The 72,089-nt window shown below is 39.4% G+C and overlaps 2 protein-coding genes across 2 annotated transcripts in view; both read left to right on the plus strand.

Moving 5' to 3' along the window:
- Positions 1-6,934: 6,934 nt before the first annotated feature.
- On the plus strand, positions 6,935-53,795 carry LOC110916902 (G-type lectin S-receptor-like serine/threonine-protein kinase At4g27290). The gene is made up of 7 exons (XM_022161550.2): positions 6,935-10,292; positions 10,792-10,947; positions 11,142-11,299; positions 51,776-51,986; positions 52,060-52,297; positions 52,372-52,522; positions 53,348-53,795. Exons 1-7 carry the CDS (start codon positions 8,984-8,986, stop codon positions 53,651-53,653), a joined length of 2,529 nt encoding a protein of 842 aa, XP_022017242.1. The 5' UTR covers positions 6,935-8,983; the 3' UTR covers positions 53,654-53,795.
- A 17,078-nt stretch (positions 53,796-70,873) lies between these two features.
- Positions 70,874-72,089, plus strand: part of LOC110888082 (G-type lectin S-receptor-like serine/threonine-protein kinase SD1-1) — a 2,944-nt gene continuing 1,728 nt past the window's right edge. Inside the window, exons 1-3 of the mRNA XM_035979857.1 lie at positions 70,874-70,948; positions 71,636-71,766; positions 71,969-72,057. Of these exons, the coding sequence (XP_035835750.1) occupies positions 70,874-70,948; positions 71,636-71,766; positions 71,969-72,057 (295 nt within the window). The remainder of the gene's footprint in view (positions 70,949-71,635; positions 71,767-71,968; positions 72,058-72,089) is intronic.

A 72,089-nucleotide genomic window follows, 5' to 3' on the forward strand; every position in this document is an offset into this window, starting at 1 on the left:
CCATGTACAACATAACACGTGTTACGTGAGACATGAAAACACATTTTTATAACTTCCATGGCATACGCACACCCACATGTTTACAAACCGTTTCAAGACCGACCCAAACAATAAAGCAAGGGTAGTCGCTGAAAAGCTAAGGCAGCAAAGGTAGCCGCTGAAAAGCTAAGGCGGACTGTCAAAGGAAGCTCCACCATTTTTCTTAGTGCTATGTATTTTCGTTTACTAGTAATATGTATTTTGAGACTCTTATTGTTTTGTCTAGTACATGATGTTAAAACGGTATGGACTTAACACATTATGGAAGCCTTAACACACGTTATAAAAGAGACTTAACATACGTTATATCAGGTATACTATGTTGTTATTAAGTTACTATTGGAGTTTATGCATCCATTCTAGAAGTTTTAACACATATTACTATTGGAGTTTACTATTGGACTTAACACATTATGGAAGTCTTAACACACTATTGGAGTTTATGCATCCATTCTGGAAGTCTTAAAACATGTTATAATAGAGGCTTAACACACGTTATATCAGGTTTACTCTGTTGTTATTAAGTTACTATTGGAGTTTATGCATCTATTATGGAAGTCTTAACACATGTTATAATAGATGCTTAACACATGTTATATATTTCAGTCGCTTAATACATGTTACAGTATGTATATACACATCATGGTGTTTTGGAAACCACTAGCTTATACATGACACCATGTTAGGTTAAACCAAGATTATAACAGAGGCTTAACACATTTTATCCCAGGTATACATGACACCATGTTAGGTTAAACCAAGATTATAACAGAGGCTTAACACATTGTAAACCACTAGCTTATACATGAATACATGTCAGGTTAAAAAAAAGATTATAATAGTGGCTTAACACATGTTATACATTCCAAAATGTGCAAAACAAATGACCTGTTTCATATTATACCGGTACATGTGTTACCATAAATGGCTCGTTTCATATTACACGTTACATACTAACTTGTACATTTATTACTTGTACAAGTTTTACGCTCAGTATCCACATTATCGGATATTTTAAACATCAACAAAAATAAAATAGATATTACTTGTTTTTTTAATTAACAAAAGGTTAATACATGTTATATATCATTCTAACAGGGGCTTAACACATGTTATACATGAACACATGTCAGGTTTACATCATGGTGTTCTGTTACAGCATGAACCACTAACACATGTTATAACTGAACGAAGACTTCTTTCCCAAAGGATGTGACTTATTCAATGTCCCCGCATTAACGTCGCCTACATCCATCCAGCTTGTCAATTGAATATCTTTTATGGATCTGTTTCTGTAAATCAACACACGTTATATATCATTCTAACAGGTGCTTAACACATGTTACAGGTCTGTCTCTGTAAATCAAGCAACCCAACAAAAAAAAATATTGTTAAGATCAAAAGCCCCAAACAAGCAACCAAACCAACAAAAAAAACCCGTTCAAAATCTCATCCTAAAGTTTTGGATTTATTTAAAATACATTAACATTAACCATTACTAGAAAACACATTAACTTCTCCTACATCCATCCAGCTTCTCAATTGAATATCTTTATGGGTTTGTTTCTGTAAATCAACACACGTTATATAACATTATAACAGGGGGGCTTAACACGTGTTATGGGCCTGAGTCTGTGAATCAAGTAACCAAACCAAAAAAACACTTACCGTTCAGATCAAAAACCCAAACAAGCAACTCAAACCAACAAAAAAACAGCTACTGTTAAGATCAAAAGCCCCTAACAAGCAACTAAACCAACAAAAAAACCCGTTCAAAATCTCATCCTAAAGTTTTTGATTTATTTAATATACATTAACCATGGATACCCCATTAACCAATACTAAAACACTTTCAGCACACAAAAACATATTAACAACCATTTCAACAAAAAAGTCAAGTGTGAAATGATATTTCAAGAACACTTACCGGATCTATACCCGTCCGATGAACACGAAGAAGATCTTCAAACCTTCTTCTCACACACACACTCGTGCGTGTGTCTTTGTGATAAAGATTGTTGTTTCTCTATCTAAAACATCAACTTTCTCTCTCTAAAAACATTCATCTTGTCATCGCTCTTCTCACACACACACTCGTGCGTGTGTCTTTGTGATTTTTTCAGACCACATGACGCTGAAATTATCTTCAAATGAAGATCACCATTGAAGACCATGAAGCTTTCTTCTTTTCAATGATGAAGAAAGAGGAGAGAGATAATAGTTAATTGAAGACCAACGTAACACGTGTTATAGTCCGAACTCCTGTTTCACAGCTAAGCCAAGTTTGTCTTACAGCACAACCAACGTAACATGTGTTATAGTCTAAACTCCTGTTTCACAGCTAAACCATAGTAACATGTTATAGAGACATGTATTAATGTATGACGAATTATTTGCAGGTTTTTAGTTCTGTGTACTTTGTTAGTTGTTGTTTTAGTTGTGTAAGATTAATTTGCAGGTTTTTATTTTTGTGTTAAAAAGCTGTGCTTGGTTTGGTTGCTTGTTTGGGCTTTTGATCTGAATAGTAACTGTTTTTTGTTGGTTTGGTTGCTTTGTTTGGGGCTTTTTGATTTGAATAGTAACTGTTTTTGTGATGTTATCTGACATGCATGTGTTACATGTGACATGAAACTCATGCATGTGTTATAGGTTGAACTTCTCGGACATGCATGTGTTACATGTGACATGAAACTCATGTACAACGTAACACGTGTAACGTGTGACATGAAAACACTTTTTTATAACTTCCCTGGCATACGCACACCCACATGTTTACAAACCGTTTCAAGACCGACCCAAACAATAAAGCAAGGGTAGCCGCTGAAAAGCTAAGGCAGCAAAGGTAGCCGCTGAAAAGCTAAGGCAAACTTTCAAAGGAAGCTCCACCATTTTCTTAGTGCTATGTATTTCCGTTTACTAGTAATATGTAATGTGAGACTCTTATTTTATTTTGTCTAGTACATGATGTTAAAACGGTATGGACTTAACACATTCTGGAAGTCTTAACACACGTTATAAAAGAGGCTTAACACACGTTATATCAGGTATACTATGTTATTAAGTTACTAGTGGAGTTTATGCATCCATTCTGGAAGTCTTAACACACGTTATAATAGAGGCTTAACACACGTTATACAATATTAACTTGTATGTTCCATATTAACTTGTATGTTCCATATACGGTGTTACAATATTAACTTGTACACATATTAACTTGCAAACCACTTTCATATACATGAATACAAGTCGGGTTATAATGGATGCTTACATGTTATCATATGTATACAAGTGGGGTTACAACAAGATGACGATATTAACTAAGCTCACCATTAAACTCATCGCCCCCGTCGACTGTTTTCACCCTTGTCACATGTTAAGCAATTACATGTTCCGAATAGACAAATTGACACATGTTAGATCAGTATATACACATCATGGTGTTTTGTAAACCCCTAGCTTATACATGAATATATGTCAGGTTACAAAAAGATTATAACAGAGGCTTAACACATGTTATACATTCCAAAATGTGCAAAACAAACACATGTTTTAAACGAACGAAGAGTTCTTTCCCACGTTATATATCATTATACCAGGGGCTTAACACATGTTATACATGAAAATATGCCAGGTTACATCATGGTGTTCTGTTACAGCATGAACCACCAACACATGTTATAAATGAAGGAAGACTTCTTTCCCAAAGGATGTGACTTTCATATACATGAATACAAGTCGGGTTACGGTGTTACAATATTAACTTGCATGTTCCAAGATTATACAAGTTAATAGTCTTTTGGAAACCACTAGCTTATACATGACACCATGTTGGGTTAAACCAATATTATAACAGAGGCTTAACACATGTTATCCCAGGTATACGGTGTTACAATATTAACTTGTATGTTCCATATTAACTTGTACACGTGTTACGATCAGTATATGCACATCATGGTGTTTTGCAAAACGACTTTTCATATACATGAATACAAGTCGGGTTATAATGGATGCTTACATGTTATCATATGTATACAAGTGGGGTTACAACAAGATTACGATATTAACTAAGCTCACCATTAAACTCATCGCCCCCGTCGACTGTTTTCACCCTTGTCACATGTTAATCAATTACATGTTCCGAACAGACACATTGTAACACATCTTAGATCAGTATATACACATCATGGTGTTTTGTAAACCACTAGCTTATACATGAATACATGTCAGGTTACAAAAAGATTATAACAGAGGCTTAACACATGTTATACATTCCAAAATGTGCAAAACATGTAAGAAACGAACGAAAACTTGTTACAGCATGAAAACTTCTTTATGGATCTGTTACACATGTTATAAACGAACGAAAAATTCTTTGTCAAAAGAGTTGACTTATTCAATGTCCCCGCATTAACGTCGCCTACATCCATCCAACTTGTCAATTGAATATCTTTATGGATCTGTTTCTGTAAATCAACACACGTTATATCATTCTAACAGGTGCTTCTTAACACATGTTATGGGTCTGTTTCTGTAAATCAAATAACCAATAAAAAAAACACTTACTGTTCAGATCAAAAGCCCAAACCAGCAACTAAACCAACAAAAAAAAAACAATTATTGTTAAGATCAAAATCCCCAAACAAGCAACCAAACCAACAAAAAATCCCGTTCAAAATCTCATCCTAAAGTTTTCGATTTATTTAAAATACATGAACATTAACCATTACTAGATCTTGATTGAAGACAGAGGAGAGGAGAGAGAGAGAGAGAACATTAACCATTACTAGATCTTGACTCCGACGATGTTCCGAACTCCGGCGCCACCAACCACCCACCATCCACCACCTTCTACAACCACCCAATGTCGCCGCTATCAACTACCAACAACCCAGAATGAATCCCGACGATGTTCCGAACTCCGGCGCCACTAACCACCCACTCCGACGATGTTCCGAACTCCGTCGCCACCAACCACCCACCCTCCACCACCTTCTACAATCATGTACAGACCGAAATAAATCTGGAGTGAATCCCGAACTAAATTAGAACCGAACCTGAACATGAATCTGACCCGAGTCGTCTGTATGTGTGTTCAAACTTCCTCTCTCTCTCTCTCTCACTTGTATGTGTGTTCTTGGTGTTATAGATGAACATGATGAAGATTGTTGTCATCGTTCTCTCTCTAAAACAAAATTCAGACCCTTCATTTGCTTCTAAAGATTGAGGAGAGAGAGAGCCGGAGAAGAAGCCCGGTGAGTTTCGCCGGAGGAGGTGGTTGCTGGTGGTGGTTGTTTATTTCGCCGGAGGAGGTGGTTGCTGGTGGTGGTTGTTGTCTTCAAGATTGGGTTGAAGAAATGGGAAAGAGGAAGAGGTAAGAGAAAGAGAAAGTGAATTGAGAGAGCTGAGATTATGATTTTGAATTGGATATGAAGAGAGAGAAAGAGAGGTGCATTAAAGATGATAGGACTAGACAGTGGAAAGAGAAGAAATATACTACCCAAAATGCCCTTCTAGTTGACTAATGTGTATTATTACATTTTCTTTTAAATCTAATTGTTACCAAAATTATGAGAGCCATTGATCAAGTATGATGAAACATAATCATTGGATGGTATTGGGTTTGCATAGTTTTTTTTAAAAAGATGGGGTTTCTTGTATAGCCAAGCCCTTTGTTGGTATTATGTTAATATGCTAATGTGGGTTTTGATATATATTATTGTAGGAATTTGTTTCCGAGTTGTTCCAAACCTCGTCGTTTTTTAACCGACTTGATGACTATCTCGCTCCGAGGGGAAAGCAACCATCAAACGCTGCTGATAATGACATTTTTATAACGACGAAGAAGATGACAATGACATGATGTATTTCTTCACGTTTTATGCAATTTTAGCATTTTATTGTGCGAATTAAATGAATAACTTTTAAGTAATGGTAGTATGTTCATATAATTATTGTGATTATGTAGTTTGTTTGTGTGTTGCTAAAAACTCGGATATTCAAGCCCTTCTAATTTAAGCTAGGATATTCATCCAGCCCATTTGAAATGGCTGTTATAAACATTGATCAACAATAACATTTCACCATAGGCTAGATTAACTATAAAAGATTTGAGTTTAAGTCTTTGAAGTTTTTATGTGACTTTAATTTGATACTTTTACAAAAGATTTGAGTTTTCAGACCTGAGTTGTATGTAGTCAATAGAGAATAAGAGCTTTATGGTAATCCATTTGTACATGCTACAACAGGGCGGGCCCGAAGGGTGTTTGGGATGGGCGACGGCTTAGGGCCCAAACCCATCAAGGGCCCAATTTTTTTTGTTTTTGTATTAGTTTTACACTCTAAAGTTAGAATATATACGCAATGAATCGGAAAAATGTCATTATGAAGCACTTGGTTTGGTGGTTTGAAAGTCATTTTAATAATAAGAAGACACGGGTTCTAATCCCGGTGTCCTCAGTTTTGTTTTTCTTTTTGTTTTCTATCTATTTATTAAATGCAAATGACATTAATTGCTTAATTTTGTCAACTTACATTAAATGATTGTTGTTGATTCAAATGACATTAATTCATTTTTATATATTGAATTTTATATATATATTCTTTTGGGGAAATTACACTTTTCGTCCTTTATGTTTATACTGGATTGCAACAGATAGCCTTTAACTTTAATAATTACAGTCACAATTCTTTATTTGGGAAACTCAACACACCTTAGGTCCTTTAACACTAATTTAGTTAAATTTTCTACTTAATTATGACATGTGCATTGCACTTGAGGGTAAATTAGTAATTTTACTCACTTATTTAAAATATTTAACAAATAAAACAAATAGATGATTTTCTAAATAATAATTACGTTATATAAATATAAAAAGAACTACCCTGCACTCCACTCACCTCAAATTTCTTCAAAACATGTTCTTCTTCCTTCAAACCCTAATTTCCCCAAATGACAACCATCAAACCCCTATTTCAAACCCTAAATTCTCAATTCAAACTTCAAATTCCCCTCAAACTCTCCCCCAAACCCTCCAAAATCCTCTCTTCTCAAAGCCCTAACCACCAACCCCCACCAAAATCCATAACAATCCTCTCAGTTCTCCGATCAATCCTCGATTGGGCCGACGGGGTTAAAGAACGATGTATGAAACAACCATGGTCACTGTACAAACACTCCCACTGGATCCGTCACCGGAGCTCCGGTTGTAAACACCCCTCAAGATTCTACAACAACCACTTCATCTCCGATAAGGTTCTGCAACAACCACTTCATCTCCGATAAATCTCACAAGAATCTGCAACAATCGGCTCCGGTTGTAACCACCCATCAAGATTCTGCAACAATCATTCAACAATCATGTTCAAACCACAAACTGCAAAAATCAAGCTCAAAATGAGTCATCTGACTCTGTTTATTGCAACCAAACACAGTCGCTCGGTCACCGAGTCACTGCAACAAACAATTTTCAAACCCACTTGTTCGTCGTCTCCGCCGGTAAGTCCTACGTCACTCTCTGTCGGCAGTTCGGACCCTAGGGGTTACAAAGAGTATCGAGATTCTACTATTTGTAAGTATAGAGAAGATTGTTCTAGAAGGTTAACGTTATATAAAGATGGGGCAGTGGCGGGGGTTTGGTTGTGAGTGAGAAAAAAGAGAGAGAGATGAGGGGTAGAGTAAGAGCATTCTCATCAAAATCTGTGTGGAGAGTTTTTAAAATATAAGAAGTATAAAAAGTGGTTGTGAGTGGAGGAGAGAGAAAATGTTACTGTTCATCTGTATATTTGGAGGGACACTGTTCACCCCCTATACTTTTTTAATATATATTGAAAGTGGTTGTGAGTGGAGGTGAGAGAAAATGTAATATATATTGAAAAGGAGAGAGAAAAAATATTTGTTTTTAGTGGAAATATATTGTTATAGGAGTTGTTTTTTAGTGGAATGTATGTATATTTTTAGTGGATTGGATGTGAATGCTCTAAGAGAGTAGTGGTGGGTGGGTGGTTGATGAAAGTGTTCGATCATAAGTGGAGAGATTTTAGAAAAAAAAAAGTTGATAAATATAGAAATTAACAGGAGAAAGTAGAGATGAGAAGAGTGATGAGAGAGAGTAGAGAGAGGAGAGTGGCCATGGCATATACCTCCATAACCAGAGCTGCAACATTCTCTCTCTAAAACTTTCTCTCTCTAAAACAGACAGTTTCTCTCAATGTCAAATCTCGGAGATTGTGGCCGGATTGGTGGTCGGTGTGATGAGGTTTCTTTGCTGGCCGGTGGGTTTTTTTTTGGTAGCCGGCGACAACCATTGATGGAGGTGATGGTGTTTTGTTTAAGTTGCAGAAAGGGGGAGAATTATGGATAAGGGTTTTTAATTTAAACTTTATTATAAATATATTTTAAATAAAAGGGCAAAATGACTAATCTACCCTCATGTGCAAGGCACATGTCATATTTAACTGAAAATTTTAACCTGGTTAGTGCTAAAGGACGAAAGGTGTAATGAGTTTTCCAAATAAAGGATTGCGACTTTAATTATTGAAGTTAAAGGCTATCCATTGCAATCCGATACGAACATAAAGGACGAAAAGCGTGATTTACCCTATTCTTTTTAAACTTTATATTTAATAGCCCGTATTTTTTGTTCGCACATGGTCTAAAAATTTTTGAACATTTTCAGAGACGGGCTGTAAAAGTATTCGGGATTATATCAGTATTCAATAAAATGGTTGATTTGATTAACGAAAAACAAACACACATTTGTTTTATTTTGGATCGTATAAATTTCTACGGATAATATCAATGAAAGACTTACAATAAATGCTATTCCCTTTCAAAGAAAGAAAATGTATATGCGTAATTGATACTGCATGGGTCCATCTAAAACGGAGTTTTGTTTTTATTTTCAAAACTGAATAAAAAAGGTTCTTATTTCAAAATTGTGAAAGTATGGTTAGTGATACGTTAATGGAGGATACAAGAGTGACCAAGACCAGGTTGATCTGTGGCTTCCTTGTAGTTTATGCACCTATAATTTGTATCTATGCTGCAGATAGTACGCTATCTGCAAACCAACCCATTAGATACAATGAAACCATCGTTTCGCCACAAGAAACCTTCGAACTTGGTTTTTTTAGCCCAGGCAACTCCATGAACCATTATGTCGGGATTTGGTACAAGAAAATATCGAAACAAACCGTTGTATGGGTAGCCAATCGGAACGCACCGCTCACGCATACCTCTGGCGAGCTAACTCTCACCCTTCTGGGAGTTTTAACTATCCGGGATGCCACCACAGGCAATATCCTATGGTCGTCAGTGAAATCTTCAAGAACATCGGTGATGAATCCGATTGGGCAGCTTCTAGATACAGGCAACTTTATAATTTATGAGCAAGGTGATCAAGAAAATCCCATATGGCAAAGTTTCGACTTTTTGACAGACACCTTTCTTCCCGGAATGAAGTATGGCAAGAATTTGGTTACTGGGTTTGAATCGCACCTGACGTCATGGAAATCCGATGATGATCCTGCTTCCGGTAATTTTTCTTATGGGATTGATACCAGAGGTTATCCTCAGGTGATCCTAATGGACGGCCCAGACATAAAGTCCCGGATTGGTCCATGGAATGGACTCAGGTATACCGGATTCCCCAATATGAGACCGAACACTATTTACAACTACACCTTTGTTCTTAATCAAAGAGAAATTTACTACGAGAATTATCTTATAAATACTTCCGTTTTGATGCGTCTAGTGTTACATCCAAATGGTCTTTTAAATCGCTTGTTTTGGAATGATGGCAAACAAAATTGGACAGTTTATTGGGCCCCCATAAACGATCAATGTGATTGGTATGCTGTGTGCGGGCCATTTGGGACATGCAACATTGACAATACCCCAATTTGTGAATGTTTAAAGGGGTTTAAACCCAGATCTCCTGATCAGTGGAGAGGTGCAGATCCATCACAAGGGTGCCAACGTGCTATCCCTTTGGATTGTGGACCAGGGGAAGGGTTCAATAAATATTCTAACTTGAAGTTACCCGACACTAAGGCGTCATGGTATAACCAGACCATGACCCTTGTGGACTGTGAGAAGATGTGCAAGAGCAATTGTTCATGTACTGCTTACACAAATTCCAATATCTCAGGGGCTGGAAGTGGTTGCTTGCTCTGGTTCGGTGACTTAATTGATATCCGAATGTTTTCTGAAAATGGGGACACTCTTTATATACGCATGCCACCTTCAGAATTAGGTAAACCAAAACAATATATTTATTTTTAGAGTAAATTACATGTATGTCACTTATTATTGCAAACTGTGTCCTTTATCTTCAATAATTACAGAAAACGTACTCGGTGTTTGCAAACCCTTGCAAGTTATGTCCTTTAGCCCCAACTCAGTTAACTTTTTATGTTTAAATCTGACCAAATGGACCCGACATGAAGGTATTTTGGTCATTTTACTCTCATGTGAGGTCCATTTAGTCAGATTTAACCACAAAAATACCCTTATGGGGGGGTCCATTTAGTCAGATTTAACCACAAAAATTAACTGAGTTAGGGTAAAGGACATAACTTGCTAGAGTTTGCAAACATCGAGTACGTTTTCTGTAATTATTGAAGACAAAGGACACAGTTTGCAATAAGTGGCATACATAATGGATGATTTTTGTAATTTACTCTTATTTTTTATTTTCATAAGAAAATATCATCACATGAACATTAAATTAAATTTTGGCACAAACTTGATAGATAACAGGAACAGCTCAAGTGCAACAGAAAACAGGAAAAGCTCAAATGAAGGGATAAGAGTACAAGTAATGGTCCTCATAGCATTTTTGGTTTTCTTCATCCTAGTTTCAATATGCTTAGTTTATCGCTTTAATAGGAAGAAGCAATATCAACAAGGTATAGAGTTAAAACTAGTATTTCTCTACTTATGAATTTGTCCGTTCATATTATGTTTTATAATCCAAACAAAACAAGAACACTTAAATATCCCCCAAAATGTATTTTAAATTGTATAAAACCTACTGAATCATTTTGTCACATATATGTATTGAGCATTACTAGCTCTTTCAAAAGAATTATTCACTTCACAGGGATGCCCCAAAACGAGTTTGAACTTGATCATGAGAATAGAAGTGGCAACGAAGATCTAGAGCTACCACATTTTGGCTTGTCTGCATTACTTAAAGCGACAAACAACTTTTCAATGAACAACAAACTTGGAGAGGGTGGTTATGGCCCAGTTTACAAGGTATTCCATGACTCCTTGACCTTCTGTGTTGTAAATATGGTGTTTATGCTGGTGGTTTTGCACTTATCAAGTCATTTTAGATTAGATTGATTTACTTAAGGCCAGATTAGAATCGTAATAAACATTAATACAAGTAAGGAGGTGTAGTATACTCATGTTGGGTTGTTCGAAGCTATTCTCATCTTTGGCACCAACGAACCTGGTGTTACAAGGGGTGAAACCCCTAATGACCTGTGGATTCCAGTGAGGCATCACCCTGTGGTAAGGTTGGGCTACTATCCACTAGTGGGTCTAAGGGGTGTTGGTTCGGCCCCATTAACACACACTACAAAACTTACGTATGTATGTATTATGTATATGGGATGTATAACTTGCAAAGAAGAAGAAAAATGAAAGCTGTTGTATTCTACTGAAAATATGGGTACAAAAGAAACATACTAGCACTATGCTAAATATATATATCCTATATATATATATAAGGGAGGGTTTAAATGAGAACGTCAAATATCGCTAGAATCCTGAGAACGAATGAAAAAATCATGAGAACTTGATAAAAAACAATTCAAATTCAAAATTTCTTTTTGCACTTATCATTATTATTTGAATACAATGTTATAAATTAAATTTACACGTTTAAATTATCGTGAATTCGTAAATAAAGAAAATTTACACATGTGTAAATTTGTTATATTTACACACGTGTAAAAAATCTAGTAAGAGTGATTTTGAGAGGAAAAATGTATTATTTGATGTTTTAAATTCTTTTTTGATGTTGTATTTTTATTACAATGAGTTTTGTATTAAAAAAATCGGTTTTGATTGATTTTTTTATTCGTTCTCACAGTTCTCACAATATTTAGTGTTCTCAAGATAACCCTTCCCTATATATATATAACAAAACAAATAAAAACATGTGCTAAAAATAAACTCCACGTAAAAGCTCCATGTCCCATGACTTCCACTACATGAAACTCTATTTTTCCTCGAACTTATTAAGTCAACACACCATGTATTCTTTATTAACTCATGTGCAACCTTTAAACCATGGGTATATTCCCATTATTCTAATTAGATTCGGTCAAACAACTCTTGACCCGTTAGCTAGACCCGACGAGTGAACCGTTGACCCGTGACCCATGATCCATAAACAACCGATTAATCCAACAATCACCCCCTTAATCGGTTTGTTCACACCTGTCACTTACAACACCGAACCACCGTCTCCTCTAGAACCATACTACGACTTTTACCGGAGACGCGACCTTCACCTCGACCACGTCCAAAGTCTCCCGGTTCATCCCAAATTAAAACCACCACACTTGTAACATGTAACATGGTATCTCGTTGGAATTGTTCACTAACAATCTTGACTTATCACATATTGACGACTTCTTCCACGGCCAAATCCAAAGCCACCCGATTTGAACTCCAACGCCATAATGTTACACCGTGTTTTTTTCTTTACCTTTCTCCAATCACCCTTGTTCAAGAGGCCACTCCACCGACAAAGAAAACAAACCTACCCGCTTATACGGTTTTCGTTCAACTGCTAAACGAAGCGAAAACAAAGCCACCTGCTTTGACGGATCATTTCTGTCCGCTTTTCACGCACATACGCCGGTCTCCTCTTATCACTAACAACCTGATCAAGGTACCTACAATATCTTCTATCAAAACAGCCCTTTCAACTCCTTTGATCATGACTAACAGCTACGAGACACACCGGTGTTCACCCGTCATCCTAACTGGTACTCTTCGCACGACAACGACTGACATAAACCACCTCCCGGTCTTCGTCTTCTGCTGTATAAGAGTCCCGAGGCAACACCTTCTTTTACGACTACCCTCCACCGACCGACACAACCGCCGGCGGCGAAGGCTTCCGCCGATCTTCAAACCAACTTCTCGAGCCCTAGGCTCTGAGACCAAACGTTGGTTCAGGCCCCACTAACACACACTACAAAACTTACATATGTATGTATGTATTATTTATGTGGGATATATAACTTGCAAAGAAGAAGAAAAATGAAAGTTGTTGTATTCTACTAAAAATATGGTTACAAAGAAACATACTAGCACGATCCTCTCTCTCTCTCTCTCTCTATATATATATATATATAACAAAATAAATAAAAACATGTGCTGAAAATAAATTCCACGTAAAAGCTCCATGCCCCATGACTTCCACCACATGAAACTCTACTTTTCCTCCAACTTATTCGGTCAACACACCACATATTCTTTAATAACTTAGGTGCAACCTTTGAACCATGGGTATAATCCCATTATTCTAATTAGATTCGGTTAGACAACTCTTAACCCGTTAGCTAGACCCGACTAGTGAACCGTTGACCCGTGACCCGTGACCCGTGATCCATAACCAACCAATTAATCCAAAAAGGGGTACGTAGAGCCCCTAGTACAATTAGAATAGTTGAAAATCCATGGAAGTTGCTTAAGATTTTCATGGTTAATGGAAAGTTACATGTGAATTTATTGTTAGTAGGAACTAATCATCAGTGGTAACTAGTACTCGGTTGTAACTCGTCATCAACGGTAACTTTTCGTAAGTAGTAACTACTCATCTGTAGTAACTTTGATTAGCACCAACTTGGTCCAAAAATGGCAATTATGCTATAAGCAATAGTTGTGAGCAGTAGCAAATGTTATCAGTAGTAAGGGTGCTTTGTCATCAACTTGAATTTTATGCAATAATTAATGGTAACATTGTTCTCAAGATTCTCCTACTAATGTAATTGAACACTCAGGGACAGATTTGATTTAACTGACAACTAACATACTTTTTCACAAAGAGTTGTGATGTTTCAACAAAACATTGTGACTTGTGATGGTCTCTTACCTACATAGGGAAGGTTAGGTGGATCAAGGTGGAGGTCAGGGTTGCCCGGATACCCTTCTTGGCAAAATACAAAAAAAAAGTTTGTGTTATGTATTGGATTTTCGTAAGAAACTACTAGGATACGCCTAGATAAAATATTAGGGAGAGAAGGAGAAGAACAATGAAAAATTTTGAAGAAAAATAATGTTGATGAGGGCCCCTGGTCGGGCTCCTCATCTTGGGCCACTCTATTGGGCTCCCCAAAAGTCCCATTCTCGCATTCTCAAAGATCCGGTGTGTAAGTAAAAGATCGGGAACGAGAAAGCCCATCAACTCATGTCGTCTTCTCAGGCACAGACATTAAATGCCTACAACAAAAGAGAAACGGCACCAAGAAGTATGAGGAAGGTACATGCCTCATTAAATGCAAAGAGCACCTCGCCGATTATAAGGGAACACGTATCCAGCGTGACCAGAGATCCTTTCTGGCACATGGGAATACCGTTAAATATAATTGCATTGGGATCCTCGCTATGTGATAAGCTTATCTTTCTATATAAGTTGCGCATATGATCGTTGCAGATATGCATTGAAGAACCTTAACTTTTACTCACACAAACATTTAGTCGCACAAGCAGCATCAATTTTGAACATTCTCTCAATCACATTGAATACTCGAACCTAGGATTCACACCAAATATTCTGGCAGCTCCATCACGCCAGAATTACCTTTCGTCTCCAGCAAGTTTACTTATTCTCACGTTGGAGCTTGGTCACGGATCCCCCCGGGCCCTCCATGACGAGGCTAACGGTGTTTTGTTTTGTAGACTTGAAGGAAGATCTCTCTAAGCGTTGACGAGTCTCTTCAATCACCAACCGGAGTTAGGGGATTCGACATTGGCGCCATCCATGGGACCTCTGTCTGTCACACCCCCAAATTACCACCTAGGGAGTGTCCCTGTTAGGCGTGTGACGACTAGCAATGAGCCACCAATTACATTGAATCACAAGTTTGAAATAAAGTTTCATCATTTAATAATACTGAAATCCCAAACATAAGTTGTTCAAAAACCATAAGTTCAGCGGAAGCATTAACGTGTAACAAAGTATATGTTTCACACAATCAAAGTAAATAAATGTTTGTGAAATAACTCAGCAAGGCAACCATGACCACTCGCGCCCTCCAGCCAGCAAGTTCCCGCGTTCCAAGTACCTAAGGACCTGCGAGCATGTAACACGTGTATCAGACAAAGCTGGCGAGTTCACAGTTTTAGAAAACGTTTGTACCCGTTGTATGTAAAACAGTTCAATAACCAATGCAAGTAATATTGTTAATATCTCAATTCCGAACAATGACGACTCCTGAAATACACGACTGCCCTTCCCACGTACTCCTATCTAGTACTGGGCCAGACTGGGTCATTAGTTCACCTCCGTCCTCTACAGGAGCGGTGTGAGGGTGCCAAACCTAAGTAGCGCTACTAACTAATACCCGATGAGGGACTTACAAAAGATGATAGGTGAGATCATTAACCAATATACCTGTTTTTACCCAAAGCCTTATCCCCCCCATGGAATACCCACTGACTGTCCCCAACCACTGGGACGCATGCTCGAATGTAGTGAACTCACCTTAGGTTGCTCGGTAAATTTAAGACACTAGTTCCCAGTCAATCAATTAGCTCCTAAGGCAGTTACCAAAATCGATCAGTTTCGCATTCATTTAATCATGTCACACAACAGTGCTTACACATTAAACAAGTAGTGCAAATTGTATTAGTTAGTTGACATAATTTAAGTCTTACAAAAGCATTTGTTGTCATACAAAAGCATCACAGCAACATTCATATAAAGGTTCTGCCATAACAACTCGGTTGGACTTCAAGCCCAATCCCACCCTTGATGCGGCCCAACAGTAGGGTAAGCATGTGTGACCCATTTAATTGCTTGTAAGACAAATGATCTATTTAAGCATACAGCCCCTCATACATCAACACACACACATTAAAAACAATATGCCGCCCCCTTGCACCAATTAGATCATGCCAATAATTCCACCAATCCCACCCTACTACCGATTACACCCACCCATAATGTTCATTCCCTAATATTATTAATATTTACTCCTATGTTGGCCGACCACCATGTCTTTTCCTTTAATATCATTGGACCGAATTAAAAATCACATGCACAAGTAAAAGGCAATCCCATGTTAGCAGCCAACCGACTTTACCACCGTAAAGTGGTATCAAAATCAAAGGATGTCTACTGTTGTATCAAATTCATTTCAACATCAATACTTGTGCACATGAAGAATAAGAGCATATGTTGTCAGATTCATTAAATCACTTCAATATCAATTGTCACATACAATTTACCAGCATAACAGTTTATCCCCACAAAGTATAGATTCAATATAATCCTAGATTACATATACACTTGATGCTCATTGGACCTCCTCCATTATAGTGGATCTGACAACATTATTCCTAATTTATCAATCACATGGAAGCTATAACAATATCTCATGCATGTGAACCAAAATCATAATTAAACATTCACGTAGACATGTCATTCCCATATACTACCAACATATCCCTAATTCACAAGATTCATACTCATCATCATATATATTCTACATATTATGGCCGACAACTTTACCCCTAGGCCTAACACTATTGGACCGCATTCCATTAGCAATTCATATGCAAGTTGGTATAGCAAGGTCAATGAATAAAAAGATGTATTACGTAAACAAACCACTAACCGCAACTCGATCCAATCGGAATGATGTTTCAAAGGAGATGGGGCCTCTTGCTGCCGTATGAACTAATGAGAGGAAAGTAGGGTTTGTATTCGCTTCATGCTTTGTGATGTAACTTATACGATTACTTATAACCCTCTAGTATGTGACCACCCAACGGCCCAACATAATAGCCCATTTCTCACTGGGTGAGCGGGTGTATGAACCGAGATCACAAGCCGGCCCAACATCTAAGATTTGATTGAGCTCGAATACTTCGGCCCATGATACATGCGCGTGTAGGCCGAAGGGTTTAGAAACAATGTTTTATTCTCGCCTACATCTAGGTTTACTCGTTATTTATTACAACGCTAAATAACTAGAATACAAGAGCGTGACAAAAATAATAACGAGAAAAGGAGTGAGGATCACAAAACTGAAAAGCACAAACCTTGGGAGTTCGGGTTGCCACACTGTCAACAGAGATATCCTAACAATAACACTTATGTTTGGAAGGGTTTTCTTTCAAAAACGGCTCAAAGAATGACGACCCCAGCACTTCCCAAATCTAAAATTTCGAAGGCAACCCAAATAGCAGAGAAGTAGGTCACTGTCGAGGATATCACCGGTGAGTTCGAGGCCATCAACGACACAGAACCAACACCTAAAAAGAGCGACATCACCCTAGAGTTCGTGTCTAGACACAAGGATGAGTTACGTAGACAACTTGATGATTTGGAAAAAATGGAAAGACTGGAAAGTTTACGGTCGAGGTTTGTTTTCGACACACCCCAAAATTAAGGTAACACCTCTTCTCATGACGGGAGTGCCAACGCAGACCCTTTAATAACTTTCATGGTGGTGTTCAAGCAGATGACCCCTGAAGAAAAAGCTGTGATAATGGAAGAGAAGTGAGGTGACAAAAGAGATCAAAAGAATGATGGAGGTGAGTATAATGATGTACTAGACAAGCCCTACTTGCCAAAAGAGATCAAAAGAATGATGGAGGTCTCAAAATTCATCAGACGAATTACCGAGGCACCTTTGCCTCCAAAACTCAAACTACCTAGTAACCTGGATGAATATGATGGGACCAAAGACCCTGAGGACCACCTCCAGGCCTTTAGGGGAGCCGGTCCGGTTGGTCAGTGGTCTATGCCCACCAGGTGTCACATGTTTGTGCAGACATTAACCGAAGGAGCCCGTCTTTGGTTTGATAGTCTCCCGGCAGGAAGTATCGACAGCTATGAGGACCTGTGTGAGAAGTTCCTTAGGAACTTCCACCAGTAGAGGAAGGTAGTCAAAAACCCTAATGAGATCATGCATATCCGTCAGAGGGACAACAAACGGGTAGATCAATACATGGAGAGGTTCATCAAGGAGAGCATGAACATAAAAGGGGTACCCGAGGTAATGAAGATAAGCAGCTTCATCAATGGATTAAAGCATACTCAGTTATGAGGAAACCAAGAAGCTCCTTAGGGCTGGCATCGTGAAAGAAGTCAGGTATCCAACCTGGTCGCAAACCTAGTGATGGTAAGTAAAAAAGATGGAGGGTGGAGAATCTGTGGACTACAAAGGCCTGAACAAAACATGCCCGAAGGACTGTTACCCCAACCCGAGATTGACGTCCAGATAGACTCACTGGCCCAATACCCCCTAAAGTGTTTCTTGGACGCATAAAAGGGGTACCACCAGATTCCGATGTCCCTGGAAGATGAAGAGAAGATGACATTCGTAACAGATGAGGGGACCTTCTGCTATAACAAGATGTCGTTCGGGCTCAAGAACGCGGGAGCGATCTACCAGAGGTTCGTAAACACATAGTTCAAGGACCAACTACGGCAAAACGTAGAGGTCTATTGGAATGACATTGTTATTAAGAGCCTCACAGAAGCTGCTATGCTAGAAGACGTGGCAGAAATAATCAGAACCATGCAGGAAGTAAACCTGAAGTTAAATCCAGGAAAGTGCTATTTTGTGGTAGAAGAAGGAGAGTTCTTGGAGGTAGTAGTGACTAAAGGGGGGATCAAAGCCAATCCAGAAAAAAGCAAGCAGTCGTAGAGATGAGATCCCCAAGGTCCCTCAAGGACATTCAGCAGTTAAACGGAAGATTGATCGCACTCAATCACTTCTTGTCAAAAGTGACTGACAAGACAATCCCATTTATGAAAGTCCTAAAAGATTGTTTACAAACAAGCAAGAGGTTGTCGGTGAGTGTGATTCCTATGCTAAATGTAGGTGGACAAGTCCAACCCTTTTCCGGGCTCTCGTTAAAGAAGGTGTATGCCGAATCGCTCAGGTCTATGTATGCATCGAACGAAGTCGATGGGTAGTCCTTCACGGCACAATCGGCACAGGGACGACTATCGTCCAAGTCTTCGCTAGAGTTGAAGGTATTTTCGGGAGCAACGAGGTTGTTTGAATGCGATCTCAACATTTCTTCTTGGTCATCGTCTTGAGATAAATTAAGGAAATCCATCCTAAGTTCTTTTAACCAATTAAGAATCAGATCTTCTAGTTGAAATAGTTCATCAAGAAGCATTTCTCCTAAAATATCTGGTTGGGCGCCTTCGAGAGAGAGATAAGGATTATTTTTACTTTCGCCCATCTTAAGGATACAGGAAAATGATGGGTCTATATAGTGGGGCTTATAATTTAGAAAATAACATTCTAATTCTTTATGACCGCCTCCACATAATTGAAACCACGTACCATAAGAGTGCCGAAAGTAAAAAAGATCATTATCACTCATTTTTATGTTAGAAATTACCAACCGTCGGGATCTTACAGTTCTATTTTCAGTAACTGAATCTTGGGCACGGGGGCGTGTTGAGTGGGCACGGCCCCGTGTTCAGCTTACTTTCTGACTTAAAACAGGATTGCCAGTTCCAAAGATTGGGCACGGGGCGTGTTCAGCAGGCATGGCCCGTGCTGTGTTCTACAGAAGCTGAAAAATTAAGAAAATCCTAAAAAATAAAAAATAAAAAGAAAATAAAAAAACTGATTAGGTTGATTCCTAACTTTCTTAAAATCCTTGTGTCCCCGGCAACGGCGCCAAAAACATGATGCGTGTGAAGTGTGTATATGTTTTAGGTATGTATTTTAAGCCCTTTTACACTTTTTAGCCAAGTTTTAAATTTATAAAACACGATATTTACTAACAATAAACACACATATGGGCAAGTGCACCCATCGTGGACGTAGTATAGTGTTGGTAAGATACCGAGGTCGTCCAAGGACACAAGAGCTTTTAGTACTGGTTTATCCTCAACGTCTAATCAAATCAAAATGTTAGAAAAAGATTTTTAAACTAAGAAAATAAAATTGCTGAAAAAATAAAATAAAAATAAAAACAGATAGACAAGATGAACCACTTGGATACGACTCGTGTGTTAGTGTAACCTTTGATTATTTTCGCACTTTTGCACTTGTTTAAGAGATTATCTTTGTTATTGTAGTAGGCCCCCCTTTTGAAGGCGACGTTACCCTCAACCCAGTAGTTTGAGTCAGCAAGGATACAATCCTAAAGGGTCGGATTATTGAAAGATAATTAATTAAGTTATTAATGCATAATGTGGTAGGCCCCTCTTTTGAAGGCGACGTTACCCTCAGCTAAGAAGTCTGAGTCAGCAGGGATACAGTCCTAAGTAGCTGGGTTAAAGTTTTAATAGTAGTTTAACTTATGAGGGGATCAAAGAGTTTGGACCGCCGCCATCCAATACCTTTGGGTATTGAAGGAGGTCCTACTAAATTTGACCCAGGTCCTTTGCAGGATCTATACACTAAACAATGGCAAGACTCTTACCAAATCGTTCCCTTAACCCCCGACCAGGTAGCCAACATACCTCCATATAGACCGTGGAGATATGAATGGTGAAAATCTTTTATTTTATATAGACAGTAAAATAATGCCAAGACACCACGGACAAACGATAAGGAAGAATCACCTTCAACATAAGAAACTAGTAATTAAAGTCATTAATACAAAAGCAATTAAAAAGTGCAAAAGATTAAAAATAAAAAGTATTACACTAAACACTTGTCTTCACCAAGTGATCTAAGAGACTTAGGCAAACATGGCCTTTGATTGTCAAGAACTCTTACGATCAATCTTGGATCCCGAGACGACTCACACACTCTATGATGGACAATGGATGTAACACGTGTATCAGACAAAGTACCTAAGGACCTGCGAGCATGTAACACGTGTATCAGACAAAGCTGGCGAGTTCACAGTTTTAGAAAACGTTTGTACCCGTTGTATGTAAAACAGTTCAATAACCAATGCAAGTAATATTGTTAATATCTCAATTCCGAACAATGACGGCTCCTGAAATACACGACTGCCCTTCCCACGTACTCCTATCTAGTACTGGGCCAGACTGGGTCATTAGTTCACCTCCGTCCTCTACAGGAGCGGTGTGAGGGTGCCAAACCTAAGTAGCGCTACTAACTAATACCCGATGAGGGACTTACAAAAGATGATAGGTGAGATCATTAACCAATATACCTGTTTTTACCCAAAGCCTTATCCCCCCCATGGAATACCCACTGACTGTCCCCAACCACTGGGACGCATGCTCGAATGTAGTGAACTCACCTTAGGTTGCTCGGTAAATTTAAGACACTAGTTCCCAGTCAATCAATTAGCTCCTAAGGCAGTTACCAAAATCGATCAGTTTCGCATTCATTTAATCATGTCACACAACAGTGCTTACACATTAAACAAGTAGTGCAAATTGTATTAGTTAGTTGACATAATTTAAGTCTTACAAAAGCATTTGTTGTCATACAAAAGCATCACAGCAACATTCATATAAAGGTTCTGCCATAACAACTCGGTTGGACTTCAAGCCCAATCCCACCCTTGATGCGGCCCAACAGTAGGGTAAGCATGTGTGACCCATTTAATTGCTTGTAAGACAAATGATCTATTTAAGCATACAGCCCCTCATACATCAACACACACACATTAAAAACAATATGCCGCCCCCTTGCACCAATTAGATCATGCCAATAATTCCACCAATCCCACCCTACTACCGATTACACCCACCCATAATGTTCATTCCCTAATATTATTAATATTTACTCCTATGTTGGCCGACCACCATGTCTTTTCCTTTAATATCATTGGACCGAATTAAAAATCACATGCACAAGTAAAAGGCAATCCCATGTTAGCAGCCAACCGACTTTACCACCGTAAAGTGGTATCAAAATCAAAGGATGTCTACTGTTGTATCAAATTCATTTCAACATCAATACTTGTGCACATGAAGAATAAGAGCATATGTTGTCAGATTCATTAAATCACTTCAATATCAATTGTCACATACAATTTACCAGCATAACAGTTTATCCCCACAAAGTATAGATTCAATATAATCCTAGATTACATATACACTTGATGCTCATTGGACCTCCTCCATTATAGTGGATCTGACAACATTATTCCTAATTTATCAATCACATGGAAGCTATAACAATATCTCATGCATGTGAACCAAAATCATAATTAAACATTCACGTAGACATGTCATTCCCATATACTACCAACATATCCCTAATTCACAAGATTCATACTCATCATCATATATATTCTACATATTATGGCCGACAACTTTACCCCTAGGCCTAACACTATTGGACCGCATTCCATTAGCAATTCATATGCAAGTTGGTATAGCAAGGTCAATGAATAAAAAGATGTATTACGTAAACAAACCACTAACCGCAACTCGATCCAATCGGAATGATGTTTCAAAGGAGATGGGGCCTCTTGCTGCCGTATGAACTAATGAGAGGAAAGTAGGGTTTGTATTCGCTTCATGCTTTGTGATGTAACTTATACGATTACTTATAACCCTCTAGTATGTGACCACCCAACGGCCCAACATAATAGCCCATTTCTCACTGGGTGAGCGGGTGTATGAACCGAGATCACAAGCCGGCCCAACATCTAAGATTTGATTGAGCTCGAATACTTCGGCCCATGATACATGCGCGTGTAGGCCGAAGGGTTTAGAAACAATGTTTTATTCTCGCCTACATCTAGGTTTACTCGTTATTTATTACAACACTAAATAACTAGAATACAAGAGCGTGACAAAAATAATAACGAGAAAAGGAGTGAGGATCACAAAACTGAAAAGCACAAACCTTGGGAGTTCGGGTTGCCACATCATCCCCATCTTGAAAGAAATTTCGCCCCGAAATTTGACAAGTAAGCCCAAGGCGCGACGTGATAATCAGGGTTGTTGCAGATTTTGCTCAGGTGTGACATCATCCCCAACTTGAAAGGGAATCTCGCCCCGAGATTCACCAGTTTTGCTTGATTCTGCCATGTCTTTGGGAAAGAGATGAGGGTACTTCAATTTCATCTGGTCCTCGCGCTCCCACGTGAACTCCGGCCCACGCCTTGAGTTCCAACGAACCCTCACAATAGGAATACGACTGTGTTTACGCACTTTGACCTCACGGTCCATAATCTCGATGGGTTCTTCTACAAACTGCAGCTTGTCGTCGATCTTTAACTCTTGTAAAGGTACCGTTAATGGGTCGTCAGCATAGCACTTCTTCAACTGCGACACATGAAATACATCGTGAACATTACCCAGTTCAGTAGGTAACTCCAATCTATAAGCCACCTTACCGATACACTCCAGAACCTTAAACGGCCCAACATATCGTGGATTCAGCTTGCCACGCTTCCCAAAGCGCACAACCCCTTTCCACGGTGAGACTTTCAACATAACTCGGTCATTCACTTCAAACACTACCTCCTTGGCACGCTTGTCTGCATAGGCTTTCTGACGATCACGAGCAGCTGCCATACGTTCTCTGATTTTCACGATCTTATCTGAAGTTTCGAGTACTATCTCAGGACCCGTGATCTGACTATCACCCACTTCAGCCCAGCAAAGAGGTGAACGACACTTCCTCCCGTACAGTGCCTCAAATGGTGCCGCCTTGATACTGGTGTGGTAGCTGTTATTGTAGGAAAACTCGACTAACGGCAAGTGCTTCTCCCACCCCTTTCCAAAATCAATAACGCATGCCCGTAACATATCCTCTAGCGTCTGAATGGTGCGTTCACTCTGACCATCCGTTTGTGGGTGATAGGCCGTGCTCATATCGAGACGCGAGCCGAACGACTTATGCATAGCCTGCCATAACTCCGAAGTAAAACGAGGATCTCGATCAGAAATAATAGAAGTCGGCACTCCGTGCCTAGAAACCACCTCTTTAAGGTACACCGCTGCGAGTTGCGAATACTTATCTGTCTCCTTGATCGCTAAGAAGTGTGCTGACTTGGTGAGACGGTCGACAATCACCCATATAGTATCGTTCCCAGCTTGCGTTCTCGGTAACCCCGTAACAAAATCCATAGCAATCTGTTCCCATTTCCACATGGGTATCTCCGGCTGTTGAAGTAGACCCGAAGGTTTCTGGTACTCTGCTTTGACCCTAGCGCAAGTCAAGCACTTACTCACGTATGTTGCGATGAGAGCTTTCATATTCGGCCACCAATACAAAACCTTGAGGTCCTGGTACATCTTATCGGACCCTGGGTGGATGGAATATCGTGACTTGTGTGCTTCGTCCATCACAAGCTCTCGAAGATCACCAAATAAAGGAACCCATATTCGTTCCATGAAGTAGTAGATACCGTCAGACCGTTGCTCGAACTTCTTCTTGTGTAGACCTCGTAATCCTTCAGCCTCGATATTTTCTTCCTTTAATGCCTCAATCTGAGCTGAACGGATCCGAGCAGGTAGATCAGAGTGAATAGTAAGCTGTAGGGCACGAATACGCTTCGGTTTTGGTTCTTTGCGGCTAAGAGCATCCGCCACCACGTTAGCTTTACCCGGGTGATACTTGATAGCACATTCATAATCATTGAACAACTCTACCCAGCGACGCTGACGCATATTCAATTCTTTCTGGTCGAAGATATGCTGAAGGCTTTTGTGATCCGTATAGATGGTGCATTTCGTGCCGTAGAGATAATGTCTCCAAATCTTCAGTGCAAAGACCACTGCTCCTAGCTCCAAGTCGTGTGTCGTGTAGTTTTTCTCGTGTACTTTCAACTGACGAGAAGCATAAGCTATCACCTTCTCGCGTTGCATCAACACGCAACCGAGACCCTGAATCGAAGCATCACAGTAAACCACAAAATCTTCGGTACCCTCTGGTAGAGATAAAATTGGCGCGCTGCATAACTTTTGTTTCAAGAGCTGGAAAGCATCCTCCTGTTTCGTTCCCCATGAGTAAACTACCTTCTTCTGTGTTAATGAGGTGAGTGGCTGAGCAATCTTCGAGAAATTCTGAATAAAACGACGATAGTACCCTGCTAGACCGAGAAATTGCCACACCTCCGAAGGATTCTTTGGTGCCGCCCAATTTCTGATGGCGTCGATCTTGGCAGGATCCACATGTATGCCCAACTCATTAACTATATGCCCCAGAAAATGCACCTCCCGTATCCAAAAATCACACTTCGAAAATTTCGCGTACAGTTGCTCCCTCCTCAGGAGTTCTAAGATGAGGCGCAGATGCCGCTCATGATCCTCCTTGCTCTTGGAATAAATTAGAATGTCGTCGATAAAAACGATAACGAAGTCATCAAGGTATGGCTTGCACACGCGGTTCATGAGATCCATGAAGACCGCTGGTGCGTTGGTCAACCCGAATGGCATAACCAAGAATTCGTAGTGACCGTATCGCGTCCGAAACGCTGTTTTGGGAACGTCTTCCTCTCTAACTCGCACCTGATGATACCCCGACCTTAAGTCGATTTTCGAATAGAACCTTGACCCTTGCAGCTGGTCAAACAGGTCGTCAATACGAGGCAAAGGATAACGGTTTTTAATCGTCACCTTGTTGAGCTCGCGATAATCTACACACATCCGGAAAGACCCATCCTTCTTCTTCACAAATAGAACTGGGGCTCCCCAAGGGGAAGAGCTAGGTCGGATGAAACCCCTATCCAATAGCTCTTGGAGTTGATTTGACAATTCCTGCAACTCCCCTGGCGCAAGACGGTATGGCGCACGAGCAACCGGGGCTGCCGCTGGGGCGAGGTCTATCTGGAATTCCACCTGACGATGTGGAGGTAGACCAGGGAGTTCCTCAGGAAATACGTCAGAATATTCACGAACAACTGGAAGATCTTCAATCTTCCTTTCATCTGACTGTGAATCAGTGACAAGAGCGAAAATTGCAGGATAACCCTTACGCAGATACTTCTGAGCCTTCATTGCTGAGACAATGCTAATCGGGGTCCCACTGCGATGACCCTGAACTGATAAAAATTCCCCACTAGGAAGGGGAACACGTATGATCTTCTCCTTACAGAGAATCTCCGCTTGATACTTGGACAACCAGTCCATTCCAACGATCACGTCGAAACTTCCAAGAGTAATAGGTATTAAGTCAATGTCGAATACTTGACCCAGAAGATCGATTTTACACCCAAGTAGAACATGTGTAGCTTCGATTGTTTTACCATTTGCGATTTCTACTATGTGTTTCATTACAAGAAGTGTAGGACTTAGCCCTAACTGAGAACTAAATTCCAAAGACACGTAACTCCAGTCGGCACCAGAATCAAATAAAATAGAAGCAATAACACCGTTCACTGAAAACGTACCAGTAACCACGTTGCCGTCGTTCCGCGCTTCACCAGCCCCCAACACAAACCCGCGCCCACGCGCGACATTACCCGCATTGTTCCCCGTATTGTTGTTCCCATTACTATCCCCTGTGTTCTGCTTCAGTTGAGGGCAGTCTCGCTTGAAGTGCCCCTCGGCCCCACACTGATAACACCCTTTCTGAGTACCCTGATTTTGTTGAGATTGATGCCTACCCATCTGCTGTGACGGCTGCTGCTGAGCTGGAAAAGTGGCCCTACAATCCCTAGCCATATGCCCTGGTCGATTACATCGATGACAAACACGAGCACACTGTCCCTTGTGATGATAGTTACACTTGCTGCACAAGGGTAGCTTCCCTGCGTATGATCCCTGCCCTGATTTGTTACTCGAGTTCTGATTCACTCGAGTATCCGTCTTCTTCTGAGGTTGTGCAGAGTTGGACCCCTTGTCTGTATCGTTCCACTTACGTTTGCTATCAGCAGCAGATGCAGTGGAAGTAGTGGCAGCTGTGGTAGTGCTAGAAATACGAGGTGGCAATGAGTCGCTCTCCACCTCCTGGTCAACGATTTTATGTGCCAACCTAACAATCTGGGTTAGGTTATTGAGGTTCGCTGCTGTAACTAAACCCTTCACCCGTGGAGGTAACCCCTTAATAAACAACTCGATTCTTCGTGGCATGGGTCGGGACAAGTTTGGACACAAATCAGCTAACTCATATGACCGCTTCACATACGCCTCGATCTCAGACCCCACCATTGTCAGATGATAGTACTCATTCTCTAACTTCGCTATTTCATCTCGAGGACAGTATTCCTCCCTCATCAGTTCTTTAAAATCATCCCACGTAGTGGCGTTCGCCGCCTCAATACCTAGCAGTTGGACCTGGGCATTCCACCAGGTCAAGGCACCATCCTGAAGCGTGCCTGCTGCAAACTTTACTCTATCCCCAACTGGGCAGTTACATATCGCAAACACTGACTCCGCCTTTTCGAACCAGCGTATAAGTCCCACAGCCCCTTCAGTGCCACTGAAGGTCTGTGGCTTGCAATCCATGAAAGTTTTAAATGTGCAAACCGGTGGGTGAGGCTGGTTTTGTGGCGCCGGCTGACCTATTAACGAGAGAAAATATACCAACAAGTAAGACTCAAGTTTACGATTCAAAGGAAAGGAATGTCTGGTACATGTCATACCAGCCTGATAAGCTGCCAAGGCTGCAGCCACCTGAGCGTTGAGTAATGCTTCTAGCTCAGCTTGGGTCATATGGATTTCGCCACGTCCACCACGTCGACCTCCACCACGTCCGTTCATGATTCTACAGATATGGGAAGAAGGAACGAATTAACAGATCATTTCAAGCGGATGTCAAGTATTGTTATAGTATTCACAGTTTTCGAAGTTCTAATACAAGATTGACTATTAACGTGGGATTCCTTTTTCACACCAGTCGAGACTTACTGGGACTCACATGCACCCCACGTTGTTATTATGTGTGCACCCTTAATAATAACCCGATTTGCATGCTTATCTCAGTTCCTCCCTACTCATGTTAAAAGGTTTCCCCACATTCATGCAGTTCGACCGACGACATCACAACATAGAGCATGTAAGTTCAAGTAGAGTCCCATTCTTAAAACACGTAGTATAAACAGATAGCATAGTAATTCGTATTTGCAATATCAAGTGTGCGTTCGAGTGTGATACTAATCATGAGTATGTACTAACTATGCTATGTAATGGTAAACAAGAGACGAACCTTGCTGCCTGGGGCTGAGTGTCATGGTCAATGTCGTATCAGTTCAGTTATAGTCTGGTTTTATAAATCATTTTTAAAACCAAATTCACTATAACCAGTGGCTCTGATACCAAACTGTCACACCCCCAAATTACCACCTAGGGAGTGTCCCTGTTAGGCGTGTGACGACTAGCAATGAGCCACCAATTACATTGAATCACAAGTTTGAAATAAAGTTTCATCATTTAATAATACTGAAATCCCAAACATAAGTTGTTCAAAAACAATAAGTTCAGCGGAAGCATTAACGTGTAACAAAGTATATGTTTCACACAATCAAAGTAAATAAATGTTTGTGAAATAACTCAGCAAGGCAACCATGACCACTCGCGCCCTCCAGCCAGCAAGTTCCCGCGTTCCAAGTACCTAAGGACCTGCGAGCATGTAACACGTGTATCAGACAAAGCTGGCGAGTTCACAGTTTTAGAAAACGTTTGTACCCGTTGTATGTAAAACAGTTCAATAACCAATGCAAGTAATATTGTTAATATCTCAATTCCGAACAATGACGGCTCCTGAAATACACGACTGCCCTTCCCACGTACTCCTATCTAGTACTGGGCCAGACTGGGTCATTAGTTCACCTCCGTCCTCTACAGGAGCGGTGTGAGGGTGCCAAACCTAAGTAGCGCTACTAACTAATACCCGATGAGGGACTTACAAAAGATGATAGGTGAGATCATTAACCAATATACCTGTTTTTACCCAAAGCCTTATCCCCCCCATGGAATACCCACTGACTGTCCCCAACCACTGGGACGCATGCTCGAATGTAGTGAACTCACCTTAGGTTGCTCGGTAAATTTAAGACACTAGTTCCCAGTCAATCAATTAGCTCCTAAGGCAGTTACCAAAATCGATCAGTTTCGCATTCATTTAATCATGTCACACAACAGTGCTTACACATTAAACAAGTAGTGCAAATTGTATTAGTTAGTTGACATAATTTAAGTCTTACAAAAGCATTTGTTGTCATACAAAAGCATCACAGCAACATTCATATAAAGGTTCTGCCATAACAACTCGGTTGGACTTCAAGCCCAATCCCACCCTTGATGCGGCCCAACAGTAGGGTAAGCATGTGTGACCCATTTAATTGCTTGTAAGACAAATGATCTATTTAAGCATACAGCCCCTCATACATCAACACACACACATTAAAAACAATATGCCGCCCCCTTGCACCAATTAGATCATGCCAATAATTCCACCAATCCCACCCTACTACCGATTACACCCACCCATAATGTTCATTCCCTAATATTATTAATATTTACTCCTATGTTGGCCGACCACCATGTCTTTTCCTTTAATATCATTGGACCGAATTAAAAATCACATGCACAAGTAAAAGGCAATCCCATGTTAGCAGCCAACCGACTTTACCACCGTAAAGTGGTATCAAAATCAAAGGATGTCTACTGTTGTATCAAATTCATTTCAACATCAATACTTGTGCACATGAAGAATACGAGCATATGTTGTCAGATTCATTAAATCACTTCAATATCAATTGTCACATACAATTTACCAGCATAACAGTTTATCCCCACAAAGTATAGATTCAATATAATCCTAGATTACATATACACTTGATGCTCATTGGACCTCCTCCATTATAGTGGATCTGACAACATTATTCCTAATTTATCAATCACATGGAAGCTATAACAATATCTCATGCATGTGAACCAAAATCATAATTAAACATTCACGTAGACATGTCATTCCCATATACTACCAACATATCCCTAATTCACAAGATTCATACTCATCATCATATATATTCTACATATTATGGCCGACAACTTTACCCCTAGGCCTAACACTATTGGACCGCATTCCATTAGCAATTCATATGCAAGTTGGTATAGCAAGGTCAATGAATAAAAAGATGTATTACGTAAACAAACCACTAACCGCAACTCGATCCAATCGGAATGATGTTTCAAAGGAGATGGGGCCTCTTGCTGCCGTATGAACTAATGAGAGGAAAGTAGGGTTTGTATTCGCTTCATGCTTTGTGATGTAACTTATACGATTACTTATAACCCTCTAGTATGTGACCACCCAACGGCCCAACATAATAGCCCATTTCTCACTGGGTGAGCGGGTGTATGAACCGAGATCACAAGCCGGCCCAACATCTAAGATTTGATTGAGCTCGAATACTTCGGCCCATGATACATGCGCGTGTAGGCCGAAGGGTTTAGAAACAATGTTTTATTCTCGCCTACATCTAGGTTTACTCGTTATTTATTACAACGCTAAATAACTAGAATACAAGAGCGTGACAAAAATAATAACGAGAAAAGGAGTGAGGATCACAAAACTGAAAAGCACAAACCTTGGGAGTTCGGGTTGCCACACTGTCAACAGAGATATCCTAACAATAACACTTATGTTTGGAAGGGTTTTCTTTCAAAAACGGCTCAAAGAATGACGACCCCAGCACTTCCCAAATCTAAAATTTCGAAGGCAACCCAAATAGCAGAGAAGTAGGTCACTGTCGAGGATATCACCGGTGAGTTCGAGGCCATCAACGACACAGAACCAACACCTAAAAAGAGCGACATCACCCTAGAGTTCGTGTCTAGACACAAGGATGAGTTACGTAGACAACTTGATGATTTGGAAAAAATGGAAAGACTGGAAAGTTTACGGTCGAGGTTTGTTTTCGACACACCCCAAAATTAAGGTAACACCTCTTCTCATGACGGGAGTGCCAACGCAGACCCTTTAATAACTTTCATGGTGGTGTTCAAGCAGATGACCCCTGAAGAAAAAGCTGTGATAATGGAAGAGAAGTGAGGTGACAAAAGAGATCAAAAGAATGATGGAGGTGAGTATAATGATGTACTAGACAAGCCCTACTTGCCAAAAGAGATCAAAAGAATGATGGAGGTCTCAAAATTCATCAGACGAATTACCGAGGCACCTTTGCCTCCAAAACTCAAACTACCTAGTAACCTGGATGAATATGATGGGACCAAAGACCCTGAGGACCACCTCCAGGCCTTTAGGGGAGCCGGTCCGGTTGGTCAGTGGTCTATGCCCACCAGGTGTCACATGTTTGTGCAGACATTAACCGAAGGAGCCCGTCTTTGGTTTGATAGTCTCCCGGCAGGAAGTATCGACAGCTATGAGGACCTGTGTGAGAAGTTCCTTAGGAACTTCCACCAGTAGAGGAAGGTAGTCAAAAACCCTAATGAGATCATGCATATCCGTCAGAGGGACAACAAACGGGTAGATCAATACATGGAGAGGTTCATCAAGGAGAGCATGAACATAAAAGGGGTACCCGAGGTAATGAAGATAAGCAGCTTCATCAATGGATTAAAGCATACTCAGTTATGAGGAAACCAAGAAGCTCCTTAGGGCTGGCATCGTGAAAGAAGTCAGGTATCCAACCTGGTCGCAAACCTAGTGATGGTAAGTAAAAAAGATGGAGGGTGGAGAATCTGTGGACTACAAAGGCCTGAACAAAACATGCCCGAAGGACTGTTACCCCAACCCGAGATTGACGTCCAGATAGACTCACTGGCCCAATACCCCCTAAAGTGTTTCTTGGACGCATAAAAGGGGTACCACCAGATTCCGATGTCCCTGGAAGATGAAGAGAAGATGACATTCGTAACAGATGAGGGGACCTTCTGCTATAACAAGATGTCGTTCGGGCTCAAGAACGCGGGAGCGATCTACCAGAGGTTCGTAAACACATAGTTCAAGGACCAACTACGGCAAAACGTAGAGGTCTATTGGAATGACATTGTTATTAAGAGCCTCACAGAAGCTGCTATGCTAGAAGACGTGGCAGAAATAATCAGAACCATGCAGGAAGTAAACCTGAAGTTAAATCCAGGAAAGTGCTATTTTGTGGTAGAAGAAGGAGAGTTCTTGGAGGTAGTAGTGACTAAAGGGGGGATCAAAGCCAATCCAGAAAAAAGCAAGCAGTCGTAGAGATGAGATCCCCAAGGTCCCTCAAGGACATTCAGCAGTTAAACGGAAGATTGATCGCACTCAATCACTTCTTGTCAAAAGTGACTGACAAGACAATCCCATTTATGAAAGTCCTAAAAGATTGTTTACAAACAAGCAAGAGGTTGTCGGTGAGTGTGATTCCTATGCTAAATGTAGGTGGACAAGTCCAACCCTTTTCCGGGCTCTCGTTAAAGAAGGTGTATGCCGAATCGCTCAGGTCTATGTATGCATCGAACGAAGTCGATGGGTAGTCCTTCACGGCACAATCGGCACAGGGACGACTATCGTCCAAGTCTTCGCTAGAGTTGAAGGTATTTTCGGGAGCAACGAGGTTGTTTGAATGCGATCTCAACATTTCTTCTTGGTCATCGTCTTGAGATAAATTAAGGAAATCCATCCTAAGTTCTTTTAACCAATTAAGAATCAGATCTTCTAGTTGAAATAGTTCATCAAGAAGCATTTCTCCTAAAATATCTGGTTAGGCGCCTTCGAGAGAGAGATAAGGATTATTTTTACTTTCGCCCATCTTAAGGATACAGGAAAATGATGGGTCTATATAGTGGGGCTTATAATTTAGAAAATAACATTCTAATTCTTTATGACCGCCTCCACATAATTGAAACCACGTACCATAAGAGTGCCGAAAGTAAAAAAGATCATTATCACTCATTTTTATGTTAGAAATTACCAACCGTCGGGATCTTACAGTTCTATTTTCAGTAACTGAATCTTGGGCACGGGGGCGTGTTGAGTGGGCACGGCCCCGTGTTCAGCTTACTTTCTGACTTAAAACAGGATTGCCAGTTCCAAAGATTGGGCACGGGGCGTGTTCAGCAGGCATGGCCCGTGCTGTGTTCTACAGAAGCTGAAAAATTAAGAAAATCCTAAAAAATAAAAAATAAAAAGAAAATAAAAAAACTGATTAGGTTGATTCCTAACTTTCTTAAAATCCTTGTGTCCCCGGCAACGGCGCCAAAAACATGATGCGTGTGAAGTGTGTATATGTTTTAGGTATGTATTTTAAGCCCTTTTACACTTTTTAGCCAAGTTTTAAATTTATAAAACACGATATTTACTAACACTAAACACACATATGGGCAAGTGCACCCATCGTGGACGTAGTATAGTGTTGGTAAGATACCGAGGTCGTCCAAGGACACAAGAGCTTTTAGTACTGGTTTATCCTCAACGTCTAATCAAATCAAAATGTTAGAAAAAGATTTTTAAACTAAGAAAATAAAATTGCTGAAAAAATAAAATAAAAATAAAAACAGATAGACAAGATGAACCACTTGGATACGACTCGTGTGTTAGTGTAACCTTTGATTATTTTCGCACTTTTGCACTTGTTTAAGAGATTATCTTTGTTATTGTAGTAGGCCCCCCTTTTGAAGGCGACGTTACCCTCAACCCAGTAGTTTGAGTCAGCAAGGATACAATCCTAAAGGGTCGGATTATTGAAAGATAATTAATTAAGTTATTAATGCATAATGTGGTAGGCCCCTCTTTTGAAGGCGACGTTACCCTCAGCTAAGAAGTCTGAGTCAGCAGGGATACAGTCCTAAGTAGCTGGGTTAAAGTTTTAATAGTAGTTAAACTTATGAGGGGATCAAAGAGTTTGGACCGCCGCCATCCAATACCTTTGGGTATTGAAGGAGGTCCTACTAAATTTGACCCAGGTCCTTTGCAGGATCTATACACTAAACAATGGCAAGACTCTTACCAAATCGTTCCCTTAACCCCCGACCAGGTAGCCAACATACCTCCATATAGACCGTGGAGATATGAATGGTGAAAATCTTTTATTTTATATAGATAGTAAAATAATGCCAAGACACCACGGACAAACGATAAGGAAGAATCACCTTCAACATAAGAAACTAGTAATTAAAGTCATTAATACAAAAGCAATTAAAAAGTGCAAAAGATTAAAAATAAAAAGTATTACACTAAACACTTGTCTTCACCAAGTGATCTAAGAGACTTAGGCAAACATGGCCTTTGATTGTCAAGAACTCTTACGATCAATCTTGGATCCCGAGACGACTCACACACTCTATGATGGACAATGGATGATGGTGGTGGATGATGGTGTTATGGTGGTGGTGGGTGGTGGGTGAAGTGTGAGAGAGGTGGTGTGCCAAGGGATCAGTTGAAATGGCTCCAAACACTCCTATTTATAGGCTGAACAGAAGCTCGGGCACGGCCCCGTGTCCATCCGCGTCTCTCTCTTCATTAATTGTAATTCGCAATTTCAATAAATGCGCCTGCAGGAAGTTGACCATGCCCCCGTGTCCGCTGGGCACGGCCCCGTGATGGGCAGTAGAAGCTTCTATAGGTTTGTCTTTTCTGCTCTACTTGGGCACGGCCCCGTGCTCGCTGAGCACGGGGCGTGTTCAGTCTTCTGTTTTCTCAGTTTTGCTTGGGAAGATGCTGTCGAGGGGTCGGGCATTCCACTTCCGTTCCTTTTCTTGTATTTATGTTAGATTTTGCTGTCTTTTTGCTTCTTTTGTTAATTTGAGCTCATTTAATCCTAAAAAATACAAAAGGAAGACAAAAGCACACTTTTTCTAACATTAGTACTAAAAAGGGGTTAGTTTTATGCCACAATTGATATAATTTATATGTTGTATTTTGTGCATATCAAATACCCCCACACTTGAATATTTGCTTGTCCTCAAGCAAAACTCTTTACAATGTGGCTTTATTCACTCCCAAATGGAATGGGTAGAAGAGAAGGTTTTTGGCTTGTCATAGAGTGTCGGGATTTCCAAGATTCTTTATTGAGGTTTTATTTTTATTTATTTACAATCCTATTCGTCATGATTTATTAAGAACGTTTATTAAGATAAATTACTTATTAGGGCAAAACATACCTTTTTTTAAAATCTCATTTATATACAAGTTCACATACCTCACGGGGGATCACTCAACACTCGGCCGAAGGTGTATTTTTAGTGAATCACTCGAGAGCGGCATGGAACTTACTCCTACCATAAGCTTGCCAAGCAATCAATCCTCCTCCTTTTTAACTATATACCTTTGTAAATATCAAGAGGACTTTCTGGGTGAAGGGTTAGGCTTGGGCTAAAGGTGGGTGGTTGGGTTAGTGGTTAGTGAAAAGGGCGAAAGGCGTAACAAACGTCGGTTCGAAAGACTTTTATTTTTCATAATTATTTTATTTTGATGAATTGTTCAAACAAAGTTATTTTTGATAAACTTTGTTTGTTTGTTTGGTTTCATCAAAATATATAAATTACTATATATATATATATATATATATATATATATATATATATATATATGAAGAAGTCATAAGATAACCGAACGTTGTTACTAAAAGAAAAGGGTTAAAAAATAAAAAGGGTTTGGTGGGTAAAAAGGGTGATTGTTTTGGGTTAAGAAATGAAAAGGTTTACGCTCAAAGGGGTTAACTAGGGGGATTTTGGGTAGGTGGTAAAAAAAATGAAAAATAATGGTGTAGAATGAAAAAAGGTTAGTCCTAATGCCTCCATCATTTACTTACTCGGGTTTAAGTTGGTAAGGACCGGGAATGTATTGTTATGGCAAGTTCTAGAGTCGTACGAACCAAGCGGCTATTCACACAAGAAACGAAAAATGAGCATTTAGTGTAAAGATGTATATTTGTATGCTCGTTAAAGGCTCAAAACTCACTTTTATGGGAAAAGGGTTTTTATGTGATCAAGTATATATAATTAAATTTTAACTAAGTTTGTCATGCCTTTTCATACTTTTCTTATGTTGGTTCTTTTTATCACGACGCTATCGGTTGTAAACTTATAAAAATATAACCTTGTTAAGACTTGAATTCCCAACTTAAACTTAGACAGGTAAAAAAATGAAATTTTTTTGGAAAAAATTTGGGGTGATTAGCGGTTCCAATAGAGTTTTGTGTAAGGCTTGTTATTAGGACTTGCAAAATTCAGGGTTTTGGCATCCCCCCCCCACACACACTTAAATTACACATTGTCCACAATGTGTCCCAAAAATAAGTTTTTAGGTTGATTGAATGTGTAAAATGGTGTTAAAAGCAAAATTTTATGTTACTGGCAGTCTGGACACGGTCCCGTGGGGACCGGGCATGGCCCCGTGTTCAGGTGCCAGCGACAAAAATTTAAGAAAAGGAACAGAAGCCTGGGCACGGGGGCGTGTTCAGTGAACACGACCCGTGTCCAGTTACCTGAACTGGGCGATTTTCTGCAGAATGTGCAGCACGGGGCCGTGTTGGGCGGACACGGCCCGTGCTGAGCCTACTGTAATGAAGAAATCGTTGTCGGATTGCTCTGTTTTAGTGCATGGGGCAATGTTTCTCTTTTCCCTTGTTATCCTTCACCATCCCGAGTGTGTTTTATTTATTATAACATCATCCAAACCTTAAAACCATCATTTCATTAAAAATCATAGAGAGGATTACATAGTCTTAGAAAATTACTAAGTTAGATAAGTAAGCACAAGAAGCATAAACCATGGAGTTCTAGCCTACAAGTTATTTTAATTAGCAAAATTTCCAAGAAGATAATAGTCTTGGTTGGATGTGGCTTCATAGAACTCCTTCTTCCGGGCATGGACTCCTCATATGTCGGCGAGCCACTCCTCTATTTCCCTTGGGAGGAGAAAAGAGGGCTCGTTAGCGTCGGTTTGAGGAGGTACAACTTCCACCGGGACTTCTTGTAGATCTTCAAGGGGAGGCTCCGCTGGAATGTCATCCCATCCGGTTGGGTTGTTGACTCCAAGTGCTAGGTTCCAATCCTCTTGAAGGAGGACGTGTTCCATCGGAGGTGTTACAAGAATATTTAACCTCTGGTGCAAGAGGTTAATTTCTTGAAAACTATTTTCCAGCCCCACCGTAAGATAGTTTATACGGTCAATTAGGACTTCCTCTACCGAAGTCATCTCATCGAGAGCTTCCCGAAGTGCCATGACGTAGTGTACAAGGGTAGCTTCAATGGAAGGCCTCCTTCCTCTTCTACTATTTGTTGAATGCACGGAAGATGTTCCACTGTTTTCACTCGACATTCTACGAAAATAAACCGAAAACAGCTTATTTTTATGAAACAGTATCTTGGACACGGCCCCGTGCTCAGTGAGCACGGCCCCGTGTTCATCTTTCTGCAGAAGTTTGTAACAAGAAATCTTGAAGTTTTAAGTTATTCCTCTAACTTATGAATCCTGTTTGAGCAATAGTAACTTAAAACAATGTTGTTCAACTTATTTTTAACAAGATTTCTTGAACAAAACTCAATAATCCCTTTATCAAAGCTTAAAATCATAAGCTTTAATGGAGGTTTTTGGAAAAAGATGAAGAAGAAGGAAATGGATAAAAGAGGAAAGGACAAGATGGTTGTTGGAACCTTCTTTTAGAGCATACCTAGGATGGTAGGAGAGAAGATCCCTTCAAATCTCTGTCCCTGGATGGTCCAAATGTGCAGAATTCTTGGCTGCATTTATAGAAAACGACAGCGTGCTGGACACGGCCCCGTGTCGGCTGGACACGGCCCCGTGTGCAGATAGAATCCTGACACAGTTTGTCCGTATTCTGACGCAAAAGTCAGAAGGAATCTTTTGGTGGACACGGGGTCGTGTTGGCCGGACACGGCCTCGTGTCGAAGGGTTGATTATGAAGTTTGTCTATTTTAAAGGAACTTATCCGGATCGGGCGGTTCCTTACTGGATGGAACAACCCCAAAGTGCCTAAGATACCTTAATTGATCTAGGTTAAGACGAGAACGCAAGAGGTTGTCGGTGAGGGTGATTCCTATGCTAAATGTAGGTGGACAAGTCCAACCCTTTTCCGGGATCTCGTTAAAGAAGGTGTATGCCGAATCGCTCAGGTCTATGTATGCATCGAACGAAGTCGATTGGGAGTCCTTCACGGCACAATCGGCACAGGGACGACTATCGTCCAAGTCTTCGCTAGAGTTGAAGGTATTTTCGGGAGCAACGAGGTTGTTTGAATGCGATCCCAACACTTCTTCTTGGTCATCGTCTTGAGATGAATTAAGGAAATCCATCCTAAGTTCTTTTAACCAATTAAGAATCAGATATTCTAGTTGAAATAGTTCATCAAGAAGCATTTCTCCTAAAATATCTGGTTGGGCGCCTTCGAGGGAGAGATAAGGATTATTTTTACTTTCGCCCCTCTTAAGGATACAGGCAAACGATGGGTCTATATAGTGGGGCTTATAATTTAGAAAATAACATTCTAATTCTTTATGACCGCCTCCACATAATTGACACCACGTACCATAAGAGTGCCGAAAGTAAAAAAGATCATTATCACTCATTTTTGTGTCAGAAATTACCAACCGTCGGGATCTTACGGTTCTGTTTTCAGTAACTGAATCTTGGGCACGGGGGCGTGTTGAGTGGGCACGGCCCCATGTTCAGCTTACTGTCTGACTTAAAACAGGATTGCCAGTTCCAAAGATTGGGCACAGGGCGTGTTCAGCGGGCACGACCCATGCTGAGTTCTGCAGAAGCTGAAAAATTAAGAAAATCTTAAAAAATAAAAAATAAAAAATAAAAAGAAAATAAAGAAAACTGATTAGGCCGTTAATTCCTAACTTTCTTAAAATCCTTGTGTCTCCGGCAACGGCGCCAAAAACTTGATGCGTGTGAAGTGTGTATATGTTTTAGGTATGTATTTTAAGCCCTTTTACACTTTTTAGCCAAGTTTAAAATTTATAAAACACAATATTTACTAACACTAAACACACATATGGGCAAGTGCACCCATCGTGGACGTAGTATAGTGTTAGTAAGATACCGAGGTCGTCCAAGGACACAAGAGCTTTTACTACCGGTTTATCCTCAACGTCTAATCAAATCAAAATGTTAGAAAAAGATTTTTAAAATAAGAAAATAAAAATGCTGAAAAAAAAACAAAAAAAAACAGATAGACAAGATGAATCACTTGGATCTGACTCGTGTGTTAGTGTAACCTTTGATTATTTTCGCACTTTTGCACTTGTTTAAGAGATTATCTTAGTTATTGTAGTAGGCCCATCTTTTGAAGGCGACGTTACCCTCAACCCAGTAGTTTGAGTCAGCAAGGATACAATCCTAAAGAGTCGGATTATTGAAAGATAATTAATTAAGTTATTAATGCATAATGTGGTAGGCCCCTCTTTTGAAGGCGACGTTACCCTCAGCTAAGTAGTCTGATTCAGCAGGGATACAGTCCTTAGTAGCTGGGTTAAAGTTTTAATAGCAGTATAACTTATGAGGGGATCAAAGAGTTTGGACCCCCGCCATCCAATACCTTTGGGTATTGAAGGAGGTCCTACTAAATTTGACCCAGGTCCTTTGCAGGATCTATACACTGAACAATGGCAAGACTCTTACCAAATCGTTCCCTTAACCCCCGACCAGGTAGCCAACATACCTCCATATAGACCGTGGAGATATGAATGGTGAAAATCTTTTATTTTATATAGACAGTAAAATAATGCCAAGACACCACGGACAAACGATAAGGAAGAATCACCTTCAACATAAGAAACTAGTAATTAAAGTCATTAATACAAAACCAATTAAAAAGTGCAAAAGATTAAAAATAAAAAGTATTACACTAAACACTTGTCTTCACCAAGTGATCTAAGAGACTTAGGCAAACATGGCCTTTGATTGTCAAGAACTCTTACGATCAATCTTGGATCCCGAGATGACTCACACACTCTATGATGGACAATGGATGATGGTGGTGGATGATGGTGTTATGGTGGTGGTGGTGGGTGGTGGGTGAAGTGTGAGAGATGTGGTGTGCCAAGGGATCAGTTGAAATGGCTCCAAACACTCCTATTTATAGGCTGAACAGAAGCTCGGGCACGGCCCCGTGTCCATCCGCGTCTCTCTCTTCATTAATTGTTATTCGCAATTACAATAAATGCTCCTGCAGGAAGTTGACCACGCCCCCGTGTCCGCTGGGCACGGCCCCGTGGTGGGCAGTAGAAGCTTCTATAGGTTTGTCTTTTCTGCTGCTACTTGGGCACGGCCCCGTGCTCGCTGAGCACGGGGCGTGTTCAGTTTTCTGTTTTCTCAGTTTTGCTTGGGAAGATGCTGTCGAGGGGTCGGGCATTCCACTTTCGTTCCTTTTCTTGTATTTATGTTAGATTTTGCTGTCTTTTTGCTTCTTTTGTTAATTTGAGCTCATTTAATCCTGAAAATACAAAAGGAAGATAAAAGCACACTTTTACTAACATTAGTACTAAAAAAAGGTTAGTTTTATGCCACAATTGATATAATTTATATGTTGCATTTTGTGCATATCATACCCGAAGAATAGGAAAAAGAGCTCCTCAAGTGGAAGGAGCTAGAAGAACAAGAGAAAAGGAAATAAGAGAATGCAGTGTGGAAACTGCACACCGATGGGGAATCTAGCGAATAAGGTAACGGTGAAGGTATTACCCTCATCAGCCTAGAACGAATCGAGCTGACCTATGCAATCAGGCTAGAATTCAAGAATACTAACAATACAGCTGAATACGAAGCCCTTCTAGCCGGACTAAGACTGGCCAAGAGAATGGGGGAAAAACATCGAAGCCTACTCGGATTCACAACTGGCTGTTAAGCAATATAATATGGAGTATGATGCTAAGGACGATACCATGGCCCAGTATGTGATTCGGGTGAAGGAACTCGCTAAAACCATCGCCACTTTTAAGCTGGAATACGTGCCCCGAGGGAGGAACAGGAAGGCAGGTGCTCTGAGTAAATTAGCTTCTATGGCTTTTGACCACCTAGTCAAGGAAATGAAATTAGAAGTCCCCACCTCACCTTCTATCACGAACGAGGAAGTAGCTTCCGTCGAAAAAAGAAAGGAGTCTTGGATGACCCCCCATTACTGAATTGCTAAGGGATGGAACTCTCCCTAAGGATGAAGCATTGGCCAGGAAAATAAGAGTAAAGGCACTTCAATATGAAATCATAGATGGCCAACTCTTCCGGAGGTCATACCTGAGACCGTTTTTAAATGTGTAGATGAAGAAGAAGCGAGGTATGTGATCCAAGGAATCCATGAGGGTATACGTGGGATGCATTTAGGGCCCAAGACAGTCGTAGCCAAGGCGATGAATGCTGGATTCTATTGGAATCACATGTGTGACAGCGCCCTGGAAGAGATCAAGAAGTGTGACAACTGTCAAGTTCATGCCCCACTGACCCACCGACACAAACACCCCATGATTCTAGTCTCTACATCATGGCCATTCCAGAAATGGGCCATTGATATTATAGGGCCTTAACGAAAGGCCTAGGAGGGGTCAAGTTTATGGTGGTTGCCATTGACTGTTTCACAAAGTGGGTAGAGGCCAAGCCTCTAGCAAAGATCACGGGTGAACAAATGAAGATATTTGTCTTGGACAACATCGTTTGCCGGTTCGGGATCCCTCTAGAGCAAGTCAGTGATAATGGAGTCCAGTTTGTAGGAAAACCTTTCAGGTCCTGGTGTGAACAAATGCACATACAACAGGTCTTCACATCCGTCACTCATGCCCAAATCAACGGGCTAGTGGAAAGAGCCAATCAAAGCCTCATTAAGGGGATGAGGGGAAGGTTGGGACGAGAACAAAAGGGCGGGCTGGAAGAACTACCGTTTGTCCTGTGGGCATATCGGATGATTCCTAAGACCTCCAATGGAGAAACACCTTTTAGCTTGACCTATGGAACTGAGGCGGCCATCCTTGTTGAGAGCGGCTCTCCCACAGCAAGAATGAAGCTGAGAGAAGCAGAAAATGAGCATGACCTCAGGACAAACCTCAACCTGCTGGAAGAAAGGTGAGAGATCGCGGCAATAAGAGAAGCAGGATACAAGAAACAGATGGAAAAATACTATAATGCCATAATGAAGAAGTGAACTTGGTCCCGGGGGATCTGGTCCTAAGGGGCAATGAGGCCAGTTTGCAAGAAAGCACCAGAAAGCTAGAATCCAAGTGGGAAGGGCCCTACAGGGTCAAGCGGACAAATGGAAAAGGAGCTTGCAAATTGGAAACACTCCAAGGGAAAGAGGTTCCAAGAACAAGGAACCTGACGCAGCCTAGGAAGTACTACATATGAAAGATCGCCCCATGAAGCAGGGACGAGGGAACAAGAAGAAGACATGGAGCCAAAGTGCCCATTTTGTGAGGCTAGCGATGAAGAAATAAGTTCTCTCTTTTTGTATTATGCATGTATTTTGAACAAAAACATGTACTAGAATATTACTCCAACTAACAGTAACGAATGGTTTGTTTACAATTGTTCAAGCACCTAAAGACTATCAAAACATGGTCAAATAACAAGGCAACACACCATGACAGACGTGTCCAATGGTTTCGAACCTTAAATATATAAAGAAAAAACAGTGTGTACACAGACATAGCAAACCGTGTCAAATAGCCCAGTCGTGGGACAAGGACAAAGTCGACTAGTCCAAATGACAAACACAATTTACTGCCACAAGGAGCAATCACAAATTGGAAAAAATGTCTCTTATATATAAACTATAAACTAAACATAGTCAAAAGACTATATTGCAAACAAAGCAAGGATGGAAACACCCCATCCAATATGATTTACAACTAATGGCCAAAGTTACAAATCAGGAACCAAAAGCCTAAAACACCAGGAACACCAGAGTTTCTCCAAGAGCACAGGTACCATGTCTCAGCTGGAAACGGTTCCTTCAAAATAAAAAAGAAAGAAGGGGCAACAAACAGACACCCGCATACAAAACCACATCCAAGAAGTAAACGTTAACAACGAGGTACAAAAAGTAGTAGCAGTTAATAAAGTCCTAGAGGGCCTCAACACAAAGGCCCCTAACCCACATAAGCAAAAGTTAAAGTAGCAAGTAAATGTTAGAGAGTTACAACCATATCGAATATTGTTTACGAATGCTTATCAAGGAGAAGAATCTCTAGAAGGGGAATCACCGGAAGGGGGATCAGCAGCAGCAACAAAGACTTCAGTTCTTGGAGAGACATGAGAGGGTTATCAGACAGTTTAACAAGAAGAGTAGGGGTTTGACCGGTGAACTCCTCATGCAGCTTGGATAACTGCTTCTAGGCCTTAGATTTGTAGTGGGGGTCTCCTTCCTCCTCATGCCTTGGGATGAGAAAGCATACCCATCCTTCAACCACGCTTGATACCCTAAATTCTGCTACACCTGATAGGTTCTCCCCAATGAACCCGTGAAGTCTAGAGATTGGGTAAAGGCAACAAGGAAACACCCAAAACCCTTAGACAGCAACCAATGACGCTCCGCTGCTAGCTTCTGATTATCATCTTGAACAATTCCCAACTCAACGTACAAGGTTTCCACATCAGAACCACACACTGAAGCAGCAGCCTTGTAATGGTTGACATCTTCAACCAACTGTTCCCTCTCCCTCATTAACTTGGTCTGCTCCTCATTCCAAGCTCTCTCATTTTCCTTCAACAAATCCCCAGCATGCTGATAGGAAAAACAGTGAGAGAGAACACAAGAAAAGTATAGGAAAAACATAACTCCAGCAACAAGGGAAAGTATATGTCAGCAAAAGGAAAAGAGTAAAAAGGGAATACACCTCCTTATCCAAAAGACCTCTCTCAGCACTCACTACTCGGCATTGAAGTTTTGCAGCAATGGTTTGTGAAGTCTTCAAGCGATCCTCCAAGTGCTTGTTCTCCTCCTTCAATGCCTGAACACGTTGCAACATGCAAGCACCCAGAAAGAAGCCCTCACATACAGCCATGCAGTACTGATCCTCAAAGATTTATGGATCTAACGCAGTGTTCATAAACCTCTAAGAAGGGGGAAGAGCATGTGACATGGAGTCCCAGGCAGTCTCCCTAGTGTTGATAACAGATGAAGTAGTTATCTTTCAGTTAGGAACATAAGGAGGAAGATAACCCTCGGCAAATAAAGGCGCCAAGGGAGTCCGGACCCGGAACGAAGAAGAGAGCTGAAATATGCTCTGACTGGAGGCCTGGGTAGGAGAAACATGGACAACCTCAGTAAGCGCCACATTCACTTCCGAATCCTTCTGTTTAATCTTCACGGAGCAGAAGTCGACGGGATAGCAATTGGAGCTTTCAAACTTCCCTACAACAATAAAAAAGGAGCGGGAAAGAGGATAAGAGATCCAAGACTACACAAGAGCAAAGGAAAAATCCCACAACTAACTTACAGGAAGGGGTCCCAAGACAAGGCTTGAGATCGGCCGGAGAACCTTCAAATGTTTAGATAAAGAAACTTTGGTGGCAACGGGAAGGGCCTCGGACATGGTCTGGGAAGCAGGCTGAGATTTCTTGTTGCTAGCGTTCCTCAACCTAGAACAAATATTCTGGACCTTAGGAATAGCCTCGCTTGTACCCACAACCAGATCAGGCTTGCACTTTCGGGACAGCCGGATCTCTAGATATTCATTACCACTACTTATGTCTTCAACTTGGGGAGAGTTCTGAGAACCCTCTGACCCTTTAGGGGAAGCCCCCTCAAGGGAATGAGTCCCATCCCCAGGGACCGCTTCAACATTCTGACCGTCGACATTAGGGGCCTCACCCCCAAGAACAGCTCCCATTTCCTTATTCACAACACCCTCAACCACTAAGGACACACCCCTCGCATCAGCCTGCATCAAATTCCACAAAGACATCTTTGCACAGAAGGATAAACATAGGAATGATAAAGCAAGCAGTACATAAATCCTAAACAATAAGACTTAGTAAAACATCACCAAGGGAAAACTTACCTCTGCCATCCAAGAAAGCCCTAGGGGGAGTTGGGTAAAAGGGACGCAAACATCCCATCGCCAGGATACCCTCAGGAAAGTTGAAAGCACGGGTAGATCATGTTCATGCATAAGTCTCCATAGTGCATCTTCAACACCAGACAAAGGAGGAACGCCATCCTCTATTGCAGCGGCAGGATCCCCGATAGAAAGGGGTTCGGATAACAGCGATGGAGAGAAAAAGATGAATCAATATTTCCATTCTTTCAGGTAAGTAGATGTCGGCATGAAAGAATAACAGGGAAGAGAAATATTGTCTTTCCTTTTCTCAAAGGTGAACCAGTCACCTTCGGACCGTAAACGGTAAAATCGCCGGAACAGTGTCACCGACGTCTCCCCGGCGAAAGCGGCACAAGGCAACTCAAAATGAGCGATCCTCAGAAAAGCCAAATGATGTAGTTGAGAAAAGTGAATCCTGTAATATTTTAGAAGGCTCATTTTAAATGGCGATAATGGGTATCAAACACCATAAAACGAGAAAGAAAGGGTGTAAATCACGATCCTCTCCGACGAGCAAGTCGCCGGATCATTGGGACCCGGAAGACGTGGTGAGAGGTTGGATGGAATACGATAGGATGCGATGAAGGACTCGAGTTCCTCCTGGGTAATAATCGACGAATCGAGGCTTTGCCCTTTCGACTCATGATTGGAGATATAATGAAATCTAGGGGGAGAGTAAAGGGTGAAGTGCATAGAAAAGGAAGAATGATAGTTAAGATAATGAGCGGTTTCGAGGTTTTAATGGCACCATCAAGTAGGCGGTAACCGTCTTATCAAAGGTTCAAAAAATAACCGCCAGATCGACACACGTGGAGATGCCTCTAACCCCCTGACCATTGGATCATATAGATGTTGTAGAATAGGGCGTCATCAGAGATGATGCCGGCACGTCACTAGGGCCCACTCATACAGTCGTAGTGTCGTAGGCTAGTGAGTCCAGGCCCACGTGCGAAAACCCATGACCCTAGACTAAGGATGACTTGTCGACGAGAGCCCCTTAGTCGGGCTCCCTAAAGGCCCATTCTCGCATTCTCAAAGATCTGTTGTGTAAGTAAAAGAGCCGGAACAAGAAAGCCTATCAACTCACGTCGTCTTCTTAGCCACAGGCATTAAATGCCTGCAACAAAAGAGAAACAACACCAACCAGGGAAGTACAAGGAAGGTACAGGCCTCATTAAATGCAAAGAGCATCTCGCCGGTGATAAGGGAACCCGTATCCAGCGTGACCAGAAATCATTTCTCGCACATAGGAATACCGTTAGATTGCACTGGGATCCTCGCTATATGATAAGTTTATCTTTCTATATAAGTTGGGCATATGATTGTTGCATGTATGCATTGAAGAACCTTAACATTTATTCACACAAACATTTATTCACATTGGAGTTGTATGAATAAATGTTACTTCTTCTCACGCCGGAATTACCTTTTGTCTCCGGTAAGTTTATTTCTTCTCACGCCGGAGCTTGGTCACGGATCCCCCCTGGGGCCCTATGTGACGACGCTAACGGTATTTTGTTTTGAAGACTTGAAGGAAGATCTCTCTGAGCATTGACAAGTCTCTTTAATCACCAACCAGAGTTAGAGGATTCGACAAATAACATCTCTAGCATGAGTTGTACAGACTCCAGAAAAAAATGACTCTTGTTTAAAACCAAAACATAATCTATATTATTTAGAATTTTCTTTTACAATGTAAAAAGTGTTTGGAAGTCCGGAACCCACGCAAGCCTATTATTATTTCCTATTATATCTATGATTTATAATTTACAGGTCAATTGTAACTTGTATAGCATTAAATAAATTTATTATCTAGTAACTTATTAGTTAATTTACATATTATTTATTATTTTATCAACTTATTATTTATTAGATTTTAATTAAAACTTAACTAAAAAAGGATAAACCGTGTATGGTTTTTAAAAGTAAGGGATGATTTTTGATATTTTAAAAGGTAAAAGACAATTTCTTAAATGTGATTGATGCGTGTCAGTGTGTATATGTTTTAGATGTATATTTTAAGTCATTTTTACACTTTTAGCCAAATTTTAAATTTATAAAATACGATATTCACTAACACTAAACACACATATGGGCAAGTGCACCCATCGTGGACGTAGTATAGTGTTGGTAAGATACCGAGGTCGTCCAAAGACACAAGAGCTTTTAGTACCGGTTTATCCTCAACGTCTAATCAAATCAAAATGTTAGAAAAGATTTTTAAACTAAGAAAATAAAACTAACTAAATGCTGAAAAATAAAATAAAAATAAAAACAGATAGACAAGATGAATCACTTGGATCCGACTCGTGTAGTAGTATAACCTTTGATTATTTTCGCACTTTTGCACTTGTTTAAGAGATTATCTTAGTTATTGTAGTAGGCCCCTCTTTTGAAGGCGACGTTACCCTCAACTCAGTAGTTTGAGTCAGCAAGGATACAATCCTAAAGGGTCGGATTATTGAAAGATAATGAATTAAGTTATTAATGCAAATTATGGTAGGCCCCTCTTTTGGAGGTGACGTTACCCTCGACTAAGTAGTCTGAGTCAGTAGGGATACAGTCCTAAATAGTCGGGTTATAGTATTAATAGTAGTTAACTTATGAGGGGTCAAAGAGTTTGGATCCACGCCATCCAATACCTATGGGTATTGAAGGAGATCCTACTAAATTTGACCCAGGTCCCTTGCAGGACCTCTAAACGCTGAACAAGGGCAAGACCCTTACCAAACCGTTCCCTTAATCCCCGACCAGGTAGCCAACATACCTCCATATAGACCGTGGAGATATGAATGGTGAAAATCTTTTATTTTATATAGACAGTAAAATAATGCCACGACACCACGGACAAACGATAAGGAAGAATCACCTTCAACATAAGCAACTAGTTATTAAAGTCATTAATACAAAACCAAATAAAAAGTGTAAAAGATTAAAAATAAAAAGTATACTAAACGCTTGTCTTCACCAAGTGATGTAAGAGACTTAGGCAAACATGGCCTTGATTGTTAAGAACTCTTACGATCAATCTTGGATCCCGAGACGACTCACACACTCTATGATGGACAATGGATGATGGTGGTGGATGATGGTGTTGTGATGGTGGTGGGTGGTGGATGAAGTGTGAGAGAGGTGGTGTGCCAAGGTATGAGTTGCAATGAAACCAAGCACTCCTATTTATAGGCTGAACAGAAGGCTGGGCACGGCCCCGTGTCCGCTGCACACGGCCCCGTGCCCGTCTGACAATCTCTCTCCTCATTAATTGTAATTCGCAATTACAATTAATGCACCTGTAGTACTTTCACCACGCCCCCGTGTTCACCGGGCACGGCCCCGTGGTGGGCAATAGAAGCTTCTATAGGTTTGTCTTTTCTGCTGCTTCTTGGGCACGGCCCCGTGCTTGCTGAGCACGGGCGTGTTCAGTCTTTTGCCTTCTCTGTTTTGTTTGGGAGGATGTTGTCGAGGGGTCGGGCAATCCACTTATGTTCCTTTTCTTGTATTTATGTTAGATTTAGCTGCCTTTTTGCTTCTTTTGTTAATTTGAGCTCATTTAATCCTGAAAATACAAAAGGAAGACAAAAACACTCTTTTTCCAACATTAGTACTTAAAAAGGGTTAGTTTTATGCCTCATTTGATGTAATTTATATGTTGTATTTTACACACATCAGTGATATAAACATAAAGGTCGAAAAGTGTAACTCACCCTTTAAACTATTTAATACCAGATAACACTTTTCGTCATATTAAAATGTTTTATTGCCAAGATTATTTAGTACTAAAAAAAACTCAAACACTTTAACAAATATACTAAATTAAAGTTCGTGATGTATTATTATATTAGTACATATCAGAAGATTCATAAACTTACGTTAGGACCCGATTCAAATTATGTTAGAAATTTTTTGGTTCGTTTGTATGAAATTGAAGCATCTAAAACATTGACTGCTTCATACTAATAAAATCCCGGATTTAATGTTACAAATAAAAAAAAAAATTTCCCCATTTTATTAATTTACGGTAAAAAAAAATATGATAATCCTAAATTTTCCTCCTAAATTCGTCACTGGAGAAGTTCTTTGGTCTGTTTTATATATATACTAGGTTATAACCCCGTGTATTACACGGGTTGAATAAATAATGTTATATACTAAATAATAAAATAATATATCTTTAAAAACCTTCTTTATTGCACAAGTTGAATAAATATAATTTTATATGTTAAATAATAAAAAGTTATATATATAAGAACAATATTGTACAGGTTGAATAAATGTAATTTTATATACAAAATAAAAAAGTTATATCTTTAAAACCACGTGTATTATACGAGTTGAATAAATGTAATATTGTTTACCAAATAATAAAATAATACATCTTTAAAAAACCCCATTTATTACACGGGTTGAATAAATGTAATTTTATATACCAAATAATAAAAAAATTACATCTTTAAAAATATGCGTATTATACGGTTTAAATAAATGTAATTTTCTGTACTAAATAATAAAAAAATATATATCCTTAAAAAACCTCAAGTATTGTAATAAATCTAATTTTATACATCAAATAAAAAAAATAATATTTTGGCCCCTTATTATATCACTTTTACCCTTTTAGTCCAAAAAAACATTTTTTAACATCTAAGCCCTAACGTCTTTTTTTCTAACCTTTTTTGCCTCTAACGTCTTTTTTTAACCCTTTTGGCCCCAACATTTAATTGATGGGGTTAGTGTTAGGGCCAAAAGGGTTATAAAAGAAGACGTTGGGGGCTCAGATGTTAAAAAATTCTTTTTTGGGCTAAAAGGGTAAAAGTGATATAACTACAGGGGCCAAAATCGTAATTTTCTCTTAAGAATTTTTGAACATTTAAGCCCCAACGTCTTTTTTTCTAACCTTTTTGGTCCCTAACGTATTTTTTAACCCTTTTGGCCCCTAACATTTAATGGATGGGGTTAGTGTTAGGAGCCAAAAGGGTTAGAAAAGAAGACGTTAGGGGGTCAGATGTTAAAAAAATTCTTTTTTGGGCTAAAAGGGTAAAAGTGATATAACTATAGAGGCCAAAATCATAATTTTCTCTAAATAATATTATAAATGAGAAGAAGATTAAACTAAATAATAATTATCCATACGATATTAAACTAAATAATATTTAATAGAAGGGTTATCTAAAATTAATTAGAAAAGATTAAATTAAAATAATAATTATCTATAAGAGGTTTCCTAATATTATGAAAAGTGTCCTAAAAGTGGTTTCTTTTATTATATAGTATAGATTTATACTACTTTGGGAACATGTTTTCAGGGTAATGCTAGACAAAAAAACCCTAAAATTCTTAGAAAACTTTGGAAACCCAAATCTCCTCCCATTTTTACCCAACCTCCCGACATTTTTTTTTTTTTTTGAAAAAAATTACGCATGTAATATACATGTTTTAGAGTGTTTTGGGCCAAAAAAAACAAAAAAACGCCGAAGGGATTTTTTTTAAAAAAAATAAACAAAATTCAGTGCCTAACATGTGTTGGACAAAAATGCTGAAAGTTGCTGAAATTTTTTTTTTTTTAAATTATCCCTTAGGCGCTTTTTTGATTTTTTTGGCTCAAAACTCTTAAAAACATATATATTACATGTGTTATTTTTTTTCAAAAAAAAAAATTGTCAGGAGGTTGGGTTTTCTAGGGTTTTTTATATAGATAGATTTTCTATCTAGCCCTACCCCATGTTTTCATACTATAAAGGAAACTCGTTCTTGTGTTTTGTCTTTATTATATTATATTGTAAAGATTTGACAACCCAAGGAAAATCGTTTTAATCTAACCTCTATTTTAGTTTGAAAGTGATGAGGTCATGATTCAAATTGCTATCTGAGCAGTTTCAAAACTTTAAATACTTACACTTCATTTGTTACACTAAGATGATTCTTAAAAAAAAAATCAAAAAACGTTAACTCATATAATTTGTAAGAATACATGGAATTACAAGATGATTCTCAAAGTTTTAAAAAACGTTAACTCATATAATTCTAAGTCCGAATACATGGAGTAGGATGAGCTCATGAGCAGTGTTGCGACATACTCCCTTGGCACGTGTTTCCTTGACTTTTATAATTTACTAAATTTACTAAACTAATAATAAAATGGTTTTATATCTTCCAATGTATTAGTTAAATATCAAGCTATAATAACTCGCCAGTAAGCCCTTATATATAAGTTGATATAGGAATAAGTTACTGATAACTATATTATGCTCCATAACAATATTTGGATGGACAATATAGTCCTTTGTGAATCTATAAATATGGAGACTTATATACTAATTGTTCTCTTATCTGATATACATAATATCACGATAATGTACATAATATCGCCATAATAAGTTGGACATCAAAGGAGATTAGAAAATTATATAATAGCATCATCCTCAAACACTAATTCAAATAATTCAATTCGTAAGTATCGTTTCTTCTCTGTCTGTTATTTTGAAATAATCAACATTGAAAACAACTTGCGTGCCACATAGTGGTTGTGGACAAGTTCGATCACATTCATCAACTAAACCACAGTTGATAGGAATTACATGCTCGTGTTTTTGTGATAAAAAATAGTGTATTGTGATTTGCTAAACAATTACAATAGAAAATAGTTAAATGAAACAAGTCATAAAACATGCCATCAATTTGTTTTGTTTTAGGGTGTACTTGAAGATGGACAACAAATAGCAGTGAAGCGGCTAGCCAAAACATCCACTCAAGGACTTACTGAGTTCAAGAATGAAGTCATCTTGATATCTAAACTACAACATCGCAATCTTGTCAAGCTTTTGGGATGTTGTATAGAGGGAACCGAAAAAATGTTGATTTATGAATACATGCCAAACAAAGGCCTTGATTCCTTCATATTTGGTAAATGAAATAATAAGAAAAAAAAAACATAGAAAAATGTCGCATCAACGACTAACATTTATACTATGCACAGATAAATCTCAAAGCGAACTCCTTGATTGGCCTACACGTTACCACATTATTAATGGAATTGCTCGCGGACTTCTTTATCTTCACCATGATTCCCGGCTTAGAATCATACATAGAGATCTCAAAGTCAGTAATATTTTGCTCGACATGGATATGAACCCGAAGATATCAGACTTTGGCATGGCTAGAACTTTTGGAGGAAAACAGTTAGAAGCAAACACAAACAGAGTGGTTGGAACATAGTGAGATTCATTTACCTAAACTTAATTTCAATTTATTTTGGGAATCACTTAAGTTAATTTTTGATTCCACACAGTGGCTACATGGCGCCAGAGTATGCGGGAGATGGCACCTTTTCGACAAAATCAGACGTATATAGCTTCGGGGTAGTACTGCTGGAAATTGTTTGTGGGGAAAAGAACAGAGGATTCATCCATAAAAAACACAGTAACAACCTTATTGGACATGTAAGTTTTGGCGGATACTTTTGAAAATTCAAATTGTCATCCATAAAAAAAACACAGTGATAACCTTCATATCTGTGTTTTCAGCAAAAGTTTATCAACTTACAAAATACTGATAAAAAAGTAATTTAGTTCTAAAAGTACTGAATTTGAAGAAAAGTTTTAGAAGTAATACAATTATTCTTTAATATATTGCGTCCAAGGTTCATAGCGTGGTTTAGATAATTTATATGACTTTTATTTAATATATAATTTATATTTTTTAATAAGTTACAATATTCCACATTTAAAACAATATATAAATATATGGTTATTGAAAACGAGATGTAAACAATTTATATTATTTTTAGTCACGTATTATCCTAATAGCACCTTACTTTTACCATAATTCGGATTTCAATAAAATTATTGAAAATTCAAAATTATATCAAAATTGGAGTTTCAATAAAAGTTATATCAAATACGCAAAAAGCTGAAACAAAATTGTATTAGGTTTTTATAGACGTTGAATTATATCACGAGTGAAATCATAAGAAAAGAAAAAAAATTAATTTCGGTGAGGGGAACCTGGATAAATAGTTTTCAAATTAAATTTAATATATACTAAAGTATTTTTTTTCTCTCCAAATTTTCCTTACTTTTAGAAAAAGTTGAATTTCGAACATGTTAACTTTTTCTTTACTCGGTGAATAACTTCAAAGATTATCTAAATTAAAAAAATTATGGTATCTTAAGTCAAAATAAAGTTACTTACATAAATGGAAATGGGATGTAATTTGCCTTTATGAAACAATGAAAGATAAGACTTGTATTCTATGAACTCGACAGGCATGGGGACTCCATAATGAAGGAAGTTCATTACAGTTAGTTCCTCATTGCCTAGGTGAATCAACCAATGTGTCTGAGATCCTACGGTGTATACATGTTGGTTTGTTATGTGTTCAATGTCATGCAGTAGATAGACCGACCATGACTTCCGTGATCCTGATGCTGGGCAGTGAGGGTCCGTTGCCTACACCCAAAGAACCCGGTTTTTACATTGGAGCATACATGCAAGATACTGCACAATCTTCAAGCTCGTATGGAATGAATACCAACAATGAAATAAGTATTACAACATTAGATGGTAGATGACGTAATTGAAACGTGGAACCACAACAATGTTGTTGAGTAACGTCTTTCATATATGATCAATAATGATACTAATGATACGAATCTCTTTATATTATCTTTCATATATTATCAATGATGATACGAAACTCTTTATAAGTAGTCATGTTACAAATGTTAGACAATGATGAAACTCTTTATAAGTAGTCATGTTACAAATGTAAGAGATATCTCTATCTCTGATATCTATCATATCAAAGTATGTGTAAACAATGCTTCAAGTTATGTAACACATACTTATCAAAAGAATGTCATCTATTTAAGCATAAGTTTGTTTTAGTAGCTCCAACTCATCTTAAGGTAGGTACATTGTTCTTGATGAAAATAATTGCATTTAGATTTCATTATATTATTTTAAAGTTTGCATTAACTCATACATGGATTTTATTGACTTACAAACTAAGTGTTTTTAACCTTTGGTTTAGAACTTTCAGATTGTTTTATGAACATGTAAATATGTAAATTATAAGGGAAAGTTGTTTTAATGTTCATCTAATGTAACTCTAAATTAGCGTAAATTACACTTATCGTCATTTATGTTTGTATCGGATTGCAATTGATATTCTTTAACTTCAATAATTACAGTCACAGTCCTTTCTTTTTCAAAAGCATTACACCCTAAATCATTTAACTCTAACCGGTTAATTTCAAACGTTAAGTCATATCATATGCACCTCATGGTGAGGGCATTTATGTCTTTTTACACCCCTTTATAGACCCCTCACCCTTTGTAACAAAAAAAAACACCACAGCCTTGGCCGCCGCCACCACCACCGTCGTCTGCAACCACCACCGCAGCCTGTATAATCTTCAAACCAGCACCATTTTTATCTTATCTATCTTTCTCTAGATCTGGCACCACCATTGCAGTTCGGTGATGTTTCTAGATCAGGTACAGAAATGGGGGAACAAGGATTAAGGAAAATGTCTACGGGGAAGAGCTTCTTGACTACGAGGAGGAGGACGAGAAAGCCACTAATTCCGCTGCCATTAAAGTCAACAACGAAGCCATAAAGAAGTAAGCTTATTTTTTTGTTGTTTTTATGTTGTTGGTAGTGTAAGTTCTTGAATCGTTATGTTATTAATCCATATAGATCTTTTTTTGTCTTATATATTTTAAGTTTTTGATAAACTTTAGAAGTTTTTGATTTGGAAAGATGATTGGAGTAGAGATCTCAGTTTACTGTGTTAAAATATAAAGGAATTTTAGTTGATATCAGTTTATTCATATGGTTTTGTATAGAGGGAACCGAAAAAATGTTGATTTATGAATACATGCCAAACAAAGGCCTTGATTCCTTCATATTTGGTAAATGAAGTAATAAGAAAAAAAAACATAGAAAAATGTCACATCAACGACTAACATTTATACTATGCACAGATAAATCTCAAAGCGAACTCCTTGATTGGCCTACACGTTACCACATTATTAATGGAATTGCTCGCGGACTTCTTTATCTTCACCATGATTCCCGGCTTAGAATCATACATAGAGATCTCAAAGTCAGTAATATTTTGCTCGACATGGATATGAACCCGAAGATATCAGACTTTGGCATGGCTAGAACTTTTGGAGGAAAACAGTTAGAAGCAAACACAAACAGAGTGGTTGGAACATAGTGAGATTCATTTACCTAAACTTAATTTCAATTTATTTTGGGAATCACTTAAGTTAATTTTTGATTCCATACAGTGGCTACATGGCGCCAGAGTATGCGGGAGATGGCACCTTTTCGACAAAATCAGACGTATATAGCTTCGGGGTAGTACTGCTGGAAATTGTTTGTGGGGAAAAGAACAGAGGATTCATCCATAAAAAACACAGTAACAACCTGTCACACCCCGATTTCCACGTGTCACCGGTGGGCCCGGTGTGGGGTACAGTGACGTAGTTGGCATCGTCATAGACAAACAACACAATATAATAATGCACAGCGGAAGCAGAATAGATACATTTCAACTTTAATTAAAATGACATAATAACATCATAAGTAGTTGAAACGGATCCACAGGCGGATCAAATAAAATAAGATAAAAATTGTTCAACAGATATTTTGTCGTCCGGGCTTGCGAGACTATAGTGGACGCTCTTAGGAAGCAGCCAGCCTAGTTCGTATAGTACCTGCACTTAACCTTTTGGGAAAAATACGTCAGTTTACACTGGTAAATACAAATCGACTGACTCATTTTGAAAATGATTGAAAATTGATTTAAATGCACAAGGCATAAATATTTTTATTAACTTGGGATAATTATACAATATAAACTTGTGAACGATTTACATGCACTCGTATCTTTGGTGGCCCGGGATCTGCTGTCCGGGCTAAAGATTTAATGACACACCACATTAAAGAGTTATACACGCCGAGTGTACGCCTACACCCCGTGCTCTGGTCGTGGCCATCTCGTAAGATAATGCCAAGGATATCCGGGACACGGTCAATAACCCCCCAAAGCCTAAAGTAAGACAAGACTGTTTAAACGAGTCGCGCAAGCTATTCAAGACTGTACACCCATAAGGTGCAGGACTTGTGCGCCCGATCAAGCGGTATTTTAAATACCGTACCCCAAGCCCGTATAGGGAAAATAAGTCAAAATGTATTTACCTGAGCAAGTATGTAACACAAATGGTAAGTGTGGTAGCTTTTACTGGGCCTCCTAATCTGGAACAAAGGTTTATAATAACCTATTAGATTCCTAACGGGTCTTTTATTTAAGCCTAAGCTTTGACCGGTTAGTTTTAAGGATGATACGGTTTACGCACGATTAAGCGAAAGACCGGATAGAATGTGATTTAGACCCGACAAGTTTAATTACTTGTATAATATGGGCATACTAAATACCTTCTGGATTTTGAAATAAAAATGATATCGTTTGACCCGTTTCGGTCAATTTACGCAAACTAGTTACGTAAACCGAACCGAACGCAAAAAGGGCGTTACGGGTAGCCAAAAGAGTCAAATGCAAGTTTCCTGATATAATATGCTTTAAATATGATATAACATCAGTAAGTTATGTTCTATATTGCCCCGAATAGTTTTAAACTCAATTTATGCCTTAGAAGGGCATTTTGGTCATTTAAAAGATCATAAAAGAGTAAAATTAGAAGTCTGAGTTTCGGGTCTGGTTTATACAGTAAATATACTCCATTTAACATATTATATCAGTAGGGTATGACCCATATACCAAACTTAACATTTAAAAATCAAACTATGCACCGTAGGGGTATTTTAGTAATTTCACAAGGGCTAAAACTGCCAAAATTGGAAACCTGAGTTGATATACTTATACTTACTGTTATTATATGAAAATATGTAATTTACATCAGTAGGTATAAGTCTTATATGTTTAAAACGAGTATAACGCTTACTATGCGCTTAAAACGCTAAAAATGCGATTTAGAGCCGTTTCCGGGTTTTCAAAAGAAATCTGGGATTTTTACATTTCCAGAAGGCTCAAAATAATTTATTTAACATATAAAATCAGTAGGAAAAGGTTTCGGGTCAAAAGAATGCATAAAACTCATTTTATGGCCTAAACGGTCAAAACCGACATAAACCGAAATAACTAAGCGATCTAAGATACGATCAGCCAAAAATTAAATAAAAATCATCTAAAATCCCAAAATATTATATATATCATCTGTTGGTAAAAAGTTTCGTATCAAAACGTGGCCTGAAATGGGTTATATGCGAAAAGGACCGTTTATGTAACTTTATAATATAGTTTTACGCTAATGGCCATAACTCAAAATCTGGACCACCAACTGATCTGAAATTTTCGGTGCAAGTTCATATATTAGAAATAAAGATTTCTATCCTTTCACTTTTCCAAAAATCACGTTTTATATCAAAAAGGGCAAAATAGTCAACTTTTAAGCATAATCGGAAACATGCATTTGAATTGGCTAAGTATAGACTCAATCAACAAAAATTCCAGAAAGTTTTACCAAAATAAAATAGTCAAAAATACTCTCCAATACAGATCTCAAACATGCATGTACGAATCCGAATCGATAGTCTACGAAATAGTCGTTTTACAAGACTTTCGGTTCCGATTCGTATTTATACTAAAGATTGTCGAGTTGATCATGGTAAAACACATTTTTATATTCATTATAAAGCTATCTATGATGATCAAACAGATTGCATGTCATTTACATTACCATTCAAGCTTATTTTTGCAAAAATCACTTCTGTTGACTTTTTAGAACATGTTTGACTCGACAATTAGCATGCATATAGTGGGATTCAGATAATACCCTTTTGAGGGTTTGTTTCCCACATAAATACCAACATATATCTGGTTTCAATTCGAGAAATGACTGAGTAATTCTCGTTTAATCAGAAAGTCAAAGTTTATGAACAAACAGTTTGACTTTTACTAATAATCGATGCATGAACGAATTAAGGACTGAATTAGAAGCTTACCAAGGTCCTATTGATGTTTAGCTAACACTAGGAATCGGCCCTGATGTCCAGAAATGCTCCAGAGATGCTTGTGAAGTTCTTGCAAGTTGAGAGCTTCTTGGTTACTATGAAAATGTCCAAGAAATGGATGAACAATCTGATTTAAAGCTGAATTCTGATGTTTGTAAGGAGGTTACTGTGGCACTAGGCATGCATGGCATCTCATTGGAGCTTAAGGAGGTGAAAAACAGCTGGTTACCACTCAAAATCGGACCCAAATCGCTGCTGTTCGTGAATTCCGGAGCTGGGCGCTGGGTCGCGGCCCGCGTAGGACCTCAGGCGGGCGCCTGGGGTCTGCAGTTCCAAAGTTTGCTCAATTGTTGCAGTTTTGGTCCCTGTACTTTGGTTGCGATGATTCGGCTACTTATCTTGACCCGTAAACCCCCAAACTTGGTTTCTAAGAACCTTAGGACATCTACCTACATGGTAATGTCCTCAGATAATTTTGCGCTCAACCGAAAAGCCATGAAATTCGACGTTGACGCTTTTAGCCCTTCAAGTACGGTTTTGGCCATAACTTTCTCATACGTTGACGAAACTTCATGAAATTTTTACCACATATTCTAGTGAGTATATTTTAGCTTTACAAAGCTTCGGGTCTGCCAAAAGTTCACTCAGAGGTATAAATTCAACATGTTGACACTTTTGGCCCCTATAGTTTGCAATTCCTCACTTTTGTGCAATTTCCGCGTCGTATGATCCATGAACCACCCGTTTAAGGTTATGAACATTATGTGGGGTTATCATAGAGTCTATTTATCCATTGTTGACACTTTGGACCCTTACGTTCCATAGTTTTCACTGTTTGTCACCTTTAGTCCCTCTAAAGTCTGTTTTCACATACCGGAACCTTATGACACGTGTCAAGACATTATTGGACGAAATTTTTCGAGGTGTTACATCCTCACCCCCTTAAAAGAAATCTCGACCTCGAGATTTACTGAAACAAATGAGGGTATTTCTCTTGCATCGTGGATTCCACTTCCCACGTGTATTCGGGACCTCTACGGGCATCCCATTTGACCTTAACAATAGGCACGTGCTTCCTTCGAAGCTTCTTTACCTGTCGATCCTCAATCGACAAAGGTTTTTCCACAAATTTCAGACTCTCGTCTATGTGTATATCTGTATGCGGTATAACCAGTGAATCGTCAGCGAAACACTTCTTCAAATTACAGATGTGAAACACATTGTGAATAGCACTAAGCTCTTCAGGCAAGTTTAACTTATAAGCGACTGACCCGACACGTTCGATAATATCGAAAGGTCCTATATATCTCGGGCTTAGCTTGCCTTTCTTTCCGAATCTCATCACACCCTTCCAGGGCGATACTTTAAGCAATACTTTATCACCTACCTCGAAGTGAAAGTCTTTGCGCTTAGGATCCGCATAACTTTTCTGCCTATCCCTGGCAGCTTTCAAACAATCGCGTATCTGCACGATCTTGTCCGTCGTTTCAAAAACGATATTTGGTCCTGACAGTTGGACTTCTCCAACTTCTGCCCAACAAATGGGCGATCTACACTTTCTACCGTATAGGGCCTCAAAAGGCGCAGCCTTTATGCTGGAATGGTAGCTATTGTTGTAGGAGAATTCAATCAGCGGTAGGTTCTTATCCCAACTACCACCCAAGTTGATCGCACATGCACGAAGCATGTCTTCCAAAGTTTGAATAGTACGCTCACTCTGACCATCAGTCTGAGGATGATAAGCCGTACTAAAATTCAAACGAGTGCCCAACGATTGTTGGAAACTCTTCCAAAAATGCGACGTATATCTGGTATCTCTATCGGAGATAATAGATATAGGTATACCATGTAGCGCTACAATCTTATCGACGTATAATTGAGCTAACATATCGGAGCTATACGTCTCCTTGATGGGTAGAAAATGAGCTGACTTAGTCAGTCTATCTACTATGACCCATATGGTATCATTTCCCTTTTTCGTCTTCGGCAACTTGGTGATAAAATCCATTGTCACCATTTCCCATTTCCATTTGGGAATTTCAGGTTGTTGAAGCAAACCTGACGGCTTCTGATGCTCAGCTTTGACTTGCGCACAAGTCAAACACTTTGCTACATGTTCAGCTACTGACTTTTTCAAACCAATCCACCAGTAGTTTGCTTTCAAATCCTGGTACATCTTATCAGCTCCAGGATGAACGGAATATTTAGAGCTGTGGGCTTCCTGGAGGATAACATCCCGAAGTCCTCCATAAACTGGAACCCATATTCGTCCGTTTAGTCGTAGCATTCCATCCTTGTCGTAGGATTACTGCTCCTCAGTTACTCCTAACTTTTCTGCAGGATAGTTAGCTTCCAGCACAGCTTCCTTCTGTGCAGCTAACACCCTTTCATTCAAATTATTCCTTATCTCAATGCGCTTGGCATTAATCCTGATCGGTTTCACCCTTTCCTTTCTGCTTAAGGCGTCGGCAACTACATTTGCCTTGCCTGGATGGTATCTTATCTCACAGTCATAATCATTGAGAGTTTCCATCCAACGCCTTTGTCGCATGTTCAATTCCTTCTGATTGAACAAGTGTTGAAGACTCTTGTGATCTGAATATATTATACACTTGGTTCCATACAAGTAATGTCTCCATAGCTTCAAAGCAAATACAACCGCACCCAATTCCAAATCGTGGGTGGTGTAGTTCTTCTCATGCACCTTGAGCTGTCGAGAAGCGTAGGCAATGACTCTGCCTTTCTGCATGAGTACACAGCCCATGCCAGTGTGTGATGCATCACAATACACCACAAATTCTTCAATACCATCGGGCAATGTCAACACTGGAGCATTGCTCAACTTCTTCTTCAGAATGTCGAAGGATTCCTGCTGCTTAGGGCCCCAATCAAACTTAATCTTCTTACGAGTCAGCGATGTTAGGGGCGCAGCAATCCTAGAAAAGTTTTCAATAAATCGCCTATAATATCCTGCCAATCCTAGGAAACTGCGAATCTCGGTAGGAGTCTTCGGCTCCTGCCAGTTCATGACTGCTTCTACTTTAGCGGGATCTACTTGGATACCACGCTCGCTTACCACATGTCCAAGAAACTGGACTTCTCGAAGCCAAAATTCACACTTCGAAAATTTGGCATAAAGCTTCTCCTGGTTCAGAAGTTTGAGAATACAACGAAGGTGTTTCTCATGGTCAGCTTGGCTCTTCGAGTAGATAAGGATGTCGTCAATAAAGACAATGACGAACTTATCTAAATAAGGCTTGCAGACGCGATTCATGAGATCCATGAACGCGGCTGGTGCGTTTGTGAGCCCAAAAGGCATCACTAGGAACTCGTAATGTCCATAACGAGTCCTAAACGCTGTCTTGTGCACATCTTCGTCTTTGACCTTCAACTGATGATAACCGGACCTCAGGTCGATCTTGGAGAAATAGCTTGCTCCTTGCAACTGATCGAACAGATCGTCGATCCTGGGTAACGGATATCTATTCTTGATAGTGACTTTATTAAGCTCACGGTAATCGATGCACAGACGCATCGATCCATCCTTCTTTTTAACGAACAAGATTGGCGCTCGCCAAGGAGACGAGCTAGGTCTAATAAAACCTTTAGCTAACAAATCATCCAACTGCGTCCTCAACTCCTTCATCTCCGTTGGTGCCAATCTGTATGGTGCTCTTGCTACAGGTGCTGCGCCTGGAATGATGTCTATCCGAAACTCCACTTGCCTATCTGGTGGCAAGCCGGGTAGTTCTTCAGGAAATACTTCAGGATACTCCGAGATAACAGGAATATCTTCAATCTTCGGCTTCGGCTCATCAATGGTAACTTGTGCCATATAAATGACACATCCTTTCTGCATGCATCTGGATGCCTTGAGCATGGACACTTGCTCCGGCAATCCGTGATGGGTATCTCCTTGGATAGTAAGTGACTCACCAGACGGAGTCTTCACTATCACTTGCTTTCTATTGCACAGAATCTGGGCTTGGTTACTCGACAACCAATCCATGCCTATCACTATGTTGAATCCAGCTAGCTTAAAGGGAAGCAAGGATAGCGGGAAAGAATGATTCCTAATGGATATAACACATCCATCTAGAACAGTCGAGGCGGTTTCTATGGTTCCATCGGCTAATTCCACCTCATATTTCACACTTAAGGTTTTAACAGGAAGGTTTAACAATTTACAAAACTTATCATCTACAAACGACTTATCAGCTCCTGAATCAAACAAGACTCTAGCAAAAACATCATTTACAAGAAACGTACCTGTAATGACGTTGTCGTCAAGAACTGCCTCCTTGGCGTCCATTCTGAAGACTCTCGCATTAGTCTTCTTTCCTTCATCTGCCTTCCTCGCATTCTTTGGGCAATTTGGCCGGATATGCCCTTTCTCGTTGCAACCGAAACAAGTTGCATCCTTCATTTTCTTGCAATCCACAGCTTTATGATCTGTGGACTTGCAGATCCCACAACGTTTCTCGAAAGACTGGGATTTAGACTCCTGCCTGCATCTCCCAAAGTGATGCCTCCTACAAACCTTGCATTTGGGTTTCTCACCCGACTGATCCCCTTTCTTGAACCCCGATCCTTTCCTATGGTCGTTGTTTCCCTTGTGTCGTTTCTCAGATCTTCGTGAGGTGTCATCCTCACGTTTCCTTTTGTTCTCCTCTGAGCTCTTCATAGCTCTCAATCTGACAACATCTTGAGTGAGGGAGAGGGATAGATCAGCTACTGATCTAAATGTAGTAGGCCTTGAAGCCTTGACACTTGCCTTTATCTCCGGTGCCAGACCCCCAATAAATCGAGCAATCCTACGCGGCTCCGGGGTCACCAGATAAGGCACTAACCGGGATAAGGTGTTGAACGTAGTAAGATACGCTTGACAATCGAGATTCTTCATAACCAGGGATACGAAATCCGATTCTATTCTTTCGACCTCATGCTGCGGACAGAAGTTCTCCTTGATCAGTGCTACAAACTGATCCCATGTCATGCTATACAGAGCGGTCTTTCCAGTAGCTTGTAGAAGCGACTTCCACCATGCTAACGTGTCTCCCTTGAACGACTGGGACGCGTACTTCACAACATCCCTATCAGTACACCCGCTGATATCGACCACAGTATCCATCTCATCAATCCACGTCATACAATCGACGGCCCCCTTTTCCCCAGTGAAATCTCTGGGCTTGCAAGATACGAAATATTTGTACGTACAGGACCTGCTGTGCGTATCATGGTTCATCTTAACTTCTTGCTTTGGGATGCTGCTGTGGTTGGAGGAGTGATTATCATCCTCATCCTTCTTCGGCTCACTCTTTTTAGAAGGTGGCTTACTATGAGCCTCAGAATGAGTCTTGGGCTTTACGTGCGTTACTGTTCGGGTCCTACTCCGAGTACCACTAGATTCCCTGAATTGCCTATCCATAGCTTTGGCAACAGCGTTATCTATCAGTGCTTGCAACTCTGCACCGGTGACGTGAATCTTTGCATTATCTGAGTGTTCCCTAGAATGACTGTTGGTCTCCTCCGATTTGGCCATTGTAGCTTTAAGCTACAATAAAGGACAAGGTCTATTTAGAACCTAACAGTATTATCGTTCTAGACGATTTATTAACCATGGTATCAAAAACCTTAGCAGTTAATTTAATAAATTTCATTCAAGCTCTTATTAGCAATCAAGGAATGAAAATATATATATTGGCACCATAGGCCTAGTCACATGGACAATTACTAAATTATAAATTTAGATTTTTATAGGATTATAAATTGTATAATTAAACAAATAATCCTTTACTAGGCAGGGAGTCATAAACCACAACTGCCACTATATGACATAGTCATGACCCGTAGGTATCAAGTCATTAATAGACTCGTATACAGTTAAAATCTGTAAATAATATATTAAAAAGTGTGGCTTGTGTGATTTTACAGATCACGCTTGGCCAGGAATGTTAACATGTTTTCAGATGTTAACAGGGAGTTGAATCCTTTCAACCAGGTTTTACCATCATGGCCAGGCCTGTTAATAAGGCATTCAAGCTAGGTTATACCTTACTAAGATTCTTATAAAATGGCAAATCAAATAAAAATTGATATTTTCCATTATTTTAATATTATATTCATGCATATAAATAAAATGAGAAATTCAAATAACCATTTCAAGTTTTAAATAAAGTAACTAGTACATCTTTGCCCTAAACGGGACTTTAATTCAAATAACATGAATAACATGCCCGCGCAGGGGCTAAACAAATAACAACAACAACTAAGCAAAACAAACCCACGCAGGGGTTAACAGAACAACATACCCTCGCAGGGGTAGAATAAGGGAAATATACCCACGCAGGGGTAGAGTGCAGGAATAAATGTCCACGCAGGGACATGAGTAAATGAGATAACAATCAAAGGATTCAATGATCCTTCTTACTCTTACCCTTGAGTAAGTCAAACACCTTCTTGAACATGCCACTGTTGCGTCGGCGATCAGCTCGCATCTCGTGTTGCAACTCACGTCGCATGCTGTTATTCCCATGCAGGATTTCTTGAACCTGCGGCGGCGACATCATAGGCGTCGGTGGCGGTGGCTGGTACTGCTGCGGCTGCGGCGGCTGTGGCTGCTGGTAACCCGGATGATAACCAAAAGTAGACTGCCCAGTAGCCCAAGTGTCTCCAAATGGACCACTAGGTGGGAGCGAGCTGTAGTTTGCAGCTTGCCAATAAGGGTCTCCTGTGTAATCGTAACCCTGAGGGAAAACCTGCTCAAACGGGTTAAACTGGGCTGTGCTTGCGTAAGCCGGAATCGGCTCTCCATAGTTCTGCGGCGGCAGAGGCGGGATCGGTACTGAAGTGACCTCCGATACGGGATGCGGAGACTCTCCCGTCTCGGACTCCTCGTGAAGAGGCGTGTAGCGGCTGCTACCAACGTGTGGAGGGGTGCCTATGCGAATCCCTCCACGCGTAGACATACGCGCGTTCCTCCTTGGCCTCTGAGGCGGAGGAGGTAAAACTGGTGGCGGCGGTGGCGACGGAGTGATCACGTCGCGCCAGAGGGCCTCAGATAGATCCTGCTGCAAGGGCGGCTACTGAAGCTGCTGCTGCTGAGAGTGGTGCTGCGAGTGCACCGGCGATCCATGGTGAGACTGGAGCATCGGAGAGTTGTGGCGGCTGGGGGTGTAATACCAATTGTGCTGCCGAAACCTCTCCTGAAAGCTATCAACACCATTGTAGGGTGATCCCCTAAATGGTGACCCATCCGATATCTCGATGGGATGGTTGGGCGTACCTGACGGTGGCAGCGAAGGGTCCGTGTCTTCATCAACTTCCATCTCGTGATCACCAGGAAAGTGGTCCTCCGATCCTAGTGGGTTATGACCCACCGGCTCGTCCAAATAAGCATCAGGGTTATACATACCCTGGTAAACTGGTGCTGGGTATTGGTGAGGCGACTGATGAAGAGGTATATAGGATCCATGGGAACCATGGGGCCCATTCTCCGAGTAGGGCCCAAATGATTGGGGTAGTGATGGCGAAGTGCTCATAGACACCGAGTGTCTAGCCGGCTCGGCGAATGATCCCCATAGATCATTGGCTGCAGTGTTGTGCATAGCTGACGGGGCTCGCCTGTGTGAGGGTCCTGCCTCATGGTCGTGGGATGTAGCGAATCCTCCTCGTCCTCGCATACGTGGCGGCATGATGATCCTGTCAAAAATTAAACAAGTTGCACAACAAATACATAAGACAAAGCTAATAATAAAAATAAAGATAAAATAAACGAAATGTCGAACATTTCCTAAGTTCTTTGTCTAGACTCGAAAATCGAGGATTGTGCAATTTGTGTAACTGAGATTAAACACAAAAGACTAGTGTTTAATTCACTCAGCGTTGGCTCTGATACCAACCTGTCACACCCCGATTTCCACGTGTCACCGGTGGGCCCGGTGTGGGGTACAGTGACGTAGTTGGCATCGTCATAGACAAACAACACAATATAATAATGCACAGCGGAAGCAGAATAGATACATTTCAACTTTAATTAAAATGACATAATAACATCATAAGTAGTTGAAACGGATCCACAGGCGGATCAAATAAAATAAGATAAAAATTGTTCAACAGATATTTTGTCGTCCGGGCTTGCGAGACTATAGTGGACGCTCTTAGGAAGCAGCCAGCCTAGTTCGTATAGTACCTGCACTTAACCTTTTGGGAAAAATACGTCAGTTTACACTGGTAAATACAAATCGACTGACTCATTTTGAAAATGATTGAAAATTGATTTAAATGCACAAGGCATAAATATTTTTATTAACTTGGGATAATTATACAATATAAACTTGTGAACGATTTACATGCACTCGTATCTTTGGTGGCCCGGGATCTGCTATCCGGGCTAAAGATTTAATGACACACCACATTAAAGAGTTATACACGCCGAGTGTACGCCTACACCCCGTGCTCTGGTCGTGGCCATCTCGTAAGATAATGCCAAGGATATCCGGGACACGGTCAATAACCCCCCAAAGCCTAAAGTAAGACAAGACTGTTTAAACGAGTCGCACAAGCTATTCAAGACTGTACACCCATAAGGTGCAGGACTTGTGCGCCCGATCAAGCGGTATTTTAAATACCGTACCCCAAGCCCGTATAGGGAAAATAAGTCAAAATGTATTTACCTGAGCAAGTATGTAACACAAATGGTAAGTGTGGTAGCTTTTACTGGGCCTCCTAATCTGGAACAAAGGTTTATAATAACCTATTAGATTCCTAACGGGTCTTTTATTTAAGCCTAAGCTTTGACCGGTTAGTTTTAAGGATGATACGGTTTACGCACGATTAAGCGAAAGACCGGATAGAATGTGATTTAGACCCGACAAGTTTAATTACTTGTATAATATGGGCATACTAAATACCTTCTGGATTTTGAAATAAAAATGATATCGTTTGACCCGTTTCGGTCAATTTACGCAAACTAGTTACGTAAACCGAACCGAACGCAAAAAGGGCGTTACGGGTAGCCAAAAGAGTCAAATGCAAGTTTCCTGATATAATATGCTTTAAATATGATATAACATCAGTAAGTTATGTTCTATATTGCCCCGAATAGTTTTAAACTCAATTTATGCCTTAGAAGGGCATTTTGATCATTTAAAAGATCATAAAAGAGTAAAATTAGAAGTCTGAGTTTCGGGTCTGGTTTATACAGTAAATATACTCCATTTAACATATTATATCAGTAGGGTATGACCCATATACCAAACTTAACATTTAAAAATCAAACTATGCACCGTAGGGGTATTTTAGTAATTTCACAAGGGCTAAAACTGCCAAAATTGGAAACCTGAGTTCATATACTTATACTTACTGTTATTATATGAAAATATGTAATTTACATCAGTAGGTATAAGTCTTATATGTTTAAAACGAGTATAACGCTTACTATGCGCTTAAAACGCTAAAAATGCGATTTAGAGCCGTTTCCGGGTTTTCAAAAGAAATCTGGGATTTTTACATTTCCAGAAGGCTCAAAATAATTTATTTAACATATAAAATCAGTAGGAAAAGGTTTCGGGTCAAAAGAATGCATAAAACTCATTTTATGGCCTAAACGGTCAAAACCGACATAAACCGAAATAACTAAGCGATCTAAGATACGATCAGCCAAAAATTAAATAAAAATCATCTAAAATCCCAAAATATTATATATATCATCTGTTGGTAAAAAGTTTCGTATCAAAACGTGGCCTGAAATGGGTTATATGCGAAAAGGACCGTTTATGTAACTTTATAATATAGTTTTACGCTAATGGCCATAACTCAAAATCTGGACCACCAACTGATCTGAAATTTTCGGTGCAAGTTCATATATTAGAAATAAAGATTTCTATGCTTTCACTTTTCCAAAAATCACGTTTTATATCTAAAAGGGCAAAATAGTCAACTTTTAAGCATAATCGGAAACATGCATTTGAATTGGCTAAGTATAGACTCAATCAACAAAAATTCCAGAAAGTTTTACCAAAATAAAATAGTCAAAAATACTCTCCAATACAGATCTCAAACATGCATGTACGAATCCGAATCGATAGTCTACGAAATAGTTGTTTTACAAGACTTTCGGTTCCGATTCGTATTTATACTAAAGATTGTCGAGTTGATCATGGTAAAACACATTTTTATATTCATTATAAAGCTATCTATGATGATCAAACATATTGCATGTCATTTACATTACCATTCAAGCTTATTTTTGCAAAAATCACTTCTGTTGACTTTTTAGAACATGTTTGACTCGACAATTAGCATGCATATAGTGGGATTCAGATAATACCCTTTTGAGGGTTTGTTTCCCACATAAATACCAACATATATCTGGTTTCAATTCGAGAAATGACTGAGTAATTCTCGTTTAATCAGAAAGTCAAAGTTTATGAACAAACAGTTTGACTTTTACTAATAATCGATGCATGAACGAATTAAGGACTGAATTAGAAGCTTACCAAGGTCCTATTGATGTTTAGCTAACACTAGGAATCGGCCCTGATGTCCAGAAATGCTCCAGAGATGCTTGTGAAGTTCTTGCAAGTTGAGAGCTTCTTGGTTACTATGAAAATGTCCAAGAAATGGATGAACAATCTGATTTAAAGCTGAATTCTGATGTTTGTAAGGAGGTTACTGTGGCACTAGGCATGCATGGCATCTCATTGGAGCTTAAGGAGGTGAAAAACAGCTGGTTACCACTCAAAATCGGACCCAAATCGCTGCTGTTCGCGAATTCCGGAGCTGGGCGCTGGGTCGCGGCCCGCGTAGGACCTCAGGCGGGCGCCTGGGGTCTGCAGTTCCAAAGTTTGCTCAATTGTTGCAGTTTTGGTCCCTGTACTTTGGTTGCGATGATTCGGCTACTTATCTTGACCCGTAAACCCCCAAACTTGGTTTCTAAGAACCTTAGGACATCTACCTACATGGTAATGTCCTCGGATAATTTTGCGCTCAACCGAAAAGCCATGAAATTCGACGTTGACGCTTTTAGCCCTTCAAGTACGGTTTTGGCCATAACTTTCTCATACGTTGACGAAACTTCATGAAATTTTTACCACATATTCTAGTGAGTATATTTTAGCTTTACAAAGCTTTGGGTCTGCCAAAAGTTCACTCAGAGGTATAAATTCAACATGTTGACACTTTTGGCCCCTATAGTTTGCAATTCCTCACTTTTGTGCAATTTCCGCGTCGTATGATCCATGAACCACCCGTTTAAGGTTATGAACATTATGTGGGGTTATCATAGAGTCTATTTATCCATTGTTGACACTTTGGACCCTTACGTTCCATAGTTTTCACTGTTTGTCACCTTTAGTCCCTCTAAAGTCTGTTTTCACATACCGGAACCTTATGACACGTGTCAAGACATTATTGGACGAAATTTTTCGAGGTGTTACACAACCTTATTGGACATGTAAGTTTTAGCGGATACTTTTGAAAATTCAAATAATCATCCATAAAAAAAACACAGAGATAACCTTCATATCTGTGTTTTCAGCAAAAGTTTATCAACTTACAAAATACTGATAAAAAAGTAATTTAGTTCTAAAAGTACTGAATTTGAAGAAAAGTTTTAAAAGTAATACAATTATTCTTTAATATATTGCGTCCAAGGCTCATAGCGTGGTTTAGATAATTTATATGACTTTTATTTAATATATAATTTATATTTTTTAATAAGTTACAATATTCCACATTTAAAACAATATATAAATATATGGTTATTGAAAACGAGATGTAAACAATTTATATTATTTTTAGTCACGTGTTATCCTAATAGCACCTTACTTTTACCATAATTCGGATTTCAATAAAATTATTGAAAATTCAAAATTATATCAAAATTGGATTTTCAATAAAAGTTATATCAAATACGCAAAAAGCTGAAACAAAATTGTATTAGGTTTTTATAGATGTTGAATTATATCACGAGTGAAATCATAAGAAAAGAAAAAAAATAATTTCGGTGAGGGGAACCTGGATAAATAGTTTTCAAATTAAATTTAATATATACTAAAGTATTTTTTTTCTCTCCAAATTTTCCTTACTTTTAGAAAAAGTTGAATTTCGAACATGTTAACTTTTTCTTTACTCGGCGAATAACTTCAAAGATTATCTAAATTAAAAAAGTTATGGTATCTTAAGTCAAAATAAAGTTACTTACATAAATGGAAATGGGATGTAATTTGCCTTTATGAAACAATGAAAGATAAGACTTGTATTCTATGAACTCGACAGGCATGGGGACTCCATAATGAAGGAAGTTCATTACAGTTAGTTCCTCATTGCCTAGGTGAATCAACCAATGTGTCTGAGATCCTACGGTGTATACATGTTGGTTTGTTATGTGTTCAATGTCATGCAGTAGATAGACCGACCATGACTTCCGTGATCCTGATGCTGGGCAGTGAGGGTCCGTTGCCTACACCCAAAGAACCCGGTTTTTACATTGGAGCATACATGCAAGATACTGCACAATCTTCAAGCTCATATGGAATGAATACCAACAATGAAATAAGTATTACAACATTAGATGGTAGATGACGTAATTGAAACGTGGAACCACAACAATGTTGTTGAGTAACGTCTTTCATATATGATCAATAATGATACTAATGATACGAATCTCTTTATATTATCTTTCATATATTATCAATGATGATACGAAACTCTTTATAAGTAGTCATGTTACAAATGTTAGACAATGATGAAACTCTTTATAAGTAGTCATGTTACAAATGTAAGAGATATCTCTATCTCTGATATCTATCATATCAAAGTATGTGTAAACAATGCTTCAAGTTATGTAACACATACTTATCAAAAGAATGTCATCTATTTAAGCATAAGTTTGTTTTAGTAGCTCCAACTCATCTTAAAGTAGGTACATTGTTCTTGATGAGAATAATTGCATTTAGATTTCATTATATTATTTTAAAGTTTGCATTAACTCATACATGGATTTTATTGACTTACAAACTAAGTGTTTTTAACCTTTGGTTTAGAACTTTCAGATTGTTTTATGAACATGTAAATATGTAAATTATTAGGGAAAGTTGTTTTAATATTCATCTAATGTAACTCTAAATTAGCGTAAATTACACTTATCGTCATTTATGTTTGTATCGGATTGCAATTGATATTCTTTAACTTCAATAATTACAGTCACAGTCCTTTCTTTTTCAAAAGCATTACACCCTAAATCATTTAACTCTAACCGGTTAATTTCAAACGTTAAGTCATATCATATGCACCTCATGGTGAGGGCATTTATGTGTTTTTACACCCCTTTATAGACCCCTCACCCTTTGTAACAAAAAAAACACCACATCCTTGGCCGCCGCCACCACCACCGTCGTCTGCAACCACCGCCGCAGCCTGTATAATCTTCAAACCAGCACCATTTTTATCTTATCTATCTTTCTCTAGATCTGGCACCACCATTGCAGTTCGGTGATGTTTCTAGATCAGGTACAGAAATGGGGGAACAAGGATTAAGGAAAATGTCTACGGGGAAGAGCTTCTTGACTACGAGGAGGAGGACGAGAAAGCCACTGATTCCGCTGCCATTAAAGTCAACAACGAAGCCATAAAGAAGTAAGCTTATTTTTTTGTTGTTTTTATGTTGTTGGTAGTGTAAGTTCTTGAATCGTTATGTTATTAATCCATATAGATCTTTTTTTGTCTTATATATTTTAGGTTTTTGATAAACTTTAGAAGTTTTTTATTTGGAAAGATGATTGGAGTAGAGATCTCAGTTTACTGTGTTAAAATATAAAGGAATTTTAGTTGATATCAGTTTATTCATATGGTTTTGTATAGAGGGAACCGAAAAAATGTTGATTTATGAATACATGCCAAACAAAGGCCTTGATTCCTTCATATTTGGTAAATGAAGTAATAAGAAAAAAAACATAGAA

This window comes from Helianthus annuus, chromosome 11 (assembly GCF_002127325.2).
Source record: "Helianthus annuus cultivar XRQ/B chromosome 11, HanXRQr2.0-SUNRISE, whole genome shotgun sequence".
NCBI lineage: Eukaryota > Viridiplantae > Streptophyta > Magnoliopsida > Asterales > Asteraceae > Helianthus > Helianthus annuus.

Bases quoted from the DNA above. Each gene is read 5' to 3' on its own strand.
- LOC110916902 (XM_022161550.2), top strand. From the start codon at position 8,984: ATGGTTAGTGATACGTTAATGGAGGATACAAGAGTGACCAAGACCAGG. The intron at 10,293-10,791 runs GTAAACCAAAAC...CAAACTTGATAG, and splicing joins CATGCCACCTTCAGAATTAG to ATAACAGGAACAGCTCAAGT. The intron at 52,523-53,347 runs GTAAGTTTTGGC...TGAACTCGACAG, and splicing joins GTAACAACCTTATTGGACAT to GCATGGGGACTCCATAATGA.